This window comes from Neltuma alba, unplaced genomic scaffold (assembly GCF_004799145.2).
Source record: "Neltuma alba isolate B1F8T4 unplaced genomic scaffold, ASM479914v2 tig00004493_pilon, whole genome shotgun sequence".
Classification (NCBI taxonomy): Eukaryota; Viridiplantae; Streptophyta; class Magnoliopsida; order Fabales; family Fabaceae; genus Neltuma; species Neltuma alba.
This window is the reverse complement of record NW_021633731.1, coordinates 1-62,007: the sequence shown is the minus strand read 5'-3', so window position 1 is coordinate 62,007 and position 62,007 is coordinate 1. Positions and strand designations below refer to the sequence as shown.

Genomic DNA, 62,007 nt, shown 5'->3' with positions numbered 1-62,007 from the left:
AACAACCTCGATTGCTCAAACAGTATAAAAATGGAAGTGTTCACTTCTAGTCCCTTACCATCAACATTGAAGACGGCGAGTACATCAGAGGACTCGTCAATAGGCGAGCGGAACGGGCGGAGATTCTTTCGCCTGAAACGGGAGAATGAGAAGGCATTAGCGGCGATGGTGATCGTGACAATTGCTCCGGCAAGCTTCGTGGCAGTGACGAAGAGCGCCCCAAACGTCATTTCGTCCGGCCACCGGGGTCGCGCTCGCTCACTGAAACTCAACGCAAGTGAGGCGGATGATATCCACTTGTCTCAGAGATAACGAACTCATAAAGCGTGAGCGCTTCAAGGGGCCCACCGCGCATATCATGTACACGGAATCTCTACTTTACGGTGGCTTAACGAAATACGGCCAACCTCCATCGGCGTTTTCTGGTATTTTCCACGTGAAGCAGAAGCAGGGTGCTCATGTGGTTGGCGCGGAGAGCTACATTCTGTTAACATCAATCCGAACCCAACCCGAAATGAGGTCCAATTCCTTGCGGAGTAGCAAGCTTCGGGCAGGTTGGGATTTTACCTCTTGAAACGCTAATTTAATTTTTAATTTAATTCTAAACATAAAATTTTAATATATTTTATTTTTATATCTATCTGTTTTTTTAAAATAATTTTTATAGTAATTATACACATTAAAAGTTCATCAAATAGTAATTTTAGGTAATACACATGATTAATAAAGATATTCTAGAAAAAGCAATATATTATTACAAATAACTAACTTAATTACTATTTTTTTAATCTCTTCAAATTAGTTAATTAAATTTTATATTAAAGATCAAATGCATACTCACCTTAAAAAAATATATTCTCATGAATATAATTGTAAATCAATTTTATTTAATTTTTTTTACCTATCAAAATAGGTCCTTCATCATTTGAGAATTTGCTTTTTAAAAAAAAAATTAAATCAGCAAACTTCTTACGCGTAATAAATCCTAAAAAAAAATTTAATTGTAATAAAGATATTTCAGCCATGGACCCTATTGTCGAAGGATATAGTCTTTGTGCCTCATCAAAAAAAATTAAAATAAAATTTTAATCTTTATCTTCAAAGCAGTTTATATTATCCACAACGGAATCATAGAGAACAATTATACAGTATATGCCACTATAAAAAATATACCTTTATTCAAAGCGAATTATAAATAATTAATGAAAGCATCATTTTGTTATCTATTTTATTTATCATCACGAAACGATCCACGAAGGAGGTTGGTTTGAGTAAAATTACATATATATGCGTAAAGTCTTTTCTAAAAATTATTCTTCTAAAATCATTTGAAAAACACATTTTGGGGTATTTAGGGCATCTAATTAACATTCACGCATGGTTTCATTTTTTTAATTTTAATCTTCATAACTACCAATGCGTGAACGAGCCGAGCAATATTTTAGGAGGAAAAATGTGTACGAAGATGGTAAAGGTAAATAATAAACCTTATAAATCATTTGGAGGAAAGATATATATATAATATATATATATCTATATATATAACCCCAACATTAAGAAAAGATTCACCATTTTTTCCTTTCTTTTCTTAATTCTTCTCACCAAACAATGCATGAACTGGCATAATGATGACATTAAAGAAATCCAACATCCATGCATATATCATTTTTAAAATTTCATTTTGTTCTTTCCTACCTAGCAATACAGGAATGACGAAATGAGTAGTCAACACTTGTAAGAAAAATGTATATATACATAATAAATGTTAATAATATACTCCTCCGGTCCTTAATATAAGACCCATTTAACTAATTTGATTAGATTAAGGAAGTTAGGTAAGTTAGTTAATTATAAGAAAAGTGACACATTCTTCCTAAAACACCATAATCATCTTTGTTAATACCCCATCTTCCTCTTCTACTTAATTATGGTTGAGGGAGTATCCATATGGGTAATTTAGAGAAAATTAATAAATATGAGAAATGGGTCTTATATTTAGGACCAAAACCAACTCAAGAATTGGGTCTTATATTAAGGACCGGAGGAGTACCTTTTAAATATCCTAATAGCCCAAATCGTGAGAGAAAGCGGCACCATTCATTTAACATTTTTAATCCTTCTTACCAAACAATTCATGAGCTGCCCAAATAGCACCTTATCAGGTAAAAAAAAAAAAGTTCATTATATGTAGCTATTATGTTCAAAAAAAGATCCCATTAAAATTATTTTAAAAGAAGATGATCCAAATATTGATAAAAGACAAGTTCATATGTTTTCTTTGCTATCTTTTGAAAACAGCTTAAAATGCTCAATCTCTGTTTACAAGGAATCAAAATATTTAATTAGATATTAATTATATGTGTTTTTTTTTAACTCGTGGAAATTTTCTTTCATGATGAAGGTCTTAGGATAATTTATGTGAGTATGTGGGAGAAAATATGTTTCAACCACCAAATCTTCCAACTCAACCAATAGGAATCGTGATGGTCACCTCTGCCAATGGGAGTGTTTCGACTCAACACAAATGGCTCAGTGAATAATCTACGACAAGCTGCATGCGATGGAATCATAAGAGATGAGAACGGTAATTGGATTGTAGGTTTTCACAAACGACTTGGACGTGTTCCCTCAACCACAGCAGAACTACTTGGGATTACCACTAGACTTCAAATATGTAGACAACAAGGTTTTGACAAAGTGTTGGTCTATACCGACTCACTTGAGGCTATCCACCTACTCATGACAGACAGTGGAGGATACCATCCTTTTAGAACAGAGATCACAAAAGGAAGGAGGCTGATATTCTCTGATTGGGAAATTGAATTTAGATATGCACCTAGGGAGTCCATACAGCGTGTAGATTTTCTGGCAAGAGAAGCACATATCGTGGAGGACATGAAGATTTTAAATGAACCCCATCCTGGATGTTGATCGCCTATGTTTAGATAGGGTCTAAATGTAGTTGTTGTGTTGTACTGATTTATCTTGAGCAAGTTCATCTTGCCCATAAAAAAAAATGCTGATTTCTCCAAACAAAAGGAATCATGCGAAAATATTTAGCTATTGTATGTGCTTTTTGAACCATGAGGTATACCGTAATTTTGATGCTTAGCCTGTTGAAATTTTTCTTTTGTGACAAAGGTATCAGGATCATTTTTATGAATATGTATGAGAGAAAATATGTATAAAAATCCATTCATACTATTGGAAAAAATGCGTAAGAAAAACAACACTTATAGTTTTTTCCCCTTTTGTGTGAATAATGTTCACTTGTTGAGAGCTATATTGAGTCATCGCTATTTAAAGTAAATATGTGAAAAGAATTTTGTTTCGACTTATGAGAAAAAATTGTTTTTAAGTGCTTCTAAAAAGTACCGAAACTCCCCAAGTCGAGTTCGGCTGTGCTGTATATCACATACAGATGTAAAATTCTTTGAACGATAATTTTCTTCAATCATCCCGCATGATAGTAAAACGTTTAACATCATATTGAAGGTGGCCGTGGGAAAAAAACCACTGACCGGAGCCTATACTAACTGGTTGGCTTTTATTTAGATTATTAGATAAAATTATTTATTAAATTTGAAAACCAAAATGCATGAGAGAACAAACTCAATATATGACTAAAAATATTAACTGCTATTGCCAAAGTTCTTCCACCAACAGAAATATAAATTGAGAAAGACGTATAGTTAACTACAACAAAGACCTTTTTTGAACATTAGACTACCACAAATTTAAACTCTAACTTTAAAGCTTAAGAGACAAATCAAGACCCGAAGAATCAAGATAATCATCATTCTCTTTCTTGGGAGCTTCTTCTGGCATAAACTTGATGTGTTGATCACCACCAGTAGCAACAGTAATAGTAGCAGTAGTTGAAGAAGAAGAATTTTGCCCAAACTGATGGCGAGTAGTTGGAGGACTAATATTCTCACTAATTTCTTCAATCTTCAAGGTTCCAGAACTTGCCCTAACTCCAAACCTATCTAGGGTTTGATGATCATGCCTGAACCTAAAATTAGGGTTACTGTAAGAAGGTTTGTGAATCATGGACTCCATTCTAACCCCAAGTGGCCTATTATAATTGATCAAAGGGCTATTAACCAGAGGGTTAGGATGATGATAAGGGTAATTACCATAATAAGAATAGTGTGGAGAATAATAATGATTCCCCAAGAAACCAAAATGGTGATCAGAAACAATCCCTGCTTGTCGTCGTTTTGCAATTGCACGCTCTTGTTTGTGTGCGTTTTGATGGCCTCCTAGGGCTTGTGAGGAAGAAAACTCTCTTTTGCAGAAGTTGCAGCAGTAAGTCCTTTCTGCAGAACTGTTCTTTTCATTATCATCACCATGATGATCTTCAAGATAATCATACTCATGATCTTTTCCATTGTTGTTTTTATTATTTGTTTCAGATGAAGAACCTATGATGTTCACTTCTGATCTGAAAAAATCCAGCTCCATCTTCGATTTATTACGAAGAGAATCATCCTTGCTGCTGGTAATCTTTATGGAACATATATCAAACAACATAAGAGAAATCAAATGGTCAAATAATGAATATATGCGGTAATATAAATTTAAATTACTTTTTCGTGTGTTAATTTAACATATGATTATAATTAGTAGAGAGAAAAGAAATAGAGGGTGAGTGTAAAGAAAGAGGGGAAATAATAAATTCAATGTATTCAGACATTTTTCTGCAAAAAATGTAATCTTTATTGACTTTAAAAGAAAAGTGATTCAAATAGAGGATTAATTCCAATTGCATAGCTGATGATTTGAACTTCTGTGACAGTAGCAAGACAAAACTATAAAAGTGATTTGGAATCCCTTTGGTCAGAAAATACACGAGTTATTACCTTAACCTTAAAAATAATAACTAAAAAACAAAACAAAAGAACTAACGAAATAAATTTTAAAAAGAAAGAAAGAAAAGAAAGTTTTATATATAAATTTACTCACTTGAACCATCTTCATCTTCTGGTTCCTGATGGCTTCATCTCTGGAACTTTCTCCTTTGGACCCTCCTGAGATGCTGGAGGCTTCAGAGGATGAGAAATCCATACCATGATTTGGAGCCATGGAAGCTAATAATAGTAAAACACGAAACCAAAAGAGAGAACAAAAAAGAACTAACTTTTTTGAATCTGTAAAAGAGATGAGATTCAAATTAATCAAGAAAGAAGGACGGTGTCTATTATATATATTCAATTAGAGACACCTATAGTAAATGCAACACAATCTTTAAAGAATTGGAAAGAAATCTCCCTTTTAATTTTTCGGTTATGATTTTCATTAGTAGTACTAAGTGATTGATTTGATTTAACAAGCTTGAAGCTTCCTCACATATTTAAACACACCGTTCCATGAACATGTATCATTAATATTGAATGCTAATTATTGTAATAGTCAAATAAGATCTTTAATAAAGAAGAACATGAACGTTTGGTGTTAGTGCATCAAGGCTTTTATGTAGTTTGTATATGATTTCAAGCAAGAAGCAAAACAGGAAACCAGAAAAATAATTACTTGATTTTTATTTGATCATATCTTTGAACTTAGCCTCTTGAAAGAAATAATTTTGGCATGATTGATGGTTTTATTTATGGAAATGGATTCAGTACAGTTTGATCCATCACTTTTAATTTGATTCATCATTTGTTATCATGCCACATCATCATTCTCCTAAGTGAAGCGATACTCTGTTTTGGAGCATGGGTAGTAAGATCAAATTAAAATAGATGATAGAAATCTTTTTAATTAGGGTGCACTGTATATAAATCTGAATCTTGCATTTATGCCTTAAAAAAGCCAATGTTTAATACATATTTCATTTTGTTTATTTATCTTCACCTGATAGTAAGGATATGTGTGTGTATTACATTATACATAATTTAATACTTTATATATTTTTGAATATGGTTTTAATTTGACATATGCATATGGCACTTTTAATTACTTTTTACAATTTTACAAATAATAATATCATCATTGATATCTCAATGAATTATGGAATTAAAGTCCAATTTGAGTTGAAAGGATCAGAAGAATGAATTGGTGAACCAGTCTCATAATCAGTTTAGCAAATAGGTCGACCAACTTAACTAGATTTGGTATTTTTTTCCTTCCTTGCTCAATCTAAAATGACTTCGTTTTGAGTTTAAAAAGATAATAGGCAATCAAACTTATGTTTTAATAACTTTGTTTTATTGGATTATATATTGTTTATATATATGTTTCATTTATTTGTGGATTAACACCTTTTCGTTAAGCATTACCTTTTTAATATTACAAATGAATATTTTGTATATTTTAATTTTGTTATTTATTATTTTAATCATGGTTGGAGAGTAACCTTAGTTCGACACAGTTCCACCATTTACACTTGAATCATTGTCCCGACTCTTTAATCATTTATTTGATTTTTCAATAACTTGCAATAAATATCATATGTGGGGGCCCTATGCGCTTGTGTTGGTATATAGGTAGCCGTTTATAGTGTATTTTGACAAGTTTATGCAACGATTCTTTTGTTTTTTTAAAAAATATATATAACACTACCTAGCTCTAGCCTTTAATAAAAACTTATTTAATTTTTATTTTGGTCCTAAATATAAGACTCTAATTTACTTTATCTTTTATATTTATCTATTCTTTTCAAGATAGTCATTGCAATAATAGCAGTGCTAGCTAATACACTTGATTGGTAAGGATATTTTAGGAAAAACAACACATGTTTATTACAAATAACTAACTTAACTAATTTTTTTAATCTACTCAAATTAGTCAACTAGCTCTTATATTAAATATTGGAGATACTAATAACTCTAACTACTAATCACTTATCTAGACTTTGCTCTTCTAATAAAAACTGTAAAAATAATCATGAAGCTCAACATGTTTAAGAGAAAAATTAATGATTGCCGTAAACTAAACATTAAAGATGAATAATGATCAACCATAGTTTTATGAGTGCATAGAACCACTTGGTATAGAGGCTTTGTTCCATGTCTACTAACTTCATTGGAATATATTAATTATATTCATTCAATTATCTCATTTTTACCAAACAAAAATTATCTCATTTTTAATGTCATTGAGAGAAGAGAGTCATTTATAAGCTATCTATTTCTATTTCCATATACTTAGAAAGTTTCAAAATTTAAAATTTGGCAAGAACCCTCTTCACAAGTAATTATATTATTATTATTATTATATTTCAGGCAAAAACAACCCTCTTCCCAAGTAACCATCGGGTCATTATATACTGTCATTACAGCAATTTTTCTTCCTACGGCGTGTTTGAATTTTGAGGAGGGCATTCCTCCTGATGCCCCCAAAGTAACGCTATTTGAATATTTAAAATGTAGAAACATATTCGGCGACGCTTCGTTTTTTTTTATATTGAGGGAAATTAATAGAAACGCACACAAGAGTTAATATTTATTATAAAAGATCAGAAAAAATTAGGATGAGGGTGCAACTAGCATTCTGATCTTATTTCTCAGATATATTCACTATCTTGATTCTTTATACAAAACATCCAGCATTTCAATATTTTTTTTTTAACATTCAGTACCTCAATCTTTAGGATACTTAATGCATCAAAAATAAGATTAAGGTGTTGAATAAAAAAAATGAAATGTTAAATATACCGTACAAAAGATTAAAATTTGTAAATGCATATAAAAAATAAAATCCGAGTGTCTGATGCAGAATTACCCTACAAAACTATAATCGAATTGGAGGACGAACCAAAGCCAATTAATCATTGTGCCCTCGTTATTTTAAAAAAAAAAACACACATTTCCCGAAAATTGCAAAGAACAAGACTGAAGCATCAAAAGTTATTGCCAATGATAGAACACAGCCCAATGCTTAGAGAAGTCCAAGTTCAATTTAGTTTACTTGTACTGATAGTACATACTACACCAATCACATTTTTAACTTTGTCTCTGGAAGCGCGTGAGCATGTTTATGGAACATAAGTCTGGTCCAAAAACAAAGAAGTGTTAAGATAGTCTAAGTATTTTTTTCAAACATGTTTAATATTTTAAAATGTTTTATTATGTATTTAATATTTTAAAATATTTTTTAAGTGCATTAAAAAATTTAAATTATATTTTACTGCATTCAACTCTCTAAATATTTTTCCAGATACATTTAAAATGTTAAATTATTTTTTGATGTATACAATATTTTAAATTATTAAATTTAAACTTACACTAAAAAATAGTTTGGAGTTGTGAAATATCTGAAAAATAGTTCAGTTTGTTGAACGCATCAAAAATATTTTAAAATATTTGATGCACCTCATATTCACTCAACAAAAAATCAACTAAAAATCAGACAAAGTCAATTCATCCTTCTTCCCTCCATGTCTCTGAAGTTTCACTCAACCAAGTTAACAAAAATCCAATTAATCTTGCCATTCAAAAATCTTAAATAATCCCCAACATGTCCTGCCAGTAACATCGGATCATTAATATTGAATTGATGAAGGATTGTTGAAGAGAAAAAAATATCTTAAAATACAGTGCAATTATAATAACACCTCATATGTTCTTATATTGGTTGAAATGTCAGATTTTTAATTCAAGTTGTTTCTCAAATTTATATAATTTTTTTAAAATATTTGTTGTAAGAGATTATGTCAAGTGCAGTTGGAATGCATATAATTAGATATAGTAGTTTAATAAATATAACACATATTTGCTACAAATAACTAAATTAACTAATTTTGTTGAATTTTCAAATTAATTATGTAGCTTTTATATTAAGAACTTGAGATGATATTACTTAATAATTTGATTATGTATGAGTTTTATCAATTTGGAGCAGGTGAAATCAAGAACAAGCAAGTCTAGAAAGATCCCAGATTTTAACTCTATTACACTAAGTATCAAAGATTTGGAAAAATATATCATAATCCCAAGACTAAATGAAAACCCATCAGTAAAACAAGAAGCAGTGGGGTGGAGAAGAGAGGGAGGGGCAGCGATCAGAAACATAGAGTCTGAGTTCAGTTGAGAAGAAAGGGAGGGAAAACAAATTTGAGAAGAAGAAACAAAGTAGAGAATGCAGCGAAGATGAACAGATAGTATGTGGACTAATAACAGATGATGTAGACGGCAAGAGGCAAAGTAAAAGAGTGAGCTGCGAGTTAAGATCTTAGGGGGCCAGGGAAATGCTGAAGTCTGCAAGCCAGAAGAGGGAATATTATTGAGTTAAAAAAATTACTAATAAATGAACCTGGATGGAATCATGGAACTGATACAGAAATTGATCATGGCATTTTCCTGAAAGCTTCATGGATTACATGATTGATTTCGGTGATTATTTTTTTGGCCTGAAGGACGACTTTGCTGGTTCACTGCCAAAATTGACATCTTCACAAATTAAATAACACAATATTATTATTTTCTGCAAAACGTAATATAATTAGAGGAAGACTTTGACTGATAATTGATTTGGCCACTACTTCACTGAGATGACAAACACACACACACACACACAGAGGTCTAGTTTCTCTCAGTCGTCCGAAAAGCAAACTTGCGAGGAAGAAGAAAGGCTAGCAGCTCACCATTATATTTCTACACTACTTCCATCACTAAAAATGTAAGCGTAGTTTCATTCTTTATTTCGTGGCTCTCTGCCTTCTTCTCAATGGATGGATCGTTCCTCTTTTGTTTTTGCGTATATAGTGACTTCATATATGTCTTTATTCACAGTACTTGAATTGAAGTTGTCCTTATTCAAGGCCAACATCGAGTTTTCTCTTTAGTATATACTCGCTCCGTTTTAAAATATAATCGTCAAATCTTTTAAGGGATTTGAATTTTTTTTTTGGTGTAAGTTTTAGTTTGAATTTATCTGATCATGTAATGTGTTTTTTTTTTTTTTTTACGTCTCATCAATTTTATACATTTCCCATTTCTTTTTTTATTTATTCTATCTCATTTCTTTTTTCAGTTATTCTCTTTTTCACATATCCTCTCCATAAATAAAGGTGTTTTAAAAAGATAAGTTGCATTTTTTACTTAGTTATTGTCTTTAACAAACTTTTTTAAGTTGTATAATTTAGTTATTTGATACTTATATTTTGAAATAGAGAAAGTAGCAAGTTTCAATTTCTCTCAACTCCTTCGATTTCTAAAAATTTCAGTTTTGATTGACCCATCCAATTAGCCGAACAAAGCTTTCTTAAATATTCTCCCTTACGATATTATTTTTTTCAAGATTAAAATGCAAATTTGTTTTAAAAGTTTTCATTTAGGAGCAATATTGTCTTGATTTTTTTTGTTTCAAAATTACCTCTGAAATATTAAAATGGAGAAATGTTACTCATTACTGTTAAAAATATTAATGGTTAACGTCAATATTTTAACCATCAAGCTAGTTTTTTAACAATGGGATGAGGTAGCATATTGCCACGTTTTGAAATTTTTAGGCGACATAAAATTCAAAAAAATTTTGAGGACAACATTGACCTGAGCCAAAACTTCTAAAACAAATTTACATCTTAAATTATATCGAAGAAAGAAATTTACATTTTAACTATATTTTTAAGGAAAAATTACACAATGGTCCTAAAAAACACAATTTATTAATCTAAAGTCCTTTAAAATTTCAAAACGAATAGGAAGTCCTATGACCTGAGAGTAATGTATTCTAAGTAAGAAATTACATCCTTGTCCCTGTCCCTAATTGACAAGCTCATAGATGTGGATTAATAAGTTAATGGGAAGCTATTAATAAGTCAAAAAGTATTAGTTAACAACTAAATTTATGGGATAATATAATCTCCATATAAGATCAAATTATAACAAAAGAGTATTAGATAACAGTCTTTAAGTTGAAATCATGTATCACCAGAGCATGTATATTAATATTAGATGAAATAACAAATTTATATCATAATTTTGTTGTAGACAGTCATTTACTATTAACAAATTAATTGGAACTTATTGACAAGTTAGGAAGTGTTAGTTGACAAGTAAATTTATGAGATAATAGAATCTCCACATAAAATGAAATTAGGAAAAATTCTAATGCTCTGTTGTTATAAATTGAATCTATATAGAAGTTATATTATTTTATAAATTTAGTTGTCAACTAATACTCCCTCACTTGTCAATAGCTTCTGATTGACCTGTTAATCTACGCTTATAAGCTTGTTAATTGGGATAGGGACAATCACCTAATTTTCTATTTAGAATATATTACTCTCATGTGATCTCCTATTCATTTTGAGATTTCAAGGAATTTTAAATTAATAAATTGTGTTGTTTGGAGCTTTGCCTAACTTTTCCAACTATGTCACAGAACTACAGTTCCAAACCACAACCAAAAACCGGTATCATTAGCTTTTGTCTTTCAGTCTTTACTTCATTCTCTGCAGTGATGAAACACACAGCTTGATCTCCTTATAATTATTTCAAAATTTGAACATATATATCTACACACACTCACACAGATAGTGGGGGAAGCAGTTAACTTAACCGAAGGATTCGATCACATTACAGTCGATGTAAAAGTGCTATCGCATTCACTCGTAAAAAACCTGGAAGACAAATTGCAGAAGCTTCCTCCTTTGTCCAGTAAATGCAGCATTTCTAAAGTTCCCGTTCATCTACGAGAAGGAAATGAGAAAGCCTTCACTCCTCGAGAAATTTCAATTGGTCCCCTTCATCACAACAATGAAAAAGTTGCTGAGGGAATTTTACGTGTGGGACACATTCCTGCCTCTGAACAGGTAGCAGACGTGCTTACTAAAGCATTACCTGCAGCTTTGTTTAGGACCTTTCGTGAGAAGCTTCATGTGGTCCCTGTGGAGAGTATCTTTAATTCTCATGTTCACCCTCAGGAAAAGTCAAGTAGGGGAAGTATTGGATTATATGCTTAGCTGTAGCCAGCTGTAGTGGGCCCAACTTGACTCACACGAGTAACAAACTTCAGTTTAGCATGTTATAACTACTTCTAGTATAAATAGTTCAGCTCGGCTCAAATTGTACGGTGAAGTAATATCAATAAAAGAATTACTCAGAGTTTTATCTTTCTCTCCTTTACATTTCTCTGCAATTATTCAGATATCAAACACATGGAAGAACACAAACTGAGGTTGCTAAAGGACTTTCTGTCACGAGCAAAGGTAAGCCTGCATGACTGTGTCCAACTTTTGAAGGAGAAAGAATTGTATCTACGAAACTGTTATGCAGACCCCATTGAATTTGACAGTGACAAGTTTATTGAGATCATTCTGGTAGATTCGGCTTTCATTCTTGAACTATTCTTCAGAAATTTCTCAGATAATAACCCATTGCAGGATCAGTATGATCATTTTTTTGGCGGCCCATGGAAGCTTATACGGTTCATTAAAACTGACATGCTTTTACTTGAAAATCAAGTTCCTTTTTCCATCATCGAGGACCTTCTTTCATTGACAAAATCAGATATTAATCCCACAAAGAACGGTGTTCGTCGCTCTGCAATCATGCTAACCTACCAGTTCTTCAAAAAGAAATTGAATCTGAGAGATATGGATAGCTCTGATATTGAGGAAAAAGTGGGTGAACTGGAAATACAACATTTCGTTGATTTTGCCAGAATTTATCGCGTGCCTCCAGTGCTTCCATGCAAAAACAAATTAAAGTGCGTGACTACACCTAGAGCAACAAAGTTACGTGAAGCTGGAGTGAAGTTCAAGGTGAAGAACAGTGGGAATCCTTTTGAAATCAAATTCAGAGACGGGGTGTTAGAAATCTCAAGGTTGAGAATTAAAGATGACACAGAGATTCTTCTGAGGAATCTGATTGCATACGAACGTTATCACTTGCACGATAATTATGTGAATGACTTTGTGTTTATCTTGGATCGTCTGATAGAGACAGCGGGTGACATGGAGTTACTGATGCATTGTGGGATTATAGAGTCAAAGTTATCAGGAACTCAAGAAGTGGCTTCTCTGATGAATAACCTTTGTCCAGGAGTCACCATGGTGAGAAGAAGGTTCTACTTCTCAGATCTTTGCGAGAAGGTGAATGATTATTATAGAGTGCCTTGCATAAATGGAGGCTAACTCTGAAAGAAGACTATTTTAGTAATCCTTGGGCCATTGTATCTGTGATTGCAGCAATTTCATTTCTTCTACTCACCTTCGTGCAGACTTTATTTGCAGTCATCTCCTATTATTTTAAGTAGAAGGTGTAAGCTTCTCTTCCTAGGATCCATCACTTACGTACGAATGTGTTTGTTTCTGTCTGTGCCTGTCAATCTTTGCATCCACAGGGAAGATTAAATTACTAACGATATATATTAGTATTGTACAAGTTGGTTGTACGTTAAGAATGTTTAATGAAAGTTGGTGTTTTAATTTCTTAAAGACGTGTATGTATGTTTGGATTAGATTTTTAGAAGTGATTTTATAATATTCAGCTTACAAAAAAAATTTTTAAGGTGTTTTTGGTGTTTTTTAAGAGTTTAAAAAGATAATAGTTAATCAAACTTATGCTTTGATAACTCTATTTCATTGGATTATATATTGTTTAATAACAACTTTTTATCAAGTATTACTCTTTTTAATATTATATATGAATATTTTTATATTTTAATTGCATTATTTATTATTTTAATCATGGCTGGGTTGACCTTAGATCAACACAGTTCCACCATTTACCCTTAAATCGTTGTCTCTACTCGTTTAATCACTTATTTGATTTTTCAATAACTTGAAATAAATATCATGTGTGGGTGCTTTGTGCGCTTGTATTGGTAGAGTACAGACTGCCGTACATAGTCTATTTTGACAAGTTTATGCACCGATTCTTTTTTTTTAAATAATAATAACTCTAACTGCTAATCATTTATGAGTGCATAGAACCACTTGGTAGAGGCTTTGTTCCATGTCTAATAACTTCATTGGAATATGCTAAACATATTCGTTGAATTATCTCATTTTTTACCAAACAAAAATTATTGTTCCATGTCTAATAACTTCATTGGAATATGCTGATCATATTCATTGAATTATCTCATTTTTTACCAAACAAAAATTATCTCATTTTTAATGTCATTGAGATAAGAGAGTCATTTATAACCCATACTATCTCTATTTCCATATATTTAGAAAGTTTCAAAATTTAAAATTTGGCAAGAACCGTCTTCACAAGTAATTATATTATTACTACCTCATGTCTTAAATATAAAAGTTAGTTGACTAATTTGAAGAAATTAAGTGAATAAGTTAAGTTAGTTAATTGTAATAAATAGGTATTGTTTTTCCTCAAATATCATTGCTAATCAAGTGTATTAACCAGAACTACTATCATTAGAAGACTACATTAGGAAAAAATGCATAAATATAAGAGACAAAGTGGATTAAGGTTTTATATTTAGGATCAAAACGAGATATCACATTAAGAATAAGAAGTAATATTATATTTTTGGCAAAAAAAGCCCTCTTCACAAGTAATCCTAGGGTCATTGTCCCTGTCATTACAGCAAGTTTTCTTCTTACAGTGTATTTGTGGAGGGCATTCCTCCTGACGTCCACAAAGTAACTCTATTCGAACATTATTTAAAAATTAAAATGCATGAAGATATTCAGAGAAGCTTCTTTTTTTATGTTTCCCCAAGTGGGGCTTTAATAGTGTATTATATATATAATTAAGGGAAATTAAACTAAGAAACACACATAAGAGTTAATATTTATTATAAAAGATCATAGAAAATTATAATTAAATTGAAGGATGAACAATAGCCAATTAATCATCGTGCACTCATTAAAAATCACCTTTTTCGGGAGAAAATCACGAAGAACAAGGTTCGAGCATCAAAAGTTATTAACAATGATAATTGATAAAGCACAAAGCCCAATTAAAGGAGTCCAAGTCCAATTAGTTTACCTTTTTTGTTTTTGAGTAAAAGATCAGATCAGATCAAATTAATCAATCAAATGATATTAATAAAAGAAAATGTAACGTTATACATACATGACAGACAGCACAAGGTAAAAAACAAGAATATCCGTGATGATAATTTCTTGTGCTCCTTCTACAAAGTTACTCGCACTAATAGTACGTACTAAACTAATTACTCCTCTAATTTAAATATAAAACTTATTTTGTAGTATAAATTATACTATAAAATGAGTATTATATTTTATTTTGTAGTATAAATTGTATTATAAAATGGATTTTATATTTAACACAAGAGAAGTGCATACTTTACTTCATCTCTGTACACGCGTGAGCATCGGTTTACGTAACATAAGTCTGGTCCAAAAACAAAAGAGTTAACTTACATCATTCTTTTGACATATTTTTTAAGTATGTTCAGTATTATTTTATAGTGTATTCAACATCATGAAATATTATTTTTTTCATATACTTTTGCACTCTAAATTATATTTTGATACATCCATCACCCATAATTGCTAAGTATAAATTTGCATTAAAAAATATTTAGGATGCTACATACACCTGAAAAAATATTTAAGGGCAATCTAAAATATTTTAAAACATTTGATGTACCTAAAAATATACTTATCCGATCTTTAATATAGGATCTAATTGTTAAGTTAATTTTGATCATAAATATAATATTTATTTTTTATATTGTCAATTTTTTCTAAATTACCTTTATAATACTCTCTCAACCATAATCAAGTGAGAGAGGAAGGATGTTAAGAAAGATGATTATAGTGTTTTAGAAAAAACATGTCATATTTCCTATAATTAACTAACTTACCTAACTTCCTTAATATAATCAAATTAGTTAAATAGATCTTATATTAAGAAACGGAGTAGTACTATTTTTAATTCTTAATATAAGAGCTAGTTCAACATTCAATTTGGTTATAAATATAAAACCCCAATTCACTATGTTTTTAATATTTATCTATTTTGCCATCAAGTAATTTCTAGTTGCATTCTGTTAAGGAAACACTATTGATAGGTAATTCAAACACACATGATTAATAAAGGTATTTTAAAAAATACAATATCTATTTATTACAAATAACTAATTTAACTAACTTTTTTAATCCCTCCAAATTAATTAACTAGTTCTTTAGGTAGCATACTCTATGTTACTGGACACACATTCACCCAACAAAATTTGACATAAAGTCAATTCATCCTTCTCCCCTCCTTGTCTCTTTATGAAGTTTCAAGGAATCAAGTTAACAAAAATCCAATTAATCTTGCCATTAAAAAATCTTACACAGTCCACAACATATCCTGCCAATAACGTCGGATCACTAAAGTCAAAGCGCTTTGTTCATACGACTTCAATTCCGTATACGACAGTCTTGAGCCGACGGATATTGAAATTGAAGGGTTGTTGGCCCCGGGGGGAGGGGGATGTCAAAATATAGTGCAATTATAATAATGACTTATATATATACATATGTCCTTAATAATATAACAACTAGTTTAGAGGTTGGATTTAATCTTAAATATAAAATCTCACTCTATATTATCTTCTAAATTTATATAATTTTCTTTTCAAAATATCAATCAATAGGGAATCTCACCAAGCATAATTTCAATGTAAATAATTGAATAAGGTATGTAGTTTAGAAAATTTAATATATATTTGTTAAAAATAACTAATTTAAGTAATTTTTTAATATCTTAAAACTAATTATCTAGCTCTTATATTAAGAACTTAAGGTAGTATTATTTAATTAATAATCTGATTATGTGCGAGTTTTATCAATTTGGATTAGGTGATGATAAGATACTCATCTTAATCATAATGTGAATGGCTTCTATTCACATTGAGCGAGTCAAGAGGACTAATCATCCACAAGGAAAAAAGAAAATATATAGGGTAGGTACGGTTCAAAGAGGACAAACCATCTAAAAGGAAAAAGAAAATATTGTCAACAAAAAAAAAATCGAAAAAAATATTATCATGTTGAAAGAAAAAAAACCAAAAAATTAATCGCTGAAAAGTTTTATAATAAGCAAGCAAGAAACAGATATATAAATTCTGATACATAAAAACAAAACCAAGAACAAGCAAGTCTCGAAAGACCACAAAGCTCTGATAGTATCGGCTTTTAACCCTATTACACTGAGTATCAAGGACTTGATTTAACAAAACATATCATAATTCCAAGACAAAATGAAAATCCAAATAAAAAATAAAAATCCATCAGTAAAAGAAGAAGCAGTGAGATGGAGAAGAGAGGGAGGGGAAAACACACCCTTGAGAACAAGGACGACGCATGAAGAGAGAAGGAGAGAGAGCATGAACAGGAAGTCTAGGAACTAAGGTGGCTTGAAAATGAGAGATAGAGATTAAGATTGTAGTTGAAAAAAACCATTAAAATAGTATTTAGTATGAGTAATTGTTTGTTACGTGAAATTAGGCAAACCCAAAAAGGTAGGATTGAGGAATAACACTTTCCCCTATGGTATTTCCAATCCCACATATATGGATTTGGGTAATCCTATATAATAAGTAATCTCTTATATTAAACACTCTTTTAATAGATTTTCTTAATCCCAATCCTAATTTCTATCCCTAATTTTTAATGCTTTCTACTGAGACTTAAGAGATGAGGTAGACGGCAAGAAACAAAGTAAAGACTTAAGACCTTAGGACTCAGGCTTGGGAAATACTGAAGACTGAAAGCTAGGAAAGGGAATATCGAGTAAAAAAAATAACTAATCAATGAACCTGGATGGAACTGATACAGAAATTGATGATGGCGTTTCCCAGAAAGTTTCAGGGATTATGTATGGTTGATTTTGGGGATTATGAAAGAAGACTTTGCTACTTATTTGACCGCCAAAATTGACAGCTGCGTGGGCTCCTTCTGTCTGCAGCCACAAATTAAATAATACAATATTAGTGGCTACATCCTTAATATATCCTTAATTTAAATACTAGTTTAACTTTCAATTTAATCTTAAATATAATACTTTAATCCATTTTATCTCTCATATTTATCCTTTGTTTAAGATAATCCTTGTAATAGTTACACATGTTAAATATTGTAACTAATACACATAATTAGTAATGATATTTTAAAAAAGACAATACATATATATTTATTATAAATAATTAACTTAACTAATTTTTTTAATCCACTCAAATTAGTTAACTAGCTCTTATGTTAAGGACCGAAGGTAATATTAACTTATGCAAAACGTAATATAATAATTAAGGGTAAAGTAAGGAAGACTAGCCTTTCTGGGAAACTACTAATTGACTTGGCCACTACTTCACTGAAATGACAAACATATATACGCATATTGTGTGAGAGGCCTAGCTAGTTCCTCAGTCGTCAGAAAAGCAAACTTGCCAGGAAGAAGAAAGGCCAGCAGCTCACTATTTCTCCGTTGCTTCTTTATATCACCAAAAATGTAATCTTACTTTCATTCTCTATTTCGTTTCTTTCTGCCTTCTTCTCAATGGATGAGTCGTTCCTCTTTTGTTCCTCGTATATATGCTGTTAACTTTCTATTCTGCAAATATAATGAGTCCATATATGTCTTTATTATTCACAGTACTTGAGCTGAAGTTGTCTCTATTCAAGGCCAACATCGAGGTTTTTTTTTTTTTTTAGGTTATATACGGGCTTTAAAATATAAGTATCAAAATTTTGAAATAATTTTGCTTCTAATTAATTATATACTTTGTTTGTCTCCTTTTTTCACTTATTCTCTCTCAATTTGATCCTTTTCCACTCATTCGCTCAGGTACTTAATCTCTGCATAAATAAGAGTGTTTAAAAAAATAAGTGACCTTTTTAACATGTTTACCATCTTTAACCAATTTTAATTAACTTTTTAAGTTGCATAATTTAGGTACTTGATACTTATATTTTGAACAAGAGAGTAGCAAGTTTCAATTTCTCTCAACTCCTTCGGTTTCCACAAAACTTTTAGTCTTGACTTGAATACTTTTTGTTAATGACCCTTCTAGTAAGTCGAATGAAGCTTCAGTTAGCATATTAATTATTTTAAAAGGTTAATGTGTAAATTTATTTCAAAAGTTTTCGTTTAGGAGTAATACTACCCAAAAAATTTCTTGGGTTCAAAGTTGCCACAAAAATATTAAAATGGAACCATGCTGCTCCTTACCATTAAAAGTTTTAACAATAAATGTTGATATTTTAACCCTCAACGCTAGTTTTTTAATAGGTAGGGCAACATTACCATGTTTTGAAATATCTGAATCTAAAGAAACTTTCGGAGCAACATTAATTTGAGCCAAAACTTTGGAGGCAAATTCATACTTTCACCATATTTTCATACTATGTCACCGAACTAGAGCTCCAAACCACACAATCAAAGACCGGTGTCATTAGCTTTTGTCTTTTAATCTTTACTTCATTCTATGCAGTGATGAAATATACAACTTGATCCCCTTAATTATTTCAAAATTTGAATATGCATTTATGTACACACACACATATACAGATAATGGGGGAAGCAAACGTCACCGAAGGATTCAATAACATCACGGTCGATGTATCGCATTCACTGGTGAAAAGCCTGGAAGACAAATTACGGAAGCTTCCTCCTTTGTCCAGTAAATGCAGCATTTCTAAAGTTCCCGTTCATCTCCGAGAACGAAATGAGAAAGCCTTCACTCCTCGAGAAATATCAATTGGTCCACTTCATCACAACAAGGGAAGCCTCAAACACATGGAAGAACACAAACTGAGGTTACTAAGGGACTTTCTGTCACGAGCAAAGGTAAGCCTACGTGACTGTGTACAACTTTTGGAGAAGAAAGAATTGTATCTCCGAAACTGTTATGCAGACCCCATTGAATTTGACAGCGACAAGTTTATTGAGATCATTCTGGTAGATTCCGCTTTCATTCTTGAATTATTCTTCGGAAATTTCTCGTATAACAACCAGTTGCAGGATCAGTATAATCAATTTTTTGGCGGCCCAGGGAAGCTTATACGGTTCATTCAAACTGACATGCTTTTACTTGAAAATCAAGTTCCTTTCTTCATCATCGAGGACCTTCTTTCATTAATAAAATCAGATATTATTCCCATAAAGAACGATGTTCGTCGTTCTGCAATCATGCTAACCTACGAGTTCTTCAAAAGGAAGTTGAGTCTGCGAGATATGGATAACTTCAATATTGAAGAAAAAGTGGGTGAACTGGAAATACAACATTTTGTTGATTTTGCAAGAATTTGTTATGTCCCTCGAGTTCTTCCAAGCAAAAACAAACTGAAATGCGTGACTATGCCAAGGGCAACAAAGTTACGCGAAGCTGGAGTGAAGTTCAAGGTGAAGAACAGTGGGAGTCCTTTTGACATCAGATTCAAAGATGGGGTGATGGAAATCTCACGGTTGAGAATAAAAGATGCGACGGAGATTCTTCTGAGGAATCTGATTGCATACGAACGTTGTCACTTGCACGATAATTATGTAAATGACTTCGTGTTTGTCCTGGATCGTCTGGTAGAGACACCAGGTGATGTGGACTTGCTGATGCATTGTGGGATTATTGAGTCAAAATTATCAGGAACTCAAGAAGTGGCTTCTCTGATGAATAACCTTTGTCCAGGAGTGACCATTGCGAGAAGAAGGTTCTACTTCTCAGGTCTATGCGAGGAGGCGAGTGATTATTGCAGAGTCCCTTGGCATAAATGGAGGCTAGCTCTGAAGGAGGACTATTTTAGTAATCCCTGGGCCATAATCTCTATGGTTGCAGCAATTTCCCTTCTTCTGCTCACACTCGTGCAGACTTTATATGCAGTCATCTCCTATTATTTTAAGTAGAAGATGTGAGCTTCCCTTCCTAGGATCCATCACTTACCTACGACTATGTATGTGTGTTTGTGCCTGTCTCTCTTTGCATCCAGAGAGAAGATTAAATTACTAACTACATGAATATTGTATAAGCTGGTTGTACGTTAAGGGTGTTTAATGGAAGTTGGTGTTTTAATTTCTTGAAGACGTGTATGTATATTTGGATTAGACTTTTAGAAGTAAGAGAAGTTTTGCCCAACTTGCCTGAAAAAGACTTTTTTAAGTGCTATTAGTGTTTTCCAAACACCCCTAATAAATATCTCTCTTTGTTCCATTGTTATATGACGTATGCTTAAGAGAAAAATAATGATTACCGTGAATTAAACATTGTTGATGAATAATGATCAACCATAGTTTTCTTAACAACCGTGTGTCTTGCTTCAGTGGAATATATGCTAATTATATTTATTCAAGTATCTTATTTCTTTGTTGTCATTGATATAAAAGGTGCCATTTAAAACCTATCTATTTGTATTTCCATATATTGAGATAAAGTTTCAAATTTTAAGATTTGTCAAGAAGAAGGTATTTATATTATTATTATCATCATCATCTTGTTCATTATTATTACTGTGATAATTATATTTCAGGCAAAAAAAAAATCCCTCTTAACACTAGTAATCCTCGCGTCATTATCAATGTCATTAAAATGCAGAAACGTCTTAGAGCGGCGATATGCTTCTTTCTTTCCGCTCCCCAAATGGCGCTTTAATAATGTACTCCCTCCATTTTTTTTTTTATAAACAACAACTACCATATCCTTCTTGTCCCTAAATATAAGCAACATTTATAAGTTGTCTTAAATTGTTATGTCAAATTTCCTATTTTATCCCAATTAATTACTTATTTTAATATTCAATATATTTATTATCTCATTTTTCAAATCATTATCTCTCTTCATCACATATTCTCTCTCTTTCATAATTCTCTTTATAATAATAATTTTCTTATTCTCTTTCTTATGCTCTCTTTCCCCCATAAATAATGATATTTTGGAGAAAGAATTGTTAATTTTTACCTATGTATTGTCCTTAACTAACTTATTGATGAGTTCTATGTTACTTATAAAAAGGGATGGATGGAGTATTATATAGTAAAAATTAATCTGAAAGTGCTTATAATTTCTTTTAGTTTTGAAACATCTCTAATTTTTCTTCTTCTTTTTATTAGTCCTTTTTAATTTTCCGCCGTTAAATTCATTATTTCCTGATATTTAAAACTACTAACCAAAGACTAATACTAGTAGGGGTGTTCACGGGACGGGACGGGACCGGGATGTCCCGCTTCCCCTTTTTAAAAAAAAAAAAGATACCATAATTTTTATATAAATTTTTTTATGTTATAATACTTATTTTTTATTGGGCTTTTAAAGATAAAAACATTATAAAAAAATATTATGTAGAAAGCTTAATTATATAGCATAAAAAAGGTGTACAAATAATACTGTAAAAAAATACCGTAAAAAAAAAACTATATAATGACTTTATAAATTATTTTATTGAGGAAGGAGATTTTGTTGAGATAATACTACAACTTAAGAGCTACAAATCACCATAAAAATAAGAGTTATTATTAATAAGTAAATTGAATAATCTAATAATAATTATTAATAAATAATTTTTAAAAGAAAAAAAAATCCCGGACGGGATGACTCCGTCCCGCGTCCTGTCCCGAAATTTTTTTTGTCCCGTCCCGTCCCGTCCCGAACTCACCGGGACCGGGACGGGACAAATTGAACACCCCTAACTAATAGTATTGAAAAATTTTTTGTTAGGAAGACAAAATAAACTGATCCTATGGAAGAAATGGCCGTAAAACATATTGCTGCAAATTAATCTGTTAATCCCAGGTTATTGGATTAAAAGGCTGTGTTCTTCCCAACATCATTAATCCTTATTCAATAATTTTAAATCTCAAGAACTAACAAACTTAGTGGTTGAAAGTTAAAAGACTCAGTAAAAAGGAAAAAAAATGGTTGAATTCAGTAAAAAGGAAAAAGAAGTGGTTGGATCTGATTCAAAACTTATGTATAACTAAGAGAAATTATTATACTAAGAAAACCCTAAGAGTTCATATTTATTGTAAAAGACCATAAGAAATTATAATTTTATTGAAGGTTGAGCAATAGCCAATTAATCATTATACTTCATTAAAAGACACTTTTTTAAGTAAAAAAATTACAAAGAACAAGGCTCCAGCAAAAAAAAAGTTTGATGCTGATCAAGTTTGTAAAATATAACAGTTAGTTGTAAAATTAGTTTTTGTTTTAAAAATAACACCTCCATCTACTTAACTTCTTAGATTTATTTTTCAAAATATCCTTATTAATTAATTTTAAAAGATTTTCAATAAAAGAATAGTTTTAATACACATGATTATAGAAAATAGTTTATAAAAATCAACGTATATTTGTCACAAATATAGTTGGCAAAAAAAATTTGTTACATAACTAATTTATCTAATCTTCTTAATACTTAAAATTAGTTATGGAGTTCTTAATTTAATTAGGGGGGGGTAGTAAAATATAATGTGCAATGGGTGGGTAATTCAATAATATAGAAATTCTTTTGGACCGTCTTTCTTATTGTTACAGATCAGAGACACAAAGTCAATTCATCCTCCCTGCCCTCTCTGATTCTCCGTCTCTTGATCAAGTTTCACTGACCAAAAAGTTAATAAAATCCAATTAATATAATATTGCCATTAAAAGATCTACAATAAGGTCCCATACCAAAAAAAAAAATACAAAATAAGTCTCAGAGGTTGTTATTCTCCACTCTAGAACTTGTCATTGTCATTACAGGCTGTTCAGGTTATTATTAAACAGTTTAGTAATTATTTCTCTTACACGGTACTTGATTCTAATTCTCCCTGAAATCAATATAGTGCATATTGCGGCCCATGAATTTTTTTTAAGAAAAAAATGCAATAGTTTTTGGATGATGTGAATACTTAACTAGTGGTCCACTGTCCCTAATTTAAGAATATTAAAAAAGTTATTAAATTATTTAATTATAATATATGTTATATGGTCTCTTTAAAATATTTATCTGTATCATTAGATTATATATCAATTTATAGGTAAAAAAATTAGTTTGGAGAAAAACGATAAATACAAATAGTTTAAAGTAATTTAATAACTTTCTTAATTTCTCCAAAATAATTAATTAGATCTCATATTAAGTAGGAAGAATTAGAGAGAAGGACTAATGGGGAGAGATATTTATGAGAAAGGATTATAAAAATTAAAATTATTTTAAAGGACCAAATATTCAAATATAAATTTAAAAACACTATATTATCCCTATCTAAACCTCCTATATTTTCTCCTATATTTCTTCCTACATTTTATTTTTAAAACTAATATGATTAATAAAATTTAATAAATTAACTTGATTTCTTTTAAAATTTACAACCTGCGTAAAAAATCAATTAAAAAATATGCAAACATTATTCAGTCAAGTAAAAATTAAAGTTTATTTTCTTTATTAAAAAAAAATTATAACCATCACAAATTTTAATTAAAAATAAAATTTATATAATTTTATTAAAATTTAGATTATTATATACTCCTTCGGTCCTAAATATAAGAACCATTTTATAAAATAAATTACACTACAAAATGGGTCTTATATCTAGGACTGGAGTCATAATATATTATATACATAATTTAAAAAATTTAAAGAAAATTTGTATAATTTGTTTTTTTATTTTATAAGAAATTTATATTAGATTTAGAAGTAAAAAATTCATACAATAATAAGAAGGTTAAAGAATTCAGATAACCTTTTATAATTTTATGCAAAATATGTAACCATGATTGCTTTTATTGGATAATATTTAATCGTAATCCAAAAAATATTTTCAATACAAAATTTCAATAAATCATATAATAAATCACAATATAAACAAATGATAATAAGTTTTTTCTTTTTTTATTTTTGGGAAAATGATGATTTTTTATTATCTTAATCTACTAATTACTAAAATATTCGGCAGAAATTTTAACATATTGAAAATTAGTTTATTTTACAAAAAATTATTTTTTAGGGATATATCACCTTGTTGTAATTTGTTTAAGTGAAATACAATTTGTTTTATATTTTTTAATACTTTATATCTTATATTTTATTTATATTAATATATCATATAATTAGGTGGCTCTTGTCAAATGATGTTGAGGAAGGGTCTTATAAAATTATAGTAACTATCTGAATTCTTTAAATTTCTTATCGTTACACGAATTTGTTATTTTATATCTGACATAAATTTCTTATAAAATAAAAATTAATTATACAAAGTTTTTATTTTTTAAAATTGTGTATATAATAAATTATATAATAATATAAATTTAATAAAAATATATAACTTTTATTTTCAATCAATTTTGAAAATAAAATTTTACTTTTATAAAGAAAATAAAAATTTAATTTTCACATCACTGAAAAATGTCTGCATTTATTTTAATTGATTTTTACATATGCTGTAAACTTTAAGAGAAATCAGGTTTAATTTAGTAAAATTTATTAATTTGTATTAGTTTTAAAAATAAAATGTGGGAGGGAATATAGGAAAAATAGGAGGTTTGGATAGGAACAATATGGTATTTTTAGATTTATATTGGAATATTTAGTCTTTGTAAATAATTTTAATTTTTATGATCTTTTTTTATAAATATCACTCTCTATTAGTCCTCCTCCTAGATAGCACTTGGCTTGAAGCTTTATCGTGGATTCTTCCAACCCACCTTGACGATTCTCATAGTGCTGTATTGGAAAACGAAAGATGCCTCCACGCGCACATGACGATGGACAAAAAGGCCTAATCCTCGCAATATAAATATTACTGTATTGAAGCAACAAGCTCACCTTTTTTTTTTTTTTTAAAGATAAAGAAGCAACAGCCTTTAATTAGACCCATTATAAAGCACAACGATGGGTGAAAAAGCCTAATCCTCTCAGTATAAATATTACTGTATTGAAGCAACAAGCTTGCTCGAGAAGCAACAACCTTTAATTAGATCCATTATAAAGCATGACGGTGGATGAAAAAGCCTAATCCTCTCAGTATAAATATTACCGTATTGAAGCAACAAGCTTGCTTTTTCTTTTTTTCTTTTTTAAGATAAAGAAGCAACAACCTTTAATTAGATCCATTATAAAGCATATCCCCGCACGCGGAACTGATACGATCATTTTGATGATGACGTTTTGAAGATTCCCAGCAATTTTCACATGCTCCGAAATGGAGTCAATTAAAACCCAATTTTTTTGGGGCGATATAAGTAAGTGGTAATTATATGATGATGGCGATTACTTAAAAACGCCACTGTGTGTTTAGGTGCTCTACAATACTACCTCCGGTCCTAATTATAAAAGCCAGTTGATTAATTTGAGGAGACTAAAGAAGTAAGTTGGGTTAGTTATTTGTCCTAGATAGGTGTTGTCTTTCCTAAAATATCCTTGTTAATTAAGTGTATGATTAGAACTATAATTATTAGAAAGACTATCTTGGAAAAAATTGAGTAAATATGAGAGACAAAGTAGATTGGAGTCTTATATTTAGGACCAAAATAAAAGTTAAACAGAATCTTATATTAAGTACCGAAGGTAGTATTTAACTACTACCTACTTTATTAAATATTATTAATTGCTTTCTCAGTTAATGAATTGAATCACGCTGTACAAATAACTAGCTTGACTTGTAGCCTAGTTTACTGAGAAGACATGCATATATATCACAGGTTCCTCAGTCATCACCAACCCAAACTTCCGAGGAAGACGAAAGGCCTAGTTAATGACCCATCCAACCCGTCGATTGAAGCTTTCTGTTAAATGTTCTCCGTCAGCATATAATTTTCAGACTACAGTTTCAATCCATACAACCAAAGACTGGTATCATTCAATCAAATAGCTTATTTTTTTATTTCCATCTTTACTTCATTCTTTGCAGTGATGAAACATACAACTTGTTGATTTGATCTCCTTATCTATCGAAATTTGAACACACACACACAGATAATGGGGGAAGCAGTTGACTTAGCCGAAGGATTCGATCACATCACAGTCGATGTACAAAAGCTATCAGATTCACTTGTAAAAAGCCTGGGAGACAAATTGCAGAAGCTTCCTCCTTTGTCCAGTAAATGTAGCATTTGTAAAGTTCCTGCTCATCTACGAGAACGAAATGATAAAGCCTTCACTCCTCGAGAAATTTCAATTGGTCCGCTTCATTACAACAATCTAAACCTCAAACACATGGAAGACCACAAACAGAGGTTACTAAAGGACTTTCTGTCACGAGCAAAGGTAAGCCTACGTGACTGTGTCCACCTTTTGAAGAAGAAAGAATTGTATCTACGAAACTGTTATGCAGACCCCATTGAATTTGACAGTGACAAGTTTATTGAGATCATTCTGGTAGATTCCGCTTTCATTCTTGAACTATTCTTCAGAAATGTCTCAGGTAATAACAAGTTGCAGGATCAGTATGATCATTTCTTTGGCGGCCCATGGAAGCTACGGTTCATTAAAACTGACATGCTTCTGCTTGAAAATCAAGTTCCTTTCTCCATCCTCGAGGACCTTCTTTCATTAACAAAATCAGACCTTCCCATAAAGATCGATGTTCGGCGTTTAGCAATCATGCTAACCTACGAGTTCTTCAAAAGGAAGTTGAATCTGGTAGACATGGATAACTTCAATATTGAGGAAAAAGTGGGTGAACTGGAAATACAACATTTTGTTGATTTTGCCAGAATTTGTTATGTCCCTCGAGTTCTTCCAAGCAAAAACAAACTAAAGTGCGTGACTATGCCAAGGGCAACAAAGCTACGCGAAGCTGGAGTGAAGTTCAGGGTCAAGAGCAGTGGAAATCATTTTGATATCAAATTCAAAAACGGGGTGTTAGAAATCTCACGTTTGAGAATTAAAGATGACACAGAGATTCTTCTGAGGAATCTGATTGCACACGAACGTTGTCACTTGCACGATAATTATGTGAATGACTTCGTGTTTATCCTGGATCGTCTGGTAGAGACAGCCGGTGATGTGGACTTGCTGATGCATTGTGGGGTTATTGAGTCAAAATTATCAGGAACTCAAGAAGTGGCTTCTCTGATGAATAACCTTTGTCCAGGAGTAACCATGGCGAGAAGAAGGTTCTACTTCTCAGATCTGTGTGAGCAGGTGAGTGATTATTATACAGTGCCTTGGCATAAATGGAGGCTAATTCTGAAAGAAGACTATTTAGGTAATCCTTGGGCCATCATCTCTGTGATTGCAGCAATGTCACTTCTTCTACTCACCTTCATGCAGACTTATTATACTGTCATGTCCTATTATTTTAGCTAGTATAAATATGTGGGTAATTAATAGGTTTCTCTGCTTAGCAGATTATTGTTGTTATTTATCATCGATCACAAATATGTTTTGTGTCTGTGTGTATGTGTGTACCCATCTCTCTGTGTATATATAAGTAAGAGAGACACTGATATTTTAGTAATCTTAATGGACAGATCCATGGTTGAGTTACTATGATTATCGTACTATAGTTGGTTGTTAAATGTGTTGTGTGTAATGGAAGTTGGTGTTTTGTGAAGACATGACATCTCTATTGGATCCATTTTCATGCTCGGATACAACAAGAAGCTAGCGCAAACTCCTCACATTCCACTAATGAGGGGGAAAAAAAAAATCTCTCTTCTGGGCAAAAGTACTTTCAATCGGAATCATATTACGTTTTCTAAAGTTGTTGAAGAGAACAAAGTTGTTAAAATATTTTTTTAAAATATATTCAGTATCCTAAAATTTTATGCATTTAACATCTTAAAATATTATTATTTTTCATATACTTTTCACATTCTAATTAAATCACATTCTAAATTATATTTTAGTGCATCCACCACCCTTAATTGCTAAGTATAAATTTGAATAAAAATATTCAGGGTGCTGAATACATCCAAAAAAATAGTTGAGGGCAATCCAAAATATTTTAAAACATTTGACGTACTTGAAAATATATTATTTTCGATTCTTAATATAAGAGCTAGTTTAATATTTAATTTGGTTATAAATATAAAATCTCAATCTGCTATATCTCTAATATTTATCTAACCTGCGAGTTCTTCAAAAGGAAATTGAACCTGGTAGACATGGATAACTTCAATATTGAGGAAAAAGTGGGTGAACTGGAAATACAACATTTTGTTGATTTTGCCAGAATTTGTTATGTCCCTCGAGTTCTTCCAAGCAAAAACAAACTAGAGTGCGTGACTATGCCAGGGGCAACAAAGTTACGCGAAGCTGGAGTGAAGTTCAAGGTGAAGAACGGCGGGAGTCCTTTTGACATCAGATTCAAAGATGGGGTATTGGAAATCTCACGGTTGAGAATAAAAGATGCGACGGAGATTTTTCTGAGGAATCTGATTGCATACGAACGTTGTCACTTGCACGACAATTATATGAATGACTATGTCTTTATCTTGGATCTTCTGATAGAGACAGCAGGTGACGTGGAGTTACTGATGCATTGTGGGATTATAGAGACAAAGTTATCAGGAACTCAAGAAGTGGCTTCTCTGGTGAACGAGCTTTGGCCGGGAATGACCATGGCGAGAAGAAGGTTCTACTTCTCAGATCTGTGTGAGGAGGTGAGTGAGTATTATAGAGTGCCTTGGCATAAATGGAGGCTAATTCTGAAAGAGGACTATTTTAGTAATCCTTGGGCCATCATCTCTGTGATTGCAGCAATGTCACTTCTTCTACTCACCTTCGTGCAGACTTGTTATACTGTCATGTCCTATTATTTTAGCTAGTGTATGTGTAATTAAATAAATTTCTCTGCTTAGCAGATTATTGTCGTTATTTATCATCGATCACAAATATGTTTGTGTCTGTGTGTATACCCATCTCTCTATGTATATATAAGTAAGAGGGAGATTGATATTTTAGTAATCTTCATGGACAGATCCTCCGTTGGGTTACTGTGATTATCGTACTATAGTTGGTTGTTGAATGTGTGTGTATAGTGGAAGTTGGTGTTTTGTGAAGAGATATGACATCTCTATTGAATCCATTGTTATGATTGGATACAACAAGAAGCTAGTGCAAACTCATCACATTAATATCATCATCAATATCAATAACAATCAATATATATATATATATATATATATATATAGAATCTTTTCCACCAAGCCAGCTCAAATATGGCTTATTCTCAGTCTTAGATACATATTACTGTTCACAAGCCAAGTTTAGTTTACCTCAGGCTTTGTTTGAGCCGACTTTAGCTAATGTCATGACTTGGGCTTCGCATTCAGCCCATTCATTTCCACTTTCCATGAGTTTTCTACCAATTCAAATTTCAAAATTCCCAAGCCTCCCACCGTGGCAACTTCGGTTTCGTACTTCTCCCAGCATCTACCTCAGATGCTATAACTTTCCTATCTCTCTCATTCTCACCTCAAATTCTTCTTCCACAAACCGCTCTATGATTTTTTCTTCTTCACAGTCTTCTTTCATGCTCGTCGATGAATCAGTGCTTCCATCTTAAGCATTCAGCAAGGCATTTGTGCTCTCTGCTCTTCCTCTAATTTTCTTCATCTCTTCCATCTCCCTCTCACTATTGCTTCTGCTCCTCCCCTGCTCTTCTTTTAAATTTATCTCGTAGATCCTCATTACTGATTATGTAGATGTGTGTGAACGGTGGGGAGATATTGGACAAGCACTGCTCCCAGCAAAATCAAAGTTCTTACCGGGCATCTTCTCTTTCCATGTATGATTTCGTCTATCTACCAATGGGTTGCAGGTAAGTGCAATACGGTACCTACTATCGAAAATCAGTTCTATATCTTGCACATATTAATGGTTCATGACTGCATGCTTCTTTCTCAGGAAATTTGAGCATGACAAGAAGCAATCGAATATGGGTTACACGTTTGTGGATTACACATCAGCAAGAGCTGCGTTTCTGTGTTTCCTATAATTCAACGGGCAGAAGTGGCCTGGTAATGAGAACTGGAAGGTCTGCGAGGCAGCTAAGGGCCAGATTCAAGTGGGTTATCAATTCTTGGTTTGGACTATTTTTTTATCATTGTTATATTCAGTGGACTTTATTTTGGCAACTGTTATGGCAATTTTCTAGGACTTTGTGATATGTAATACATATTTCAAACCAATTTTAAACTTTGAATTATTTTATTGTGTGATGCACTGTCAGGCTTGGGCTCCTGCTGCACTTTATTATGTTTTTTTTTTCCCCTTTTCATTCCTTCGTTTAATTAATTTGGGTAAAGTTTCATTTCTGCAAGTGCTCTATTATTCATTGGTGTATACTCAGTTCTTTACACTTAACAATAAACAGTTATTATGTATTTGTCCTATAAAGTCGATTCACAATTCTTATATATTTGTTTTCTTTGTTGGTATTCCAAGTGTAGGAGGTCAGCTCAAACATGCCATGCTGTGTGCCGGGATAATAATGAAGATCCTCTTTGATTGTGAGGCATGGGGTTTATTATTAAAAACTAAAATGATAAGGTTTTGAGTCTAAGGATCGACTTACTTGTAATTTTAATTCTTTAACAACATATATAATCTGTGTTCTTGGACTACGTTACATGCACTTCATAATGAACATCTGGATTTACACTTATAATCAATTTAAGTGACATTATTATAATATGCTGATCCTTATAAACAAATGGGTAATGCTCCATCATCAATTTCCCAACTGTATATACAAAGTAGGAAGGACATGAAAGCTTCACATTCTCGATCTGCAAGAGTCAAGAAAAAGACCATAGCATTAATAACAATAATAATCCAATTCATTCTAACATAAACTCACAATATAAGAAGCAATGTTCACCATAAAACTTCAACAACTAACTCATCACTTACCAGAATATGCAAAAGTTATCTCATAAAGTTTTCATTCCATGCAATGTTAAAAATTCAAACATTTGTTTTCAAATAAAAAAGTATCAGATCATGTATAAATCAGTGGAAACAAATTCAAATGCTTCTTTGCTGTCAAATACAACCGTGAAGTAACAAAGCACATGATTAAAAAAAAAGACAATATATTCTCATGCTCTGCCAAATGAGACGTGGTAAAAGTTGCAGGTGGATGCTTTTTCTTCTGAATCTAAAGTGTTGTGAGAGATTTTGGCAGTCCAGAAGTAAATGCAGGGAGAATCAGTTTTATATAAAATCAGAGATTTAGAGGATGACTTTTCTGAGGTATTGTCCCTTTCCTCTGCTACGTGTAGATTTCTACATCAGTTTTCTCTTCCTTCTTTTCTGTTTCACAGAGTTTAGCATCACTTAACCATTATTTCTTAAACGTGCGTGCATCAGGAAAACAAATAACATGCTTTGATCGCAAGGCTAACTTTGATTTGTAGAAAGTTTGGGGAAGGACTGTTTTCAGAAGTTTCATTCAGGTGATATTTCATAATTACTAATTACTGACAAAAGGAAATAGAAACATTATTGGGTGATATTATAGGTATCTATATGGATGTAGATAAGAAAAGCTCTGTTTTGGCTGTCTGAAACTAATAAGCTGGCCCGACCAAGTTAATATATCATTGATTTACACAAATTGTTGAAAATATACCCAGCTTTTGAATAAATTCTAATGTTATGTACATATATTGGCTATCTTATTCTCTCACTGCTTCTATATCTTTTAATTACTACACCTCTCAGTTCCTGTGTTGTAAGCCAATAGCTTCTATATAAAATATGGTGTTGTGTTGTTGTTTTTTTTTTTTTTGTTTGGGTTGTATCTGGATCAGTGAGTCAATACGAGAAGATTTTCCTAATTTATGTTCTATCTCAGAAAGGAAATATTGTGCCTAAAAAACTTCAATGTAGCTTTATGCATTTTTGATGGAATTAAGAGGTGTAAGGGGGGTCTCTTTTTTAAATGCAGGCACAAGGAACTATAATCCATTAGAGGCTATTAGCTTTTTGTCTTTGGTATACCAGTGAAGCGGTACATGGCAATATCAATGCGTGTAAAAGAGATAAATATGTTCCCCTGGCGATATGAGTGAGGAAATATTATGCAGAAGCTATCTTAGTGCAAGTTTCTTATACGTATGTGCTATTGTTTAGGCACGCCAAGTTGTCACCATTATGTTATCAACAGCCCTGTCTTTCAAAGATAAGGGTCATCTGCATCAAAGTACTGACCATTCTGTGTAGAACACATTGTTATGCGTCCTATGTCCAGTATTTTTTTATTGTTAGTATTAATCATGTAGATGTTATGAGACATGTCTCCCAGTGCAGCAATATCGTCAGTATGTATATATAATTGGTCAACCACAATGCCTGCATTATATTTTAATTTTTAAAGCTTCTTTATGAAAAAGAATGAGGACTAACAATGAGGAAGTTTTAAGTGAAGGCGTCATTTTCCCATTTAAGTTACTTTTTTTTAACATTTGTCTCTTAATTTGAATTCGTTGCACAATAGTATAAATCATGAAATCTAGAGGATCTTGATGTTTAAGGTTGGTAATTTCTATTGCACATCATGAATCAATAATAAAATATATCATCCCTGTTAGGTGTTTTCCCCGACTTTCAGCACCTTGCAAGTGATGCTGTGTTTCTATTCTTTTATGTGATGCCAATGATTTATGTTATTTTAGTATGGAATTCTTCAAATTTTATACCTGCTCTAATTTTTTCCTTGAATTATTTGGGGGATGTAAGGCAATAAAATATGTATCCTTGACTTGGGATTTAGAAAATCATAATTAAAAGAGGATGATTTGTTTGTTTGTTTAAACCAACGTGGATTATTTGTTTGTTGATGCAATATGATTTTTTGTAATTTTATAACCATTGAAGCCCACGTCCTCACACGTTCCATGAGGAAGTAAGCATTTTTTTATCTTGACATATAAAGATTTTTTTCCATTATTTTTTATCATTGAAAAAGAAGGTACAGTTACTATTCAATAAATTTTCTATATGAGTTAGGAGCATGGTAGGATGGAAAATATTTTTCCATAATTGTGTGATGGTTGTTAAAAATCAACTATTATTGGAAGATGTAGGAATTTGCATTATGATATCTAAATGTCAACTGGAAGCATAGAGTCATAAAAAATTTTTTTTTTTTGGGGACCAGCCGTAAAAGATAAATTGAAGTTGAATTCATAACTATGATTGCTACATTGCATTAAAGGCTAAAATGTGATAACTCTTATCAATTAATAGTAGGAAATTATTTTAAATTAATTTGTACATGATACAAATGTAATGAAACAAATATGATCATTTAAATAAAGCTTAGAGATTGTGCTTAGAAATGTTCATATCTTCATTTTTTATGTGTCATGAATTCATGGAATATCATGAATTATGATATATTTATGTGTAGTGAGAGGTGTGAGTTTTTTTTAATAAAATAAAATAAAAACACTTCAAATTACAAGCTTTCCGCTCATTGCGCGGGAAGCACACACGAGTTCCACTAATGAGGGGGAAAAAAAATCCCTCTTATAGGCAAAAGCACTTTAAATCGGAGCCATGTCACATTCTTTAGGGTTTGTTGGAGAGAACAAAGTTGCTAGAATATATATTTTTTAAATATATTTAGTACCCTAAAATATTTTATGTATTTAACATTTTGAAATATTATTTTTTCATATACTTTGCGCATTCTAAATTATATTTTAATGTATTCACCAACCTTAATTGCTAAGTATAAATAGGATGCTAAATATACCTGAAAAAATAGTTGGAAGGAAATCCAAAATATTTTAAAACATTTGACATACCTGAAAATATACTACTTTCGGTCATTAATATAAGATCTAATTTAACATTTAATTTGGTTACAAATATAAAACCTCAATCCACTATATCTCTAATATTTATTTATTTTGCTATTAAGTAATTTTTATAATAGTTGCATGTGTGTTAACGAAATACTATCAATAGAAAATTCAAACACACATGATTAATACGGAAATTTTAGAAAATATAACATCTATTTATTACAAATAACTAATTTAACTAACTTTTTTAATTTCTCTAAATTAATTAACTAGGTATTATATTAAAGATAGGAGGTGGTACTTCATGTTGCTGGGTACATATTCACCCAACAAAAATTGACATAAAGTCAATTCATTCCTCTTCCCTCCGTGTATCTTTATGAAGTTTCACGGAATCAAGTTAACAAAAATCCAATTAATCTTGCCATCAAAAAATCTTACACAATCCACAACATATCCTGCCAATAACGTGGGATCACTAAAATCAATGTAATGCTTTGTTCATACAACCTCAATTCTGTACACGGCAGTTGTGAGCCGACGAATATTGAAATTGAAGGGATGTTGAAGAGTGGGGAAAAGGAGATGTTAAAATATGGTGCAGTTATAATAATGACTCGTATGTCCTTAATAATATAACGACTAGTTGAGAGGTTAGATTTGATTATAAATATAAGACCTTGATCTACATTTTTTTCTGAATTTATATAATTTTCTTTTCAAAATATCAATCAATAGGGAATCCCATCAAGCATAGTTTCAATGTATATAATTGAAGAGGAGAGTTTAAAAAATCTAACACATTTGTTACAAATAACTAACTTAAATAATTTTTTTAATAATTTAAAATTAATTATCTAATTCTTATATTAAGAACTTGAGGTAGTATTATTTAATTAATAATCTGATTATGTGTGAGTTTTATCAATTTGGATTAGATGATGATAAGATACTCATCTTAATCATAATGTGAATGGCTCCTATTCATATTGAGCGAGTCAAGAGGACTACCCATCTAGAAGGAAAAAGAAAATATATAGGGTACGTACGGTTCAAGAGGACTAACCATCCACAAGGAAAAAGAAAATATTGACAAAAAAAAATAAAATCGAAAAAAATATTATCAGGTTGAACGAAAAAAAGCCAAAAAATTAATCGCTGAAAAGTTTTATAATAAGCAAGCAAGAAACAGATATATAAATTCGGATACATGAAAACAAAACCAAGAACAAGCAAGTCTAGAAAGACCACAAAGCTCTGATAGTATAAGATTTTAACCCTATTACACTAAGTATCAAAGATTTAATTTTACAAAACATATCATAATTCCAAGACAAAAATGAAAATCTACATAAAAAATAAAAATCCATCAGTACAAGAAGAAGCAGTAAGATGGAGAAAAGAGGGAGGGAAAATTAAAACACATACTTGAGAAAAAGGACGAGGCATGAAGAGAGCATGAACAGGAAGTCTAGGAACTAAGAGATGACGCAGACGGCAAGAAACAAAGTAAAGACTTGAGACCTTAGGACTTAGGCTAGGGAAATACTGAAGACTGAAGGCTAGGAAAGGGAATATTGGGTTAAAAAAAAAAACTAATAAATGAACTTGGATGGAACTGATGCAGAAATTGATGATGGCGTTTCCCAGAAAGTTTCGGGGACTATGAAAGACGCCTTTGCTACTTATTTGACTGCCAAAATTGACAGCTGCGTGGGTTCCTTCTGTCTGCAGCTCATAAATCAAATAACAATATTATAATTTGACCTTTAATTTAGTCTTAAATATGATAGCTCAATTTATTCTGTCTTTTGTATTTATTTATTTTTTTAAGATAGTCCTTATAATAGTTGTACATGTTAAAGATACTAGTTAATACACATTATTAAACAATACTTATGTATTTATTGCAAATAACTAGTTCAACTAATTTTTTTAATCTACTTAAATTAGTAAATTAGTTTTTATATTAAAAACCGTAATATTAACTTATACAAAACGCAATATAATTGAGGGTAAAGTAAGGAAGACTTGACTATTGACCTGGCCACTACTTTCACTGAGATGACAAATATATACACACAGCGTGAGAGGCCTAGTTAGTTCGTCAGTCGTCAGAAAAGCAAACTTGCGAGGAAGAAGAAAGGCCACCAGCTCACCATTTCTCGGCTGCTCCTATCACTAAAAACGTAAGCTTACTTTAATTCTCTATTTCGTTTCTTTCTACCTTCTTCTCAATCGATGAATCATTCCTCTTTTGTTCCTCGTACATGTGCTATTAACTTCCTATTCTGCATATATAGTGAATCCATATATGTCTTTTATTATTCACAGTAATTGAGCTGAAGTTGTCTCTATTCAAGGCCAGGCCAACATCGAGTTTTCTTTTTATGATATACTGGCTTTAAAATATAAGCATCAAAATTTTGGAATTTTTACTTCTAATTAATTATATACTTTCTTCATCTCCTTTTTTCACTTATTCTCTCTCAATTCCTTTTCCACTCATTCCCTCAGGCACTTAACCTCTGCATAAGAGTGTTTAAGAAAATAACTTATATTTTTTTATATGTTTATTGTCTTTAACTAATTTTAATCAACTTTCTGAGTTGCATAATTTAGTTATTTGATATTTATATTTTGAACAATCGAAAGTAGCAAGTTTCATTTTCTCTCAACTCCTTCGATTTCCACAAAAACTTTAATTTTGATTTGATTCATTTTGTTAATAAACCTTCCAATAAGTCGAATGAAGCTTTCTTAAACATTCTCAGTTAGCATATTAATTATTTTAAAAGTTTAACTTGTAAATTTATTTCAAAAGCTTTTTTTTAAGTGCAATACTACCTAAGGAATTTTTTTAGGTTTAACGTTGCCACAAAATTATTAAAATAGAGCAATATTACCTCTTACCATTGAAAATTTAACAACAAATGTTAATATTTTAACTCTCAACACCAGTTTTCTAATGGGGTAGGAGAATATTGCTATGTATTGAAATATATGAATCCAAATAAACTATCCAAGGAAGCTTTCGGAGCAACATTAATTTGTGCCAAAACTTTGGGGGTAAATTTATACCTTCACCATATTTTCAAACTATGTCACCGAACTAGAGTTCCAAACCACACAATCAAAGACCGGTATCATTAGCTTTTGTCTTTCAATCTTACTTCATTCTATGCAGTGATGAAATATACAACTTGATCCCCTTAATTATTTCAAAATTTGAATATACATTTATACACACACATATGCAGATAATGGGGCAAGCAGACGTAACCGAAGGATTCAATAACATCACAATCGATGTATCGGATTCACTGGTGAAAAGCCTGGAAGACAAATTGCAGAAGCTTCCTCCTTTGTCCAGTAAATGTAGCATTTCTAGAGTTCCTGTTCTTCTACGAGAACGAAATGAGAAAGCCTTCACTCCTCGAGAAATTTCAATTGGTCCACTTCATCACAACAATGGAAGCCTCAAACACATGGAAGAACACAAACTGAGGTTATTAAGGGACTTTCTGTCACGAGCAAAGGTAAGCCTACGTGACTGTGTTGAACTTTTGGAGAAGAAAGAAGTGTATCTACGAAACTGTTATGCAGACCCCATTGAATTTGACAGTGACAAGTTTATTGAGATCATTCTGGTAGACTCCGCTTTCATTCTTGAACTATTCTTCAGAAATATCTCAGGTAATAACCAGTTGCAGGATCAGTATGATCATTTCTTTGGCGGCCCATGGAAGCTACGGTTCATTAAAACCGACATGCTTTTACTTGAAAATCAAGTTCCTTTCTCCATCATCGAGGACCTTCTTTCATTAACAAAATCAGACATTCCCAGAAAGAACGATGTTCGGCGTTCAGCAATCATGCTAACCTACGAGTTCTTCAAAAGGAAGTTGAATCTGCTAGATATGGATAACTTCAATGTTGAGGAAAAAGTGGGTGAACTGGAAATACAACATTTTGTTGATTTTGCCAGAATTTGTTATGTCCCTCGAGTTCTTCCAAGCAAAAACAAACTAAAGTGCGTGACTATGCCGAGGGCAACGAAGTTACGCGAAGCTGGAGTGAAGTTCAAGGTGAAGAGCAGTGGGAATCCATTTGATATCAAATTCAAAGAGGGGGTGTTAGAAATCCCACGGTTGAGAATTAAAGATGACACAGAGATTCTTCTGAGGAATCTGATTGCATACGAACGTTGTCACTTGCACGATAATTATGTGAATGACTTCGTGTTTATCCTGGATCGTCTGGTAGAGACACCGGGTGATGTGGAGTTGCTGACGCATTGTGGGGTTATTGAGTCAAAATTATCAGGAACTCAACAAGTGGCTTCTCTGATGAATAACCTTTGTCCAGGAGTAACCATGGCGAGAAGAAGGTTCTACTTCTCAGATCTATGCGAGGAGGCGAGTGATTATTGCAGAGTGCCTTGGCATAAATGGAGGCTAACTCTGAAAGAGAACTATTTTAGTAATCCCTGGGCCATCATCTCTGTGGTTGCAGCAATTTCCCTTCTTCTACTCACCCTCGTGCAGACTGTATATGAAGTTATCTCCTATTATTTTAAGTAGAAGGTGTGAGCTTCCCTCCCTAGGATCCATCAATTACGTACGAACATGTATGTGTGTTTGTGCCTCTCTCTCTCTCTATGCATCCAGAGAGAAGATTAAATTACTAACGATATGAATATCGTATAAGTTGGTTGTATGGTGTTTTAATTCCTTGAAGACGTGTATGTATATTTGGATTAGAGTTTTAGAAATGATTTTACAATGTTTGACATAAGAGAAGTTTTGTTTTGACTTACCTGAAAATACTTTTTTAAGTGCTATTAGTGTTTTCCAAACACCCCCAATAAATATCTCTATTCGTTCCGTTGTTATATGCGGTAAGTTTAGGAGAAAAATAATGACTACCGTGAATAAAACATTGTTGATAAATAATGATCAACCATAGTTTTATTAACACGCGTGTGTTGCTTCAGTGGAATATATGCTAATTATATTTATTCAAGTATCTCATTTTTTATTGTCATTGATATAAAAGGTGCCATTTAAAACCTATCTATTTATATTTCCATGTATTGAGATAAAGTTTCAAATTTTAAGATTTGTCAAGAACAAGGTATTTATATTATTATCATCATCATCATCTTGTTCATTATTATTACTGTCATAATTATATTTCAGGCAAAAAAAAATCCCTCTTAACACAAGTAATCCTTGCGTCATTATCCCTGTCATTAAAATGTAGAAACGTCTTAGAGCGGCGATATGCTTCTTTTTTTCCGCTCCCCAAATGGTGCTTTAATAATGCATTATATAGTGAAAATTAATCTGAAAGTACTTATAATTTCTTTCAGTTTTGAAGCATCTCTAATTTTTTTCCCTTCTTTTTATTAGTCCTTTTTAATTTTCTGCCGTTAAACTCGTTATTTCCTGATATTTAAAACTATTAACCAAAGACTAATAGTGTTGAAAAATTTTTGTTAGAAAGCCAAAATAAACTTATCCCGTGGAAGAAATGCCGTAAAACATATTGCTGCAAATTAATCTGTTAATCCCAGGTTATTGGATTAAGAGGTTGTGTGTACTTCCTAACATCATTAATCCTTATTCAATAGTTTTAAATCTCAAGAAATAACAAACTTAGTGGTAGAAAGTTAAAAGACTCAGTAAAAAGAAAAAAATGGTTGAATTCAGTAAAAAGGAAAACGAAATGGTTGGATCTGATTCAAACCTTACGGATAACTAAGAGAAATTATTATAATAAGAAACCCCTAAGAGTTAATATTTATTGTAAAAGACCATAAGAAATTAAAATTTTATTGAAGGATGAGCAATAACCAATTAATCATTATACCCTCATTAAAAAAAAAACTTTTTAAAATAAAAAAAATTACAAAGAACAGGGCTCCAGCATCAAAAGTTTGACGCTGATCAAGTTTGTAAAATATAAAAGTTAGTCGTAAGATTAGTTTAAGTTTTAAAAATAAGATCTCAATCTAAATAATTTTAATACATATGATTGCAGAAAATAGTTTATAAAAATCAACATATATTTGTCACAAATAGCTGGCAAAAAAATTTTGCAGGTGAGAAAAATTAGTTTTAAAAGAATTAATAAATATAAATAGTTTAAAATAATTTTTAAATTTTTAAATTTTTTTTAAATTAATTAATTAGATTTTATATTAAGCATTTGAAATAGTAATTAGCTTGAAGCTTTATCATGAATTCCGCCAACCCACGTTGGCGATTCTCATCGTGCTATATTGAAAAATGAAAGATGCCCCCGCGCACATGACGAAGGATGAAAAAGCCTAATCCACCTCAATATAAATAGTACTTTATTGAAGGAACAAGCTTGCTTTTTTTTTTTTTTTCCAAAGATAAAGAAGCAACAATCTTTAATTAGAGCCATTATAAAGCATATCCGCGCACGCGGAACTGATACGATAATTTTGATGATGACATTTTGAAGATTCCCAGCAATTTTCACGGACTTTTCACACACTCCAAAATGAAATCAACTAAACCCCACTGTGTTTAGTCAAGCTTTTGGTGCTCGGCAATATTTAACTACTACCTACTTCATTAAATATTATTGCTTTCTCAGTTAATGAATTGAGTCGGGTTGTATTAATAACTAACTTAACTAATTCTTTTTTTAAATGATCTTCCTGTAGATTATACATACTACTACCTCTAGTTCTTAATATAAGATCTTGTTTGACTTTTACTTTAGTCTTAAATATAAGACCCCAATCTACTTTGTCTCTCATATTTATGTATTTTTTTTCCAAGGTAGTCCTTCTAACAATGGTAATTCTAGTAACTAGATTAGCAAAGATTTTTTAGAAAAGACAATATTTATTTATTACAAATAGTTAACTTAACTTATTTTCTTAATCCCCTCAAATTAGTTAACTAGTTCTTATAATTAGGACCAGATGTAATATTATTGATGCTGATTGGGAATATACATTAGTCTGGTTTCACGGGCTTCTAAAAAGCAATAGATAGTCTATCATTCCAGCACTGAATCAGAAATAGAGTTCTTGCTGATGTTCTTTGCTTCGTGAATTTGGATTTTTCAGCAAATTATCGTTGTCTGAGCAATTTTCCGTCCTTTCCTGTCTTTTTCTGCTTTTTTATGTTGTATTAGCTCTATCTCAAAAATTAACGGAGGAAGTAGGGGATGAAAAAGCCTTGTCCTTTGAATATTGCTGTATTATTGAATCAACGATAAACTTCAATTACACCCGCTAATTACAAAGCATATCCATCCATCCATCCATCCATGTACGCGAAACTGATACGGTAATTGATGATGATGACAACGTTAAGAAGATTCCCCTCACGGGCTTTTCACATCAAATAAATTAATCCCCCAGTTCTTTGGTGTTCCGTGTGAATTATATATGATGATTTTGATTAAAGAAGACACTGCTGGTTAACCGCCAAAATTGACCCAGCTCGGGGCCGGGTTGCTTCTGTGTCTATGCAACTCACAAATTAAATAACAAAATTAAATTCTGCAAAAGCACAGTATTATTAAAGGAAGACTTAAAATAATTGAATTGACTTGACTTGACTTGTGCCCTAGTTTACTGAGAAGATGTATATATTGCCGCTTCCTCAGTCATCACCAACCCAAACTTCCGAGGAAGACGAAAGGCCACCAGTTCACCATTTCTCAGATTCTTCCCATTACCCATCAAAATGTAAGTTGATTTTCATCCTCCAATTTCTTTGTCTTTAATTTGCCTTTTTCCCAATGGATGAATCGTTCCTCTTCCTCACATGCACGCCGTAGACTTTCCATTTTGCATATATATAGCAGAGTCCACACACACACACAGAATACTTGAACTGAAGCTATATTTACTCAGGGCCAACATCTAGTTTATTTTCTCTTGTACAGCATGTTTCAATTCCTCTCAAGTCCTTCTATTTTCACAAAAATTTTAGTTTTAATTAATTTGATTCCTTTTGTTAATGACCCATCCAATCCGCCGATTGAAGCTTTCTGTTAAATGTTCTCTGTCAGCATATTATTTTCGGACTACAGTTTCAATCCATACAACCAAAGACTGGCATCATTCAATCAAATGGCTTATCTTTTAATTTCCCCCTTTACTTCTTTCTTTGCAGTGAAGAAATAACAACTTGTTGATCTCCTTATTCATCAAAATTTGAATACACGCACAGAGATAATGGGGGAAGCAGTTGACTTAACCGAAGGATTCGATCACATCACAGTCGATGTAAAAATGCTAGCAGATTCACTTGTAAAGAGCCTGGGAGACAAATTGCAGAAGCTTCCTCCTTTGTCCAGTAAATGTAGCATTTGTAAAGTTCCCACTCATCTGCGAGAACGAAATGAGAAAGCCTTCACTCCTCGAGAAATTTCAATTGGTCCGCTTCATCACAACAATCTAAACCTCAAACACATGGAAGAACACAAACTGAGGTTACTGAAGGACTTTCTGTCACGAGCAAAGGTAAGCCTACGTGACTGTGTCCACCTTTTGAAGAAGAAAGAATTGTATCTACGAAACTGTTATGCAGACCCCATTGAATTTGACAGTGACAAGTTTATTGAGATCATTCTGGTAGATTCCGCTTTCATTCTTGAACTATTCTTCAGAAATGTCTCAGGTAATAACAAGTTGCAGGATCAGTATGATCATTTTTTTGGCGGCCCATGGAAGCTACGGTTCATTAAAACCGACATGCTTTTACTTGAAAATCAAGTTCCTTTCTCCATCATCGAGGACCTTCTTTCATTAACAAAATCAGACATTCCCAGAAAGAACGATGTTCGGAGTTCAGCAATCATGCTAACCTACGAGTTCTTCAAAAGGAAGTTGAATCTGCTGGATATGGATAACTTCAATATTGAGGAAAAAGTGGGTGAACTGGAAATACAACATTTTGTTGATTTTGCCAGAATTTGTCATGTCCCTCGAGTTCTTCCAAGCAAAAACAAACTAAAGTGCGTGACTATGCCAAGGGCAACAAAGTTACGCGAAGCTGGAGTGAAGTTCAAGGTGAAGAACAGCGGGAGTCCTTTTGACATCAGATTCAAAGATGGGGTGTTGGAAATCTCACGGTTGAGAATAAAAGATGCGACGGAGACTCTTCTGAGGAATCTCATTGCATACGAACGTTGTCACTTGCACGATAATTATATGAATGACTATCTCTTTATCTTGGATCGTCTGATAGAGACACCAGGTGACGTGGAGTTACTGATGCATTGTGGGATTATAGAGACAAAGTTATCAGGAACTCAAGAAGTGGCTTCTCTGATTAACGAGCTTTCGCCAGGAATTACCATGGCGAGGAGCAGGTTCTACTTCTCAGATCTGTGTGAGGAGGTGAGTGAGTATTATAGAGTGCCTTGGCATAAATGGAGGCTAATTCTGAAAGAGGACTATTTTAGTAATCCTTGGGCCATCATCTCTGTGATTGCAGCAGTGTCACTTCTTCTACTCACCTTCGTGCAGACTTATTATACTGTCATGTCCTATTATTTTATCTAGTGTATGTGTAATTAAATATATTTCTCTGCTTAGCAGATTATCATCGATCACAAATATGTTTGTGTCTGTGTGTGTATCTGTCCCTCTATGTGTATGTACAAGAGAGTGACCTGGTATGTTAATCCTCATCGACAGATCTATGGTTGGCTTACTGTGATTATCCTTCTATAGTTGGTTGTTATAGGAAAGTGTGTGTAGGATTAATATAATTTTTGGTACTTTAAATTTGCGGTTATTTTAGCTTTGACCTCTTAAGTTTCAAACTATAAGTTTTGGTCTATCTAGGGGCAAAAATAGTCTTTGTTTTTATTGAATTATAAAGACTAATATTTTAAATGAAATGAAATTTGAAAAATCAAAACCTATAGTTTGAAACTTGAGAGATCAAAAATTAAAATAAGAACAAACTTATGAGATTAAAAATTGTATTAATCCTGTATATATTTATATGTAATGGAAGTTGGGGTTCTGTGAAGACATATGAGATCTCCATTGGATCCTTTGTTATGATCGGATGCAACAAGAAGCTAGTGCCAACTCATCACATTCCACTAAAGAGGAAACAAAATTACTTCCAATCGGAGCCATATCACGTTCTCGATCTAGGGTTGTTGAAGAGAACAAAGTTGTTAAAATATAGTACAATTATATATAATACTACCTCCTGTCTTTAGTATAAAAGCTTATTTGACTTTTATTTTGATTCTAAATATAAGACTTCAATCCATTTTGTCTCTCATATTTATTTATTTTTCTCACAAAGTAGTCCTTATAATAATAGTAGCTCTAACCAATATACTTGATTAGCAAGAATATTTTAGAAAAGACGGCATCTATTTATTATAAATAATTAACTTAAATAGTTTTTTTAATCTACTTAAATTAGTCAATTAACTCTTATATTAAGAATCAGAGGTAGTACTTCTTAATAATTTGATATGATGTGTGAGTTTTAATTACCAGTTCGGATTAGGTGAGCATATAAAATGCTCAAACTTAGAGTGTGAATGGCTCATGTTCAGATTGAGCGACTCAACATTTATCTTAATTTTTATTATAACAAGGTACCAAATGTAAAACAAAATAATCTTTTAAATTAGTAAGCTTTTGTAGAAAAAAACATAGGGGTAGGTATAGTACCTAGAAGGGCCTAAAAAAGTTGGGGTTCAGATCCTCTCAGCATCTTTTTTCTCAACGTCCCTCGGTATCTTAAAATCTTATCCGTTCAGGTGATCCAAGCGCTCAAAGTGCACCAGCTACTCCTCCGGTCCTAATTATAAGACCCAATTGACTTATTTGAGGAGATTAAGGAAGTAAGTTAAGTTGGTTATTTATAATAAATAAGTGTTGTCATTCCTAAAATATCCTTGGTAATTAAGTATATTGGCTAAAACTATCATTATTAGAAGGATTATCTTGGAAAAAAATGTATAAATATAAAAGAGAAAATGGATTGGGTCTTATAATTAGGACCAAATAAAAAGTCAAATTGGGTTTTATAATAAGGACCGGAGGAGTATTAAAAAGGAATCAACACCTAAACGATCTCTTTCGCTCTTCCCGCTTCCGTATTCCTCCACCTTCCGCTCTCCTGTTCCGGTTCTTCTTCGTCAATCTCTGGCTCAGTCGCTCTCGCCTCTATTCCTCATCGCTTAGCATCCCTCCTCCTCCTATGCAGGGCCTCTGCTGTATTAGCAATGGGAAAGTCAACTCCTAACTCTATCAAGAACCTCAATCAACTCCAACCTTAAACTTACAATCACCAGCACGTCAGCCACATCATATCCAGGCACAGTCTATTAAGGATAACCAAAACAAGCATCGAGCAACTCAAATAAACGACTGGAATCAAGTAATTAACGGCAGATCTTGAAAGTAAATTTGAATGTGTACATTACAGGTTTGAGGGGGTCGGCTTCGGTGAACAAGGTGAGCACCGTCTTGTAGTCAACGGGATTAAGGGAAGCAGGCCATATCTTCAAAATATCAGCCGGCTTCCCATGTCTTGTGCAGAACCAGGATCTGGTATAAGTTGGCGCTGTAGGAGAACTTGAATCAGAAGCCATGTTGCAAATTACGGAGTCACTTTAATATCTACTAATCCTCAATTCACCGAAAGCAGATGAGTAATGAATGGAGGGTCATTAAACATCTTGGATTACACTATTTCTTAGTGATTGCACTAGCTCGTTAGCTTCATCTGCCATTGGTGATTCAATTTCATATTTGGTTAGAGAGCTTGATTCATTTTGTTATACAATGGAAAAGCAGACTTGTATTCATTAATTTATATGATTATAAACCGTGTTAAAATCTCAAAAATATTATTACATCACAGTGATTTTTTTTCCTTGTAAAAGAATCTGAGTTTTCTGACTGATGGTAAAAAAAAAAAAATTGAGATGAAGCGGTACGATAAAGGGATGTGAGTTAGAAATACTTTTGAAAGGTCGAATGACTATCAATTTATGTTTTCCAAATCTGAAGTATTTTACTAAGAATAAATAAATACATAAAATTGGTAACGCACCATCCACCCTTTTGTTATATGCGTAGTAGTATTGGAAAGCAGTTGTGGAAGGGCCAATCATGCAGTTTTCACAGAGGATGGAGACAACTTATTTTACTTCTCAAAATCCTTATACCCACCCACACAGATTCGTCCCCCCGTCTCTCCCCTTGTCTAATCGTTGCGTAAATTCCTAATGACTGAAACGAGGAGGAGGGATGCTAAGCGATGGGTAATAGAGGCGAGAGCGAGAGACTGAGGAGGAACAACCGAAATAGGAGAGCAGAAGGTTGAGGAATATTGGCGAAAGAGGAAGTTATAGGCGTTGATTCATTTTTAACAGCTGGTGCACTGTGTGCGCTTGGATCACCTGAACGGATAGAGTTTAAGATACTGAGAGACGTTGAGAAAAAAGACGCTGAGAGGATCTGGACCCAAAAAGCTGGCAAACATAAAGAAGGGATTACTATACTTTTTTTTGTTGGGAGAATCTCTAAAAAATACTTTTGAATTTAAAAATTATAAATAAATTTTGTTTACTATATTTTAATAACAATTGACAACATTTAAAAAGTAAATGACAATAAGATTTTGTAGTAAAGTATAAATATTCATGTTCGAGGTATTATTGGGTAATAAATGTGGACATTTATTCTAACAAGGATTTAAATATGGATTTCTTACGAGGGATTAATCCCTTTCACTACATCCAATTCTTATTGATTAAAACTAAAAGTTATTATTAATAATAGATCTCTTAACATTTTTTCAGAAAAACATATTAGATAAATTATAAATTTATTAATTTTGGCTTGCAAATAATAGAGAAAGATTTGTGAACATTTTTATTTATTGCAAGTTCCTAAAGGAAATTATTAGTAAATTAATTTATTTATATTAATAATTAATTTTTCTTAAAAAAATTTATTGCTTGTGAGTATTTTTTTCATTTGGAGGCAATCTTAAGTTTTAACCTTGCTCACCAGTTCTTGGGGCCACACCTGATGCCCTTCTTTTCTTGTTATCAATGATTCTGTTGGGCTTCAGGCCCACTCTTTGAAATTTGGACTTGTTCCCCCCCATATTTTCCGGGAGAGGTGAAAAACATTAATGGACTTCGGTTTGGCCCAAATATATATACTATCTCTTGTTTTTAATATAAGATTAAGTTAACTAATTTAAAAAATTAGAAAAATAAAAAAATTACTTAATTATAACATATGTTATATGGTCTCTCTGAAATAATCATATATGTATCATTACATTATATATCAATTTATAAATCAAACAAATTAGCTTGAAAAAAAAATGGTAAACATAATATTTTAAATTAATTTATTTAACTTTCTTAATTTTCTTAAAAATGAGTCTTATAGTAAGGACAAGAGATATTATATATATATATATTTTTTACCATGTTGATAAATACATGACCTCTCTGAAATGGGTCTTTTATTAGGGAATGAAGGTACTACCTCCAATCCTTAATATAAAAGTTAGTTTGACTTTTATTTTGGTCCTAAATATAATACTCTAATATATTTTTTTCTCTCATATTTATCTATTTTTTTTCAAGAAAAAGAAAATATATAGGGTAGGTACGGTTCAAGAGGACTAACCATCTACAAGGAAAAAGAAAATCGAAAAAAAAATTATCAGGTTGAAAGGAAAAAAAAAACCGAAAAATTAATCGCTGAAAAATTTTATAATAAGCAAGCAAGAAACAGATATATAAATTCTGATACATAAAAACAAAACCAAGAACAAGCAAATCTAGTGAGACCACAAAAATCTGATAGTATCAGATTTTAACCCTAGTACACTAAGTATCAAAGATTTAATTTAACAAAACATATCATAATTTCAAGACAAAAATGAAAATCTAAATAAAAAATAAAAATCCATCAGTACAAGAAGAAGCAGTAAGATGGAGAAGAGAGGGAGGGGAAAACACGCACACTGGAGAACGAGGACGCATGAAGAGAGAAGGAGAGAGAGCATGTACGGGAAGTCTAGGAACTAAGAGATGACGTAGGTATTTATATTATTGTTATCGTCATCTTGTTCATTATTATTACTGTCATAATTATATTTCAGGCAAAAAAGATCCCTCTTAACACAAGTAATCCTTGCGTCATTATCCCTGCCATTGAAATGTAGAAACGTCTTAGAGCGGCGATATGCTTCTTTTTTTCCGCTCCCCAAATGGTGCTTTAATAATTTGTTATATAGTAAAAATTAATCTGAAATTACTTATAATTTCTTTCAGTTTTGAAGCATCTCTATTTTTTTTTTCTTCTCTTTGTTAGTCCTTTTTAATTTTCTGCCGTTAAATTCGTTATTTCGTGATATTTAAAACTATCAACCAAAGACTAATAGTATTGAGAAAATTTTGTTAGAAAGCCAAAACAAACTGATCCTGTGGAAGAAATGGCCGTAAAAACATATTGCTGCAAATTAATCTGTTAATCCCAGGTTATTGGATTGAAAGGTTGTGTGTTCTTCCTAACATCATTAATCCTTATTCAATAGTTTTAAATCTCAAGAACTAACAAACTTAGTCGGTAGAAAGTTAAAAGACCCAGTAAAAAGGAAAAAGAAATGGTTGGATCTGATTCAAAACTTACGTATAACTATATACTGTCACGAGCGAAGTTAACAATAATATTGCCATTAAAAGATCTTAAAGAATCCACGACATATCCTGCCAATAACATCGGATCACTAAAATCAATATGGTGCTTATCATGGCCCGCCAATTTTTTTTAAGGAAAAAAAATAGTTGTTGGCTGATGTGAATAGTTAACAATGAGTCCACTTCTTTCTGTCTTTAAAATTACCAAATCATTTAATTATAGTATGTTTTACATAATCTCTGTAAAATATTTATGTGTATCATTAAATTACATATCAACTTATAGATGAGAAAAATTAGTTTGGACAAAAAAATAAATATAACTAGTTTAAAGTAATTTAATAACTTTCTTAATTCTTCTAAATTAACTAATTAGATTTTATATTAATCACTTGAAGTACTACTTAGCTTGAAGCTTTATCATGGATTCTGCTTCCAACCCACGTTGACGATTCTCATAATGCTGTATTGAAAAACGAAAGATGCCCCCACACGCACATGACTCCCCCCCCCCCCCAAAAACAAGATAAAGAAGCAACAACCTTTGATTAGACCCAATATAAAGCATATCCCTGCACGCGGAACTGATACGTAATTTTGATGACGACGTTTTGAATACTCCCAGCAATTTTCACGCACTTTTCACGTACTCCAAAATGAAATCAATTAAACCCAAATTTTTTTGGGCCATATAATTAAGTGTTAATTATATGATGATGGCGATTACTTAAAAACCCCACTGTGTGTTTAGTCAAGCTTTAGGTGCTCTGCAATATTTAACTACTTTGTACTTCACTGGATATTATTGCTTTCTCAATTAATGAATTGAGTCAGACTGTGTAAATAACTAATTTAATTAAATTTTTTTAAAATAATCTTTCTGTGGATTATACATACTATTATTGATGCTGACTGGGAATATACGTAGGCTGGCTTCATGGGCTTCTAAAAAGCCATAGATAGTCTATCGTCCTAGCACTGAATCAGAAATAGAGAGTTCTTGTTTATGTTCTTTGCTTCATGAATTTGGATTTTTCTGCAAATTATCGTCTTTCTGAGCATCTTCCTGTCGTTTCCTGTCTTTTTCTGCTTTTTTCTACGTCGTACCAGTATGCGTCTAATATTGGTGTAGCACTGTCTCAAAAATTGACGAAGGAAGTAGGGGATGAAAAAGCCTCGTCCTTTTAATATTGCTGTATCATTGAATCAACAATAAGCTTCAATTACACCCACTAATTACAAAGCATATCCATCCATCCATGTACGCGAAACTGATACGGTAACCGATGATGACGACGACGTTAAGAAGACGCCCAGAAATCCTCGGGGGCTTTTCATATGAAATGAATTAAACCCCCAATTCTTTGGTGTTCCGTGTTAGTGATATGATATGATTTTGATTAAAGAAGACGACTTTGCTGGTTAACTGCCAAAATTGACCAAGCTTGGGGCGGGGTTGCTTCTGTGTCTATGCAACTGACAAATTAAATAACAAAACATTGTTAAATTCTGCGAAAATATAGTATTATTAAAGGAAGACTTGAAAAATCGACTTGACTTGTGCACTGCTTTACTAAGAAGACATATACTCCTCTGGTCTTTAATATAAGATCCATTTAACTAATTTGATTAGATTAAGAAAGTTAGGTAAATTAGTTAATTATAAGAAAAGTGACATATTTTTCCTAAAACACCATAATCATCTTTCTTAATACTCATCTTCCTCTTCTTCTTAATTATGATTGAGAAAATATCTATAGGCCGGGGTAATTTAAAGAAAATTGATAAATATAAAATATGGGTCTTATATTTAGGACTAAAACCAACTCAAAAATTTTTGGATCCTATATTAAGGACCGGAAGAGTATATTACAAGTTCCTCGGACCTCAGTCATCACCAAACCAAACTTCCGAGGAAGACGAAAGGCCACCAGTTCGCCATTTCTCAGATTCTTCCATTACTCATCAAAATGTAAGTTTATTTTCGTCCTCCGGTTACTTTCTCTTTAATTTGCCTTTTTTCTTAATGGATGAATCGTTCCTCTTTTGTTCCTCATATATATGCCGTTGACTTTCCATTTTGCATATATATAGCAGAATCCACACACACGCAGTACTTGAACTGAAGTTCTCTCTACTCAGGGCCAACATCTGGATTTTTCTCTCTTGCATAGCAAGTTTCAATTTCTGTCAAGTCCTTCTATTTTCACAAAAAGTTTAGTCTTAATTAATTTGATTCCTTTTGTTAATGACCCATCCAAGCAGTCGATTGAAGCTTTCTGTCAAATGTTCTCTGTGATCAGCATATGATTTTCAAACTACAATTCCAATCCATACAACCAAAGACAGGTATCATTTAATCAAATGCCTTATTTTTTAATTTCCACCTTTCTTTCTTTGCAGTGGTGAAATATTCATCTTGTTGATCTCCTTATTTATCAGAATTTGAATATATACACACACACAGATAATGGGGCAAGCAGTTGACTTAACCGAAGGATTCGATCACATCACAGTCGATGTAAAAATGCTATCAGATTCACTTCTAAAGAGCCTGGGAGACAAATTGCAGAAGCTTCCTCCCTTGTCCAGTAAATGTAGCATTTGTAAAGTTCCTATTCATCTACGAGAACGAAATGAGAAAGCCTTCACTCCTCGGGAAATTTCAATTGGTCCACTTCATCACAATAATCTCAACCTCAAACACATGGAAGAACACAAACTGAGGTTACTAAAGGACTTTCTGTCACGAGCAAAGGTAAGTCTACATGACTGTGTCCAACTTTTGAAGAAGAAAGAATTGTACCTGCGAAACTGTTATGCAGACCCCATTGAATTTGACAGTGACAAGTTTATTGAGATCATTCTGGTGGATTCTGCTTTCATTCTTGAACTATTCTTCAGAAATGTCTCAGATAATAACCAGATGCAGAATCAGTATGATCATTTCTTTGGCGGCCCATGGAAGCTACGGTTCATTAAAACTGACATGCTTCTACTTGAAAATCAAGTTCCTTTCTCCATCATCGAGGACCTTCTTTTATTAACAAAATCAGACATTCTTCCCATAAAGAACGATGTTCGGCGTTCAGCAATCATGCTAACCTACGAGTTCTTCAAAAGGAAGTTGAATCTGCTAGATATGGATAACTTCAACATTGAGGAAAAAGTGGGTGAACTGGAAATACAACATTTTGTTGATTTTGCCAGAATTTGTTTTGTGCCTCCAGTTCTTCCAAGCAAAAACAAACTAAAGTGCGTGACTATGCCAAGGGCAACAAAGTTACGCGAAGCTGGAGTGAAGTTCAAGGTGAAGAAGAGTGGGAGTCCTTTTGACATCAGATTCAAAGATGGGGTGTTGGAAATCTCACGGTTGAGAATAAAAGATGCGACGGAGATTCTTCTGAGGAATCTCATTGCATACGAACGTTGTCACTTGCACGATAATTATATGAATGACTATCTCTTTATCTTGGATCGTCTGATAGAGACACCAGGTGACGTGGAGTTACTGATGCATCGTGGGATTATAGAGTCAAAATTATCGGGAACTCAAGAAGTGGCTTCTCTGATGAACGAGCTTTCGCCAGGAATGACCATGGCGAGAAGAAGGTTCTACTTCTCAGATCTGTGTGAGAAGGTGAGTGATTATTATAGAGTGCCTTGGCATAGATGGAGGCTAACTCTGAAAGAGGACTATTTTAGTAATCCCTGGGCCATCATCTCTGTGATTGCAGCAATGTCACTTCTTCTACTCACCTTCGTGCAGACTTATTATAGTGTCATGTCCTACTATCTTAGGTAGTATATATATGTGTGTAATTAAATAGGTTTCTCTGCGTAGCAGATTATCATCTATCACAAATATGTTTATGTCTGTGTGTGTTCCTGTCTCTCTATGTATATATATAAGAGAGAGACCTGGTATTTTAATCTTCATCGACAGATCTATGGTCGGATTACTGTGGTTATCCTACTATAGTTGGTTGTTATAGAAAAGTATGTGTATAGACATTCGTGTGGATAGACAAAGTTGATCTAAAGGCTAAAGTTTTCAATAGTAATTCAGAATTGTTTGTTCGTGGATTGATTTTTTAATCCGTCATAACTTTTCTAGATGCCCCAAAATGCTAGCATTGGTTTTTTACTGTGGTTCAATGGTTTTGCTTTGTTGAAAATTTCTTTGCTTTTTGGAGAAATCGACTATTGACAATGTGAAGGAGAAGAAATTATCTACTACTTCCGATCCTAATTATAAGAACTAGTTGACTAATTTGAGGAGATTAAAGGAAAAAATTAAATCAATTATTTGTAACAAATATGTATTATTTTTCCTAAAATATACTTACTAATCAAGTGTATTGGCTAGAACTACTATTGTTAGAAGGATTACTTTGAGAAAAAATACATAAATATGAGAGACAAAATGGATTGAGGTCTTATATTTAAAATTAAAATAAAAATCATACAAGATCTTATATTAAGAATCGGAGGTAGTATAAATAAAGATGAATGGAGAAGCCGAGAAGGGCAAAATATTATCAACTAGCAAGCCCTTTTCACATAAACGTCCATTGACGGCGTCAAAGGGAATTAATGAGTTCCAAGGCGTGGGGTAAATCTAATCCACATGTCAGGTGTTGATTGGGGAACAGGACAAACTGGATATAACGGTTGCCCAAACCCTTAATGTAATTCTTAGTATTTTAAATTTGCTGTCATTTTGATTTTGATACCTCAAATTTCAAACCACATAAATTTTAGTCTTTTTGGGGGCCAAAATAGTTTTTGTCTTTATTGAATTATAAAGACTAATTTTTAAATAAAAAGAAACTTGAAGAATTAAAACCTATAGTTTGAGACTTGAGAGATCAAAATTAAAATAAAAACAAATTTAAAAGATTAAAAATTATATTAGGAAGTTGGTGTTTTGTGAAGACATACGAGATCTCTATTGGATCTTTTGTTATGATCGGATACAACAAGAAGCTAGTGCAAACTCATCGCATTCCACTAATGAGGGAAAAAAAAAATATTCTCTCTTCTGAGCAAAAATACTTTCAATCGGAGTCATATCTAGGGTTGTTGAAGAGAACAAAGTTGTTAAAATATAGTACAATTATATATAATACTTCTTAATAATTTGATATGATGTGTGAGTTTTAATTACCAATTTAGATTAGGTGAGCATATAAAATGCTCAAACTTATAGTATGAATGGCTCATGTTCAGATTGAGCGAGTCAAAATATATCTTAGTTTTATTATAATAAGGTACCAGATGTAAAACAAAATAATCTTTTAAATTATTAGGCTTTTGTAGGAAAAGCAAACATAGGGGTAGGTATGGCACCTAGAACGGCCTTAAAAAGTTGGTAAATAAAAAGAAGGGCATACCTTTTTTTTTTTTTTGAAGAATCCCAAAAAAAGTCTTTGAATTTTAAATTCTAAATCAAGTTTGTTTACTAAAATTGATAATATTTGAAAAGTAAATGACAACATAATTTTGTAGTCATTTTTCTCTCTTTTTTTTTTGGTTAGGCACAAATATTCATGTTCGAGGTACTATAATAAACTAAATATGGACACTTCTTCTAGCAGAAATTCAAACATTAGTTTATTTTGAGGAACTAACCCCTTCTATTACATCCAACCCCCATTGATTGAAATTAAGTTATTATTAATAATGGATCTCTTAAAATTTTTGTTCTGAAAAATATATTAGATAAATTATAAATTTATTAATTTTGGCTTGCAAATAATAGAGAAAGATTAATGAACATTTTTATTTATTACAAGTTCCTTAAGGAAATTATTAGTAAATTAATTTATTTATATTAATAATTAATTTTTCTAAAAAAAATTATTGCTTGCGAGTATTTTTGTCATTTGTATGCAATCATAAATTTTAACCTCGCTCCCCCCTTCTTGGGGCCACATCTGATGCCCTCCTTTTCTTGTCAATAATGATTCTGTTGGGCTTCACCTTCACGCCCTCTCTTTGTAATTTGGACTTGTTCACCCTCATATTTTCCGGGAGAGAGGAAAAACATTAATGGACTTCCGTTTGCCCCAAATATATGCACTATCTCTAGTTTTTAATATAAGATTAAATGACTAATTTAAACATGATCTCTTTGAAATAATTATTATATTATTAGATTATATATCAATTATAAATCAAACAAATTAGTTTGAAAAACAAATGATAAATATAATATTTTAAATTAATTTATTTAACTTTTTTAATTTTTTCAAATTAGTCAAATGAGTCTCATAAAAAGACATGAGATATTATATATATATTCCCATGTCAATAAATACATGATCTCTACCACTGGCCTCTTGGCCGAGTGGTGTTTGTGTGTGTGTTTGGGTGTGTTGCGTGCGGGTTCGAGCCCGCTCCTTGTATCACCAAAAAAAAAATACATGATCTCTTTGTAATGGGTCTTATATTAATGAACGAAGGTACTATTTCAAATTCTTAATATAAGAATTAGTTTGACTTTTATTTTAACCCTAAATATAATATTTTAATCCACTTTGACTCTCATATTTATCTTTTTTAAAATTATCGTTGTAGTGGTTGCACATATTAAAGGTTTCATCAAATGATAATTATAACTAATGCACTTAATTAGTAAGAGTGTTTTAGGAAAGATAACATCTATTTATTACAAATAATAACTTAATTATCTTAGTCTACTCAAATTAGTCAACTAGTTCTTATATTAAGGACTAGATAGACTCCTCTAGTCCTATTTATAAGTAATTTTTAACATGCTTCATAAAAACCAACGAAAACTTAAACTTCATTCATTAACTTTATTTAAAATTCAACAACTTTTTAATTTTATCTCTATTTAATGTACATTATACTTTATGTAAATATAGTCAACACAATAATAAATGTGGGGTAAAATTATACATTTATAAAAATGTCTTCTCTTTCTATACTATAAATAGGATCAGAGGAGTATTACATGTGTGTATTCCTGGTCGAACTTCTGGTGCGAACTTTCCAAAGCTGAACGAAAAGTAGGTCAAAAAAAAAAAACGGAGGGGCTAGGTAGCAGCCACCATTGACTTCTTGGTGGCCTATTGGCAACTTGCAAATTACATCGTTGGCGTCTGCCTAGGAGAAAAGAAAAGGTTTATAATGAAAGATTCAAGGAAGACCTCTGTCTTCTTCGGCCATTACCAAATTATATTGGGGAAGCCAGCTCCATCAGAAGAAAATGGAAGACCATTTCATCATTTCTGGTTCGCTCAAAAGGTAAACTCTTCACCTTTTCTTAACTTTTCCTCTGTTTTAGACCATATATATGATTCCTGTCCTTCGATTTTGCTTCTGATGTGTCATATTTCTATTAATCCTTGCAAACACATGCATATATTTACCTTTGACTCTCACACCTGTGAAGAAATATCAATTCATGATCTAATTCATACGTGAGCCTAAATAGATGTAGTGCATAGTGAGATCAATCACACGACTTGCAATCTGTGTTTCAAAATTCAAACATAAGACAATATGGAGGAGGTAAATGATAGAAAAGAAGGATTCAACCATATCAGTATCGATGAAAAAGTGTTATCAAATTCACTTGCAAAACGTTTGGAAGACAAATTGGAGAAGCTGCCTCCTCTGTCACCTGAATGCTGCATATATCGAGTTCCTGCAGAACTACGTGAAGGCAATGAAAAATCCTTCACTCCTCAAGTTATTTCTATTGGTCCTCTCCATCACACACAACGAAAAGCTCAAAGATATGGAACAACATAAAATGAGATTCTTGAATGACTTTCTCTCACGGATTCAAGTAAGCTTAGATGACTGTGTTGAACTGTTGAGGAGAAAAGAAGTGAAGTTGCGAAATTGTTATGCAGATCCCATTGAGTTTGATAGTGATAAGTTCATTGAGATCATTCTAATCGATGCAGCTTTCATTGTTGAAGTGTTCTTGAGAAATAGTATTAGTTCTGATGATTACAAGGTTCAGAATAATCGACATGATCATTTTTTTGGTAGACCATGGAAGCTAAAGTTCATTAAGAATGACATGCTTTTACTTGAAAATCAAGTTCCTTTCTTCATCATTGAGGACCTTCTTTCACTCACTGGATCATCCATTCCATCAGGAATGATCACAGGCATTCAGCAATCAAGCTAACGTACGAGTTCTTCAAAACGAGAATGTATCTGAAGGATGTTGATGCCTTCAATGCCATGGAAAAAGTAGGCCAATCCGAAATACAACACTTTGTTGACTTCGCCAGAATTTGTCACTTGCCACAAGAAATGCCACACAAAAGTAAACTAAAGTCTCTAACTTTACCTACTGCGACACAGTTGCACCAAGCAGGAGTGAAGTTCAAGGTGAAGCAAAGTAGGAATCTTTTTGACATACAGTTCAAAGATGGAACCTTGGAGATTCCACGCTTGAGAATAAATGATGCTATGGAGAACTTTCTGAGGAATCTCATTGCATATGAACATTACCACTTGAAAGATAACTATGTGAATGACTATGTCTTCATCCTGCATCGCCTTATCGACACGCCTGAGGATGTGGAATTGCTTGCTCAGAATGGGATTATTGAGTCAAAGTTAGCAGGTAATGAAGAGGTGTCTTCTGCTATCAATAAGCTATCTCCGGAATGACTCTGATCAGATTCAATTTCTACTTCTCAGATCTGTGTAAGGAGCTCAATGATTACTATAGAGTGCCCTGGCATAAATGGAAGGCAACTTTAAAACAGGACTACTTTACAAATCCATGGGCCATTATCTCTGTAATTGCAGCAATTGTGCTTCTTATACTCACCATAGTGCAGACATATTATGCAGTGGCTTCTTACTATTAGTTGTTTCCCAAAAAAAAAAATGTTACAAATTTTTTTTTTCCGTGGTACAAAAGTTTTCGGCAAGAGATTGGACTCACCCACAAGCCAAGGATAGGGAGAACTAACTCATGATCTATAGGAACTAGCCCAAACAGGGATGTGCATACATCCTGTTAATCCTAACCTTAGTAGTATTCCCGCTTCACTTAGCTGCGAGTATGCCTCCCTAAGTGCCACGACAATCTCCAAAATTGAACCTTTTCTGTTTGGTAAGAGTGTCCAACTCTTTGACTACTGAACCCATAGTGCGATGTGTTGTTACAAGTTTATGATGATAGATAAATTTATATTTGATTTTTATGCAAATTAGCTGAGCATTTGCCATGTATTGTACTGATTTGAGCTTTTGAGATTAGTTATTGATGTTGAACAATTCGTTTTTAAAAGGACAGATGGAGGCATGAGTTTGTAATTACAATTCAACTTGTTGCTTTCATGTATAGAATAGTTGCTTTTAACAAAACAGAGGAGTTAAAGGCATTATAATTGATAAAATGGGTTGAGAGGGGCAGAGCAGGAGAATAGATTTAGGAATTTTGGTTACTGGTGGGTGAGATATTCTTTTTATATTTTTTTCGCATTTTATTTTAAAGACTGTGACAATTTATTATTTATACTTCTAAGAATAATTTAAGTTAAATCAACTTAGTAATAATGTTTCTACTTCTCTATTCAAAATTAACAAACGTATTTAAACTAATATCAAATTTTGACCCCAAAAAAACTCATATCAACTTCATGAACTTACACAAAAGATTCACAAGAATTGCCCTAAAATTAAATAAGTATTGTAGTGAAAATACAGAAAAATTGCATGAAAATTAACCACGTGGAAATTGCATGAATTTGAGCAAAGATTACACGAAAAATTATTTTTTAAAACAGAACAACACAAAGTAAAAAGTGGAAATCTATTGGCAAAATGAAACAAAGCAACAATCGTATTAATAAATACTAAAATGACGGCATTTTTCTTTCTAATTTTTATTTATATAATGATTTATACAAATAAATACAGAAGGTCCCATTTCACGGAAAAAGTGCATTGATAGGCAAATAATGTAACGTAATCAATACAAAGATTTTTTTTTTCCCCAGTTTGCATGCAGTGAATTAATTGCAAACCCAAAAAAAAAAAATGGCCTGAATGCTGTACATATTCTAAGATTTAACACAACTTTTTTTAGTTAATTTTTTAAGCTTTTTTTTTTTACTCATTTCATGAGGTACGCACAATAATTTTTTAATTCTGAAATATTTTTATAATATTTAAAATTTTGAAATTATTATATTGTATCGCGTGGGAACTGGAAAATATCTAGTAATAAGAAAAACATGAATACAAAATAAATTTTATTTCAGTTAATGAATTAATAATGACAATGACAATAATAAGGCGGAACTAAAATGTAAAAATTGGAAGAAAATATTCTTCATGATCATGACCAACTGGCTCGTCACCACATTCTGGTTGGTTCAGGATGCTTCTCTGTCTTCCGCCAACAAGAAACTGCCAAGTGCAAATCTTCTCTTTTGTGTGCAGCTTGAGCTTCCCTTCTCATTTCTGCTATCCTCAGAGTCCTTCACTTCCTTTCATCCGAATTGTAAGTCAAGCTAAATCCTTCTGGATTTCCCTTTCCACTCTCATTTCCCCTTTTTTGATCATATAATTGCCGGATACCGATTTCTTCTCTAGTTGATAGATGAAGTCTTAATTCTCAGTTCTCCAGAACCATTTCTCCTTCTTTGCTTTAGTTAGTTGATCATACATATTGATATTGGGAGCTGAGTTGGAATCTCTACAATGAAGCCTTGTAATAGAATCCTAAGAAGATATAAAAGCTCATCAATTTTGCATTTTCTCCGAACGAGCTCGATAATTCAGTCAAGGACATCTTGTCCAAGTTACATCCCAATTCAATACATCACCGTAGATACCATACTAGGAATGCTGAAATTGCGTGGTATACCCGAGTGATCAATACGAATTGGAGAAATTTTAACATTTCTCGTTCAGATAGGAATCAATCTAGACTTTTTAGTGCTCCCGGCGGTGTCCATATAGGGGTTAGCAGGAGAATTTCATCGATACTGAGCTTATATTCCTATGTTAGAAATCATTCTACATCAGTTGATTCTCGTGTTAATGAGAAAAACTTTGAGAAAGTTCACATTCAAGGTGGATTAAATGTGAAGCCCTTTGTGATTGAAAGAATTGAGACTGATCAAAACAAATTGGAACAAGTCTCTGCAGAAACAATTAATGGTTCGCATGTAAATATAGATAATCTGAAGGGTTTGAATAAGGTTGAAAGGGAGGTGACTGAGATTGAAAAGGATGCTTGGAAGCTGCTTCGAGGTGCGGTTGTTACATACTGTGGGAATCCAATTGGGACCGTTGCAGCTAATGACCCTGCTGACAAACAGCCACTAAATTATGATCAAGTCTTTATCCGTGATTTTGTTCCATCAGCACTTGCCTTTCTCCTCAATGGCGAAGGGGAGATTGTCAGGAATTTTCTACTTCACACATTACAGTTGCAGGTATTTTGTTTTCATAATAGCTTCATCGGTTTGTACTTTTATATGGTGTTTTTCTTCTGTTGAATGCAAAAGTATCTCTAAGCATTATGCTTTTAGTAAGCAAGCCTCATCCGGTAAGAATTGCTGCGTATATAGTTTTCCAACTGTTAAGATTGTGCAGTTTAGCTTTCCTGCAAGTTGACAAATTTTTAGGCAGTCTGTTGCTTAATGAATGTTAGGGGCTTATTTCAGCTTCTGCATAAAGGATGAGCCAAAAGGGGGCCTTTCGATGTCTTATTAACATTCCTTATTTTCTCATTTTGAATTCTCATGAGTAAAATCTCATTGTCTTGACTGTTTAAATTGCATTTAGTTAATGACATTGTTTAAAGTGCAATTAGTTAATAAGTGATGGAAGAATGGCGCAGAGGGAGTGTTGTTAGAGGTTGTGTCAATAATGGTGGTCGATTATTCTTTTATGGAACTTCAGTAATTGGCTCTTGATGACCTCGCCTTATTTAACAATTGAATTAAAAAACAATTGTTTACATTTGCCAGAGTTGGGAGAGGACTGTCGACTGCTACAGCCCAGGGCAAGGTTTAATGCCAGCAAGTTTCAAAGTTGGACTGTGCCCCTTGATGGAAGCAATGAAGCATTCGAGGAAGTTCTGGATCCTGATTTGGTGTGAATCAGCTATTGGCCGCGTTGCACCTGTTGATTCTGGTATGTTGAATTTCACCGTGGAAGCTCAGACATTATGGTTTTGCTGCATGGAATGTTGCTGCACAATCATTGGGCTTTGATATTCTTATTGACAAGTACAATATTATTAATATTGTGGTAAAGCATGAAAATTGTTTCATTGATTTTACGTTTGTAAGACCTCCTTGCCTATCTCCTGTTTATATTACAAATTTATAATCCAATATCACGCCTCAAATATTAAAGCCCTATCTTGAATATCTTGCTGACAGGATTATGGTGGATTATCTTGTTGAGAGCCTATGGGAAGCTCACTGGTGACTATGCTTTGCAAGAGAGAGTGGACGTCCAGACAGGAATAAGGCTGATTCTCAAACTCTGCCTAACTGATGGTTTCGATATGTTTCCTTCTCTTTTGGTTACTGACGGTTCCTGCATGATTGATAGACGGATGGGGATTCATGGTCATCCTCTTGAGATCCAAGTAAGCTAAGAGTGTTCTAAGCTAATCTTGTTATTTCTATATCGCGTTGTGTACTTGAGATGAACATTGATGATGAG

At 32.3% G+C, this 62,007-nt stretch overlaps 9 protein-coding genes and 1 pseudogene across 9 annotated transcripts; 9 read left to right on the top strand and 1 right to left on the bottom strand.

Annotated features, from left to right (window-relative positions):
* Window positions 1-2,499: 2,499 nt before the first annotated feature.
* Window positions 2,500-2,931, top strand: LOC114744950 (uncharacterized). Its single transcript, XM_028933092.1, has one exon. The coding sequence runs from the start codon at window positions 2,500-2,502 to the stop codon at window positions 2,929-2,931; it is 432 nt and encodes a 143-aa protein (XP_028788925.1).
* An 819-nt stretch (window positions 2,932-3,750) lies between these two features.
* Window positions 3,751-5,088, bottom strand: LOC114744948 (zinc finger protein 4-like). Its single transcript, XM_028933091.1, has 2 exons — window positions 4,969-5,088; window positions 3,751-4,509 (listed from the first exon to the last, which is right to left on the bottom strand). Exons 1-2 carry the CDS (start codon window positions 5,086-5,088, stop codon window positions 3,751-3,753), a joined length of 879 nt encoding a protein of 292 aa, XP_028788924.1.
* Window positions 5,089-12,106: 7,018 nt separating this feature from the next.
* LOC114744947 (UPF0481 protein At3g47200-like) lies at window positions 12,107-13,084 on the top strand. Its single transcript, XM_028933090.1, has one exon. The coding sequence runs from the start codon at window positions 12,107-12,109 to the stop codon at window positions 13,082-13,084; it is 978 nt and encodes a 325-aa protein (XP_028788923.1).
* Window positions 13,085-18,338: 5,254 nt separating this feature from the next.
* On the top strand, window positions 18,339-20,923 carry LOC114744940 (UPF0481 protein At3g47200-like). Its single transcript, XM_028933083.1, has 2 exons — window positions 18,339-18,383; window positions 19,443-20,923. Exon 2 carries the CDS (start codon window positions 19,446-19,448, stop codon window positions 20,769-20,771), a length of 1,326 nt encoding a protein of 441 aa, XP_028788916.1. The 5' UTR covers window positions 18,339-18,383; window positions 19,443-19,445; the 3' UTR covers window positions 20,772-20,923.
* A 5,898-nt stretch (window positions 20,924-26,821) lies between these two features.
* On the top strand, window positions 26,822-29,616 carry LOC114744946 (UPF0481 protein At3g47200-like). The gene is made up of 2 exons (XM_028933089.1): window positions 26,822-27,988; window positions 28,924-29,616. The coding sequence occupies exons 1-2, from the start codon at window positions 26,822-26,824 to the stop codon at window positions 29,614-29,616; spliced, it is 1,860 nt and encodes a 619-aa protein (XP_028788922.1).
* Window positions 29,617-37,871: 8,255 nt separating this feature from the next.
* On the top strand, window positions 37,872-39,191 carry LOC114744945 (UPF0481 protein At3g47200-like). Its single transcript, XM_028933088.1, has one exon. The coding sequence runs from the start codon at window positions 37,872-37,874 to the stop codon at window positions 39,189-39,191; it is 1,320 nt and encodes a 439-aa protein (XP_028788921.1).
* Window positions 39,192-42,315: 3,124 nt separating this feature from the next.
* On the top strand, window positions 42,316-44,170 carry LOC114744944 (UPF0481 protein At3g47200-like). The gene is made up of 2 exons (XM_028933087.1): window positions 42,316-42,346; window positions 42,777-44,170. The coding sequence occupies exon 2, from the start codon at window positions 42,839-42,841 to the stop codon at window positions 44,168-44,170; it is 1,332 nt and encodes a 443-aa protein (XP_028788920.1). The 5' UTR covers window positions 42,316-42,346; window positions 42,777-42,838.
* A 7,415-nt stretch (window positions 44,171-51,585) lies between these two features.
* Window positions 51,586-53,320, top strand: LOC114744941 (UPF0481 protein At3g47200-like). Its single transcript, XM_028933084.1, has 2 exons — window positions 51,586-51,663; window positions 51,757-53,320. The coding sequence occupies exon 2, from the start codon at window positions 51,785-51,787 to the stop codon at window positions 53,117-53,119; it is 1,335 nt and encodes a 444-aa protein (XP_028788917.1). The 5' UTR covers window positions 51,586-51,663; window positions 51,757-51,784; the 3' UTR covers window positions 53,120-53,320.
* A 4,135-nt stretch (window positions 53,321-57,455) lies between these two features.
* Window positions 57,456-58,526, top strand: LOC114744943 (uncharacterized). Its single transcript, XM_028933086.1, has 2 exons — window positions 57,456-57,931; window positions 58,009-58,526. The coding sequence occupies exons 1-2, from the start codon at window positions 57,511-57,513 to the stop codon at window positions 58,179-58,181; spliced, it is 594 nt and encodes a 197-aa protein (XP_028788919.1). The 5' UTR covers window positions 57,456-57,510; the 3' UTR covers window positions 58,182-58,526.
* A 1,135-nt stretch (window positions 58,527-59,661) lies between these two features.
* Window positions 59,662-61,982, top strand: LOC114744942 (alkaline/neutral invertase C, mitochondrial-like; annotated as a pseudogene).
* Window positions 61,983-62,007: the final 25 nt, after the last annotated feature.

Bases quoted from the DNA above. Each gene is read 5' to 3' on its own strand.
- LOC114744948 (XM_028933091.1), bottom strand. From the start codon at position 5,088: ATGGCTCCAAATCATGGTATGGATTTCTCATCCTCTGAAGCCTCCAGC. The intron at 4,510-4,968 runs GTGAGTAAATTT...TGTTCCATAAAG, and splicing joins AGAAGATGAAGATGGTTCAA to ATTACCAGCAGCAAGGATGA.
- LOC114744950 (XM_028933092.1), top strand. From the start codon at position 2,500: ATGGGAGTGTTTCGACTCAACACAAATGGCTCAGTGAATAATCTACGA.
- LOC114744946 (XM_028933089.1), top strand. From the start codon at position 26,822: ATGGGGGAAGCAGTTGACTTAGCCGAAGGATTCGATCACATCACAGTC. The intron at 27,989-28,923 runs GTGAGTGATTAT...CTAACCTGCGAG, and splicing joins TCTCAGATCTGTGTGAGCAG to TTCTTCAAAAGGAAATTGAA.
- LOC114744943 (XM_028933086.1), top strand. From the start codon at position 57,511: ATGTATCTGAAGGATGTTGATGCCTTCAATGCCATGGAAAAAGTAGGC. The intron at 57,932-58,008 runs GTAATGAAGAGG...TCTACTTCTCAG, and splicing joins TATTGAGTCAAAGTTAGCAG to ATCTGTGTAAGGAGCTCAAT.
- LOC114744941 (XM_028933084.1), top strand. From the start codon at position 51,785: ATGGGGCAAGCAGTTGACTTAACCGAAGGATTCGATCACATCACAGTC.
- LOC114744947 (XM_028933090.1), top strand. From the start codon at position 12,107: ATGGAAGAACACAAACTGAGGTTGCTAAAGGACTTTCTGTCACGAGCA.
- LOC114744940 (XM_028933083.1), top strand. From the start codon at position 19,446: ATGGGGGAAGCAAACGTCACCGAAGGATTCAATAACATCACGGTCGAT.
- LOC114744944 (XM_028933087.1), top strand. From the start codon at position 42,839: ATGGGGGAAGCAGTTGACTTAACCGAAGGATTCGATCACATCACAGTC.
- LOC114744945 (XM_028933088.1), top strand. From the start codon at position 37,872: ATGGGGCAAGCAGACGTAACCGAAGGATTCAATAACATCACAATCGAT.